Here is a 72,089-nt window from a genome sequence, read left to right on the forward strand (position 1 = left end):
CAGGTCATCTGCGCTTTCTGCTTTCAGATGCTGGTCACAGATCTGCGCCTGCACATTTTGTTTATCGTAGAGTAAAAATCTGCTCTGGAAAATTGCAGAAGTTTTTTATCATGTAGAATTTCAGAAATTACAGTAAGAATCTTTCTAACTCTCGTATCAATAGGAAATGCCTGAGACACAGCAGGTACATCAGCATCTAGCTAGCGTGTATTTGAGACCTTTTAAAGGAGAAGAACATTGCTCTTATCTCATAGTATTAACCAGTGTTCACTTACTTAAATGAAAACATTCCGGTTCCTGATTCATCTCCGAACGTAACTTGCATGTAGGTTGAACGTGAGTGTTGTTCTGACCGTATTCAAATTCAAGCTCATCTCAAGATACGTTTCCATTTGAAACTGGGCGTAAGAACGTTCTCCCTAAACGGTATTTGCCGCACGTAGATACAGAGAACAGGCTGCAGGATACACACATGCGTATCTACAAGAAAAGTTCACATCCGATCACAAAAAATTTATTTGATCATAAAATAAAACAACAACTGTTAACAGTATAATTATTTAGCCTACAGAAATATTATTTTGCAAATATAAATTTTAAAACATATTTTTTTTACATTATTTACATAAAGATTTAAATCGTCCTGTACATACAATGCATTTTTATAGTCTGTCTTACTTACACACACACGTTCTGTGCGAGCTAGTGGCAGCATTTGTGTAGTTTTCGAAACCAAGACGATGCCGTGCCAGTCATCACTATCAGTCGGCACTTACACCTGACCTGTAGCTGGTGCAGATGATACGCCTGAAGCAAACTTAAGAGAAACCCAGGACTTGAATCGACCGTATCTGCAGCAGAACACCCTTAGTGTACCTACGTCCTCCGCCCCGTCTCTCCCCTGTTCAGCCCTGGCTGTCGTAAGTGTCATTTGCGTTCAGACGTGAATTGCATGCAGTTGCGTTTCAGTGGCATAAGGTCGTACGATCAGATCTATTTCACACAGGATGTGGCACGCAGACGTCTTGATTCATGTTCGAATGCGGCCCATGGATTTTAAAGTGGAGGCAGCCATTTTTATTATTATTAAAACTTGTGATGTCATATATCAGTTTGTGTAACTAGCGCCTAGTAAATTGATAGGCTGCATTGTCCTGAAGTTGCGGTCAACCCACAAACTGGCCGCTTCCAGAGACCACTTTACTGAAGCCTTCGATATAATATCAGATCTATTAAATATTTAAAGAAATAAATAGGGAACCTCAACACTCTCGTCTGAGTTTTGTAATCCAGCCTGATGGCCATGTTCAGCCAAGTTCTATGATTGAGGCCAAGGTAACCCCACAACCTTCACCTGACGGTGCACAGACCTCCCTAACTTGTCTGTGGTTCACAGTCTCTGCTAGCAGCCTAAAAGCCTTCACTAGTTGACCTGATCCAACATACGGGACCTTCTCTGGAGAAACTGTGCCGACTGAATGGGAGGTAGGTATCCTCAGGGCTCAATAAAACCGAGGCGCCTGGTCTCCATGATGTATTACTCCTGCAGATCCGCGCAGTGTGTGTATAAGGACCTTTGTCCATCTCCTGCTGCTATGTCACGTGCTTAGAGGACAAGGTTTGATGTATGCGGCAGGATTGGGGTTAATTATGACTGAAGATGGGGGATTAATATGATAGAAGACTAATTATTATGATCGCATTGGTGAGGTGCATGGGATAGTTATGATGGTGGATCATGGGGGAGCTTAGGGAAGGATAATGATGCTGGAGGGGAGGGGGGTGGATAGAGTTGTGAGAATTGATAGGGGTGCAATATGTGTATAGAGGGTGGGGGCCATGTGTAAGGTCTACTATGTATTGGCATATGCCATATAAAAATGTTTTTAAAACAAAAATGTTCCTCCTGATCTGATTGGGCAGATGAGTTACTCTGTCTATGCTGCCCTCAAACTGGGGTTTGTTCCCTGATTCCTTGATCAGTTGCCCACCCTCCTACTGATAGACGTTATGAGAACTCGTCATGAATCTTCACCTGCGTTTTCTGAGCTTGTCCGGAATTCCCAGTGTTCCACACGAGTCTTCCGTATGGCAGGCTGGAGAGAGCTGTGTCCTGGGGGGCTTATAATGGAAGCAACAGGACGCAGTGCAGGAAATGTGGTGTGATTATGTACTGGCTGTTTTAGTCCCATCCTGTTTCTAACAAGTTATATACAGGAATATTATGCACACACCTCTATATGCTGAGAGATCTGGACAGGTGAGCACTTGCAGAATGCCACGCGGTCCAATGGCTGGAGTCCTGTGAAAAGTGCAGTTCAACAGTGAGGGGACACATCGGACATTAAGAGAACACAATAGGCTCTGCCAGTCCAGTGTGCCAAAAAGCAATACCCGATTGTTACATGCCTCAATTTTACATGACTGGATACACAACCGTCATTAGAGACGGTTCCCACCGTTATATCAAATAAATAGATTTATACAGTTGAATCAGCGCTTCCCTATTTTTTCCACCTTTATATCAGGCAGCTATGTAGCAACAGGGTTAATGTGCAAAATATGTTTATAATGAAGGTCCTGGTAGATTTATTCTGCATGGGATGCTATACTTTTATTACTTCCTGTTTCATTCTCAATAGCTCAATAACAAGTTATATCTGAATAAATGTATAGTTAAGACCACAAACCCACTGGCATAAACTTACTAAGCAGACAGTGACTGACAGACATGCAGACTTGCTTTGCAGAAATTCATTGTGTCATGGTGGCTTCATACGCAGAGACAGGGCCAGTGATGTCACAGGAACTCAACTGACTAGTCTCAGCTTTTTGACCTGTTTCAGAACTCCTTGGGACTCTGACCTAAAGTTGTGGGAGGAGTTCCAGCTGACTGTCAGGGACAAGAGGAAGTAATGCTTTACTTTATAAGCACTGCCGTGAAGGGGCTAGGTAACACTTGAGTTTCATCTTCACGGTTCAATTCTGGGTATCAAAGGTATGTGTCTGTGCAGCCAGGTAATGTCAGGACCACACTGGGTTTGTTTGGTGTGGTCTATCAGGCTAATAGACCTCATCTGCCAATCACAGTTCCAAGGCATAACCATATCTAAGGCAATACTCCATTGAACATATCTAACGCATTCCCTGAAAATGATGCAATCAATTGATTGGATTATTGTCTGTTCCAACGCTGAAAAGAATGTAGTTTATCTGCTGTGACAGGATGGTCCTCCTATGCCACCCTGTCTATGTGTTGGTGGGCTTGCCTTGCCACCGTCCCCTTTCTTTATCCTAAATTGCACCCCTCTAACTGCAGTAGGAGGGGCCTGCATCCACCAATAGGCTCCTTTGCGAGCACCTAGAACCAGTTCCTTCTGGGTAACTCTCACTGCTAGTGTACTCCCTCACTGGGCACCTGGACTGGTACCATGACCTCCTTTAGATCATGGTTGCTGTGGATGGTTCCCCCTGGCCTGTCACACTGGCCAGAGCTGCTGGTAGCGGGTAAAGCATTGGTACTGGATCCTGGGTCCTAAACTCAGAACAGCCGGATAACATTAGATTGGTGTAATCTGTATGTCACAGGAATTGCTGCAGGTAAGTAGGCGTCAAAGCGGGGGATCTTGAAGCAGTGATGTTTTATCCACTAGTTTCTGGTACTAGTGATCTTCAAAAGTTACAGATGGTATAATAATACATTACATGGTCAAACAGTCTTCCTTTTATACAGATTTATCTAGATACCTTGGCAGGAGGTAATCCTGCCCCTCTAACCAATCCAGGTGCTTCATGCAGCCAGCACATAATTCAGCCTGGAGGGGTTTAACACCTCTTTACATTGCTGCTAGCGGCCTACAGTGTCTGAGGTTTTACATTGAATGTTTACCATCGGGATATAACATTTTCTGTAATCTTGCTTTTAACGCAATTTAGCTTACAAAATTCCATTAATAACTTTGTTCCCGAGTCTTACACACATAGGAAATCTGCCAGCCAGTCTAATTACCCCTCCTGTGCTTTGCTTTCAGGCTCAGCAGATGTGTTGGTCACTCAGCGATGAAAAGGTCCAATTAATATGAGATTACCTATCTCCAGACAGTTGCAAAAACACATCCTCTCCACAGATATGTTTATTTGGGATTTCCTATTGAAAAATGACAAAACCCAAACATACTGTCTCAGAAATCAGTACATTTCTTTCTTCCTATCTGGGGGGCACTGGTACCATGGGCTGCATGAGGGGAGCGTGGAGTGGACACTTAGCTAGTTAACTCGTTTATTGTATCATGCTGACAGACCCCTTCCCTCTGCAACCCCCTGTAGCTCCTCAATTTAGCTTAAGTGCACAAGGGAGTTGAGCATACGGTTTTTGTTAGTATAGATTTCTTCTTTTTTTAAAACAGGTTTTTTTCCATAAACGTCTTTGGAAATTACAGGTAGTGTTCGCTAGAAGAGAGAGCACACTCCTGTTAATAGAGCCGCACTACAGCTGTGTTAGAGTGAAACACGGAGGGCTCTCGCTGACAGCACCTGCGGTATTTCAGTGCTGCCAGGCGTCTTAATGAAGCTGCAGTCACACTTACTGGCGCTGTCGTCAGAGGCAGAGAGGGCACCTCCTTCAGACCGATGTTTTCATCGGCATGGGTTGCTAAAGCCATGTAAGCATGGGCTGACCAGTTGGCGGCAGGACTCAGACTTGCTCCCCCTTGCCCGTCACCTCAAGGAGGCATCCGGATACTTATACAAGGCTGCCCAAAATGCAGCCTCCACTTCATCCTCTATATCTGTGTCGGCTGTAGCAGATGAAAGAACCCCATGGCTGAGGTCCTGGAACAGATAGAGAATCAAAGAAATCACTAGAAACTCTGCCTTACTCAGGCACAGTTTTATTTGTTGGAGTGGGTGGTAGGGACCCTTTTGGGAGGGCTTACCTGGGACGTCTGCGCTTTGTTTTGTTTTAGTGAGGGTTGGTGCTGCCTTGACGGATGTTCCGGATGTTCCAGTTCCGGTTCTTGTTGGTTGTTTCTCTGTTTTTTCCGTGGCGCGACCTGTGGGGAGATAAGGTAGGGAGGTAGAGATGGGGGGGGGGGGGGGAGGGAGAGAGGCGAGACAGTATACACGATATCGGCCGTATTGTGGCTCTTTAAGAGTGGGAGATGTTTATAGCTCCTGTTGCGGTTTGTTTATAGCTCTTTTGTCGTGTATACTGGGGCGACTATATGGGTAAGTAGAGTATAATACTCTCGGGGGGGGGGGGGGGGGGGGGCGGGCAGTGGATTTACGATGCCCGGTTTATCGGGCATCGTAAACCCACTGCCCGCCCCCCCCGAGAGTATTATACTCTACTTACCCATATAGTCGCCCCAGTATACACGACAAAAGAGCTATAAACAAACCGCAACAGGAGCTATAAACATCTCCCACTCTTAAAGAGCCACAATACGGCCGATATCGTGTATACTGTCTCGCCTCTCTCCCTTTCCCCCCCCCCCCCCATCTCTCCCTCCCTACCTTATCTCCCCACAGGTCGCGCCACGGAAAAAACAGAGAAACAGTTTTATTTGTTACTGAATGGGACAATATTATTTGCTAGGCCACTGGCGGCAAAAGTACTTTCCTTCCAGTAAATGTGCCAAAGCCAAGAACACCAAGATTTGGTTCATTTCAACAGCCCTTTCGGGTGGTGGGCCCTCCGCTAGATGCCAGGCCACCAGGGCCAGACCGTTTGGGAACACGGGACACTATCACAGTAGTAGGCCTTCCTACTCCACGTCCTTCGCCCGGAAAAGCCAACAGCCTAACTGTCATCCACCCCTTCTCATGGCTGCGGGGGTGGGAGGACCCCTGAATATGTTAAAAGTCCAGTGGTCGGTGTTCTCCAAAGATTGTTGGGTTTGCGGGATCACCTCCGCTCAGCTGCTACACAAGCACCTGGCACTTACTATCGGGGTCCTGGCGCGTCTTGAATGGATAATCAATCAGCACAAGTCCCAGTTGGTTCCCTGCCAGAGGATTACCTTCCTTGGGCTCATCATGGATACCAGTGTCCAGAAAGTATTCCTCCCAGAGGACAAGGCCCAATAAGTACAGGACACAACATCACAAGTTCTGGCCTGCAGCAGACAGTCATACACCTTTTCATGCACCTTCTAGGCAAAATGGAGTTGACCTTCAAAATACTTCCCTACGGTCGGTTCCATTCCCGGTGCTTCCAGTGGGACCTCTTAAAAAGTCTTCAAGGTCCCATCTGCGCTTGGAACACCAACTGATAAGGTTGTCTCTTGCTGCACGAGTGTCCCTCCACTGGGGGATGGTCCAGGACCATTTGGTGACCTTGAATCATAGTGACCACAGACACTAGTTTGGGTGGGTGGTGGGCTGTGGTCCTCTATCTCCGACTTCAGGGTCTTTGGTCTTATCAGGAGACCTCCCTCGCAATCAACATTCTAGAATTGAAGGCCATGCTGATGGCCCTACAAGGGGATTAGACCATCCTTCAGAGATCCCCAGTCCATCTGCAACCCAACAGTGCCATGGCAGTGGCTTATGTCGTCAGGGCAGGACCAGAAGTTTTGCAGCAATGAGGGTGGCATCTCTGATTTTTGCCTGGGCAGAGCTCCAGGTCCCTTCAATCTCTTCCATATTCATAACAGACATCGTAAAACTAGGAGACAGACTATCTAAGCCGCTACATGTTAATGCCTGGGGAGTGGGCACTTCCAGCTGCTGGTCCTAAGGTGGGGTCTCCTGGACCTCATGCGTTGATGCACAAACTGCAGGTGCCCAGATTATTCTTAAGGGCCAGGGACCCGCTGGGGGTCGCTGTGGATGTCATGACAATGCCTTGGGATACCTGATCTCCCCCCCCCCTCCCCATTACGATGCTTCCCTGCATCATCAGACTGGTCAAGCAGGGAGGGCTTCCAGTAATCCTGGTGGCTCCTACCTGGCAGCGCCGGGTCTGGTATTCAGACATACTCTTAATGGCGGTGGGTCAAGGACTTTGTCTGCCTCCAAGGACCATTCCACTATCAGGACCTGCCTCTGCTGTCTTTTTAACGGCATGGCTGTGGAAGTCAGCCTTTGGAGGTCAAGAGGGTTCTCTCCCAGGGTGGTAAACACACCGCTGTGGGTTTGAAAACCTGCATCTGGTGCACCTACATTTAGGTAGTGCGAAAGTCAACCCTGTTACACGGCCTCCTTTCATCTTCCACGCATCCTTGCCTTCCTCCAGGACGGCTTGGATTCAGGCCTTCATCTGAATCTTTAAAAGTGCAGGTCTCGGCTCTCTGTGTTTTTCCATCTTCGACTGGCGGATATACAGACTTTTTTGCAGGGATTCCTGCATATACAGCCACTGTATGTTTGCACCCTCTGCACCTTCGGATCTCAATTTGGTGCTCAATATGCTGCAATGGCCACCATTTTTAACCATTACTATCTGCAGATTTTCGTTTTCTAACATGGAAGATAGTGTTCCCGCTTGCAATTGCATCGGCTTGCAGAGTGTCGGAGTTAGGGGCTCTTTCATGTAGAGAACCATACCTTGTATTTCAAGATGATCGGGCGGTACTCCATACGGTCCCTTCTTTTCAATCAAAGGTAGTTTCTGGTTTTCATATAAACCAGGAAATTATAGTTCCAGTATTCTAAGAAGTGGTGTCGTCTTCAGCACTTAATCCTATGGAGTTCCTGGATGTGGTGAGGGCTCTCCGTATTTATGTCCGATGGATGACCCATATTCGATGCACGGATTCATTATTCATCTTGTTTGATTCCCATAAATGGGGATGGCCAGCTTGCAAACAAACTATTGCCAGATGGCTTACCTCAGCCATTAGGCAGGCCTATGCCAATGCAAATCAACCTGTGCTAGACAGAATTGCTGCCCACTCCACCTGCTTGGTGGATGCTTCTTGGACTGTGGCGGAATGGGGCCTAGGCGGACCAGCTCTGCAGACCAGCCACCTGGTCCTCGGTCCATACATTCACCAAATTTTATCAATTCAATGTCTTTGCGTCATCGGATGCCAGTTTTGGCCGTAGTGCTCTATGGGGCGGGCTGTCGGAGCTGTCCCTCTCTTAGAACGTCCCCATGGTAGCAGTGTCCCCCAGATAGGATGAAAGAAAAGAGTATTTTTTATAATTATGATAAATCCGTTTCTCCCATCTAGGGTAAACTGAGTTCCCTTCCTTCTGCTCCTCTGCTGTGTGGTCTGTGACTGTTTGACTCCCCTTCTTTGGTGCTTTATAATTAAACTGAGGAGCTACAGGGGGTTGCGGAGGGGAGGGGGTCTGTCGGCATGATACATTTAACTAGTTAAGTGCCAACTCCACGATTCCCTCATACAACTCATGGTAAGTGTCCACCAGATGGAATCGGAGAAACTTGATGTATTCTAAGTATGAAAAAATCCTCTCTTCTAATACACAGTATCAAAAATCAGTAAATGTTTAACGGTATAAATTGGCACACTGCGCTAATATTTTAAATATATTTATACAATAAGCTATTTATAAGTGATCCAGCCACACCTGCCTTATAGGTTTATTGGCCCATTGTACCACTGTGAATCGTGTCTCAATTTATGTTTTATTCTGCTTTTATGTATGATAGTGGAGGCGGGTCTCTAATGTGAAGATTATAAAACCTAGGAATCAAACCTTTTGCAAAGTGTTTGCCATTGTCAGGATTCGCCATACATGCGTTAGCGGACGTGTGTGCGTGTTTGTCTGTCTGTGGTGGTATTTTTATATAGCTCCTATAATTTTACGCGGCATTGTACATGGACTTCTCAGGCGCAGCTGCTGCCAAATGAAGCTCACAATCTATTTTTGGCACCCGAGATACAAGAGACTCTTCCAAGGTTACGGGAGGGAATTGAACCATGGAGGCTCTGTCATTGTTGATGCATTTAACCAATGATGGCTATATCTCTCCCTCTTCTACATCTTTTGTGGATCTCCTAGTTAATGTTCGTTGAGGTTTTCAGTTTGTTCGGAGTCCGTATTATCCATCAGATGATGGATTATAAGAGCGTGTACACAGGAGTGTTCGCACACATTCTGAATACCTTCCGTCTAAAGCTAACTGATCCCAAAACTAAAAAAAATACTTTTAGGTAGTGGATAAAGATATAGCCTGTTCATGCGGGTAGTATGGTTTAAAATAGGGATCAATGGTCGCTGTTTCATCCGTATGGGGAACGGAACTGGTCTCCGATGCAACATCTGCCCTCAGGCCCTCGGCGTATTATAGAGGCTGGCCAATGTTACCATGTGATTTATCAGATCTAGTCAGAGACTGAGAATAGGGCAGGATCTAGTAACCATTCTCTCTAGTTGAAACTACAAATCCCAGAATGCTTTGCCAGCATCTGTGTTGGCGTACACGCTCCTGCCAATACCAGATGGCATACAGCCCAGTAATCATTACTCAGGACTAGCACAAGGGTATAATATAGCTGCAGCTTTCAGTAAAAATCTGAGAATCTGGCTGGAAACCCAGAATGCAGCATCCACCAAATCACCTACTTGGGTTTCTTAATACCTTTTTTATTTTACTTATTTAATTTTAAGTTCGAACAAACACATCTTGTTGTATATCCCAGCTGTTACCATTTATAAGCCTTGGACATCGTAGTTTTTGGAAGGCAATCTAGATAGCTTTGTATAACCTCCTGTCAGGGTGACTTCTGCTACTATTAAATAATTGATATTTTTGTTGTACACAATATTCCTGTATATTTCCTCTCTAATAATTATATCTCTTTTCTTTCTTTTTTTGCATGTCTTTTCCTTTACATTACAACAGAGAAGAAGACAATGAGGTAAGTTTACTGTTCCCCATCTTTTAATCTATGTAAATTTAGAGTAGAACATATTTATTTTACTCTACAATGTATTAGAATGAGTAGCTGTAAACGTGACCATAAAAGGGGTTGACCATTTAGGGCACCTTGCCTTACGGCCTCCCCCCCCCGCTCTCCCCCGCCCTTCCCCCCCCCCCTACCTGGAGTTATTGACGTGATCTCACTATGCTGCAGGACAATCTTTCTATATCCTGTGTAGAACAGGAAATAACTGTAGTACTGGTAGAGCTGATGAATTGCTGGAGCAAATATTCGTCAGGATCCGACTTCAATTAAGGTTCGGTGGGGGCAGGTTGTAATAATTGGGTGGGGTTCAGCTTGATGACCCCCTTTTAGTATTGCATAACAAGTTGAAAGCAGCTGTAAATTGTGAATATGTTGGAAGCTGTGCTGTAATAACTTGGTACTGCAACCTGTTTCACAGACAATTCATTTTAATTTTAGCATTTTTAGCCTCCTATCCTTACTTACATTGTTTTGCATTATTTTTTATTTATTTGTTGTACTATTTGAAGAACAGACTTGGCTGTTAGCTTCCACTCACCCCCAATCCACCCACTCTCAACCCCAACTCATCAGCCACAGACTGTTGGCCACGTAATGTTCTGGATCATTCACCACTGTGGGCCCCTACAACATTGCCAGACCCCCCCTCATGGGCAGAATTGAACGGCGGTCGCACTCTTCCTCTAGTACCCGACAATCGAGTGGCCTCTTAAACAACTGTACTCACCAGGTGGGGAGGTTTTCATTAATGGAAAGCTGTGTAGGGCTTTCCTAATCGGGTGCAAAATAAAAGCTGTGCAAGTTGTAGGCCACCAAGGACTGTAGCCACTGTGAAGGAGGAATCTCTAGAGGTGCAAGTGATCCAGGAAGGCGTGTTCTGAAGGCGCCATCTTGGAGTGTGCAGCGCATATGACACAGACTGGCAAAAAACAAGGGTGCTGGGATAGCGGTCTCCGTGTGGACAACATGTCTCCAGACTTTTGGATCCCTTTGCCACAGACTGCCTCCATGGGCTAGTTTTTCCATAGTCTTCAGATTTCCCTCAGCCTGCCATAGTAGCCTGTACAGGAACCAACTATCTGTCCAGTTGTCTTAAGAGGCACAGTGTTGTTGGCTGGCAAGGACTCCTGATCTCCTAGGATTTCTGGTTCAGAGAAGTGTTTTTTCTTTTGTACTTAGGCAAGTGGGGCACTTTCAGTTTTTATTGGCTCACTCTCCTATAGAGGGCAGCAAGGTAGTACAGCTTCAGCTATTCTCCTCTTGGGGGCAGCCATGTCCAATTTTTTTAAATCCATGTCAAAGACCAGGGGCACTAGGCCCCCAATCTTAGTGGGCCACAGTTGCATCTGTGCCAGATGCCAAACTAAATCCCATGTGGGATAATCTAACCCCCTTTGCTCTACTCCCCAGTCCTAGAGAGCAGCCCTAGGAGACCCTCAAGGTAATGCCCGAGTTACTGAGTCTTGTCCCCAGATATCTCCCGTCTACCTGTTCTGAGATGTCACAGGACACGATGTGCTGCTCACTCCCTGCAGCTACAACATCCTCCTTTCCCACTGATTAGGCTCTTGGGGAATGTTATTGATGAGTCTGTGATGGTGCCGTCAAGACCGTTTGGTAGTGTCCTCTCTCTACCTGATTCTGCTATATCATCAGGACATAACTTTTTTAATATTCAGGAATGACCACCCCAAGGTCAACTCCCGCGCACTCCTTTTAGGAAAGTGATCCAGTTGGCCAGTTAATTATCCAGCTCTTTAATGAGTTGTTGTCTGGAAAATGGGCAGATCCAGGCAAACTCTGGCAGCCATCACAGCATTTTGGAAAGCTACCTTCAGCCCCCCAACCCCCCCCCCCCCTCCCTCCCCCTCCCTCCTTACATGAAGATTTGGAATTGTGAGGATCCTCTCCAGCTGTGGAGGAATTCTAATGGGCGGAGCATCTAAAAAGCCGCTTCCATCTCTTGTTTAGTGCTTGGGCTGACTTTGCAGCCGCTTGGGTGGTGAAGGCGAAGCTAATGCTACTTTTTCTCTGCATGCATTCAACAACCACAGGATCAATCTCCAGGGGCCCTACTCTGTCTTTTCAGGGGCAGTGCAGTCCAAAGCAGCCCTATACCTTCTGATATGCTCTGTGCTGCTGGGAACCCTGCTCCTTCCATATATAACTCTCAGTCTGTGGCTTCCTGCTGCCACCACTCCCCTCCTCACATCGTGTCACTGCCCCTGTCACATGCAGCCCTGTCCTCACTAACACATCACTCATCTCCTGATATACTCTGTGCTGCTGGGGACCCTGCTCCTTCCATATATAACTCTCAGTCTGTGGCTTCCTGCTGCCGCCACTCCCCTCCTCACATCGTGTCACTGCCCCTGTCAAACCACTTACGCAGTCACACGAGTGGATAGGTCACTGCCTTTCACTCATCTCCTGATATATTCTGTGCTGCTCTTGACATTCTGATTTGACTACAAATGTAATGGAGTGAAATGTTTTTCTTGTGCATATTTATAACATATGTTTCCTTGCAGGCCAAGAATGAAAATTCATTGAAATTTGGATTCAGCAAGTCATCCACATTCAAGGGTGTTTCTTCAAGCCGATTTCTACCAAAGGGAACCAAATCAAAGGTCAATTTGGAAGAGCAGGGACGGCAAAAGGTCTCGTTTAGCTTCAGTTTTACAAAGAAAACCTTACAGAACAGATTGCTGACATCATCTTTAGACAAGCAGAATGATTCACAGACTACTCCACCCGCGCTCAGTTCAGCGGAGCAAATCTCAAAGCTTAAGTTGGACTTTGCGGAATCCACAGGGGCCGCCATTGAAGTTTCTCCACCAAAACACAAAGTTGAACTGGGAAAAATTCATTTCAAAAAGCATCTTCTTAGTGTTACAAACAAACCAACAGCACCACAGCCACCCCTACCTCCTCCTCCTCCACCCCCACCACCCCCTACAATTCCATTAGAAGTGCCCACTTCCCCTTTGCCCGCCACACAAGGGTTGCCATTGGAAAGCTTAAAGTCTTCTCTGGAGCCAGAAGTAGCACCACTGGTCACCAACTTGGCCGTGTTAACGCCAACTGAGAAGTCGCCTATGTGTGTTACATTCTCAAAGGAACTGTCATTATCACCTTCTGACACACAAAAAACTGGCACAAAGGACATTAAGGAGTGCTCCATAATTTCTGTTGTAGAAAGTCCAAGCACTCAGACGGTTGCCGACAAGGCAGAGACATCTCCGTCAAAAGAATATTCCCATATTGGGAGAGAAGGTAAACATTCAGCCAGTTTACAAAGCATTAAATCAAATCCCAGCCCTGAAAAACCCAGTTCTAAAGCAAAGCTGTCCCACTCGGATACACAAATCGCCGGCTCAGAGTCTGATGAAGATTCGGTTCAGACCTCTTCAAGCCACCGATCGCATGAGGTAAAAACTGCTACAAGTAGAGAAAGAGACTCTAAAAAAAGCTCAATGTGTTTGAGAAGTGATGACGGTGGCAAATATTCGTCGTCGTCGAGATCAAAGTCTGGAAAGGATCAGAAATATTCTAGTTATTCCAAGACGGACAGAGATTCAAAATACTCTTACTCGCATACTAGGTCCGATCGTGACAGGAGAAGAAGTCGATCCCGTTCCAGGTCACGATCGAGGTCCAAGTCTGACAGAGGTCCAAAAAGTAGCTCATCGTATTCCAGATCTGAACGTTCACATTATTACGAGTCTGAAAGGAGGTACCACAGAAGTTCGCCTTACAGAACAAGATATTCTCGCTCGTATGCAGACAGCAGAGCGAGAGACAGTTCTGATTCAGAAGATGATCATAGAAGAACTCATTCCAGATCAAGTGATTCCCGACGTCCATCATCTTGCTCTCATTCCTCATCACACAGAGAAACAAGAACTTCTTCACATTCGAAATATGACAAAGATACCAAATTAGAGTCGTCTTATGAATCTGATCGAAGGGGAAGGACTTCAAGCAGAGCTGAAAAAGAGTTCAAGTCCTCTGAAAGAGAATGTGCAAAAAAAAGTTCTCCTCAAAAAGAAACTGACGCTAAACAAGGCTCTTCACACTCGAGGGTGGACAGTGGTGTAAGTTCCAATTTCAAAGCAAATTCCACCAAAATAGTGGATACCAAGCCCGATCACTTCAAAACAAAAATTTCTAAATGGGACTTGGAGAAGAAGCCGGTAAACACAGATGAGCACAAAATGGTCAGAAGAGATGAGGCTGTATCTGTAGATGTACCTGTCCACGTGCGCAGTGGTTTGGCTGATCTGCAGAATTCTTCTCATATTTGCTTTAAACAAGCAGATAATTCCCCTATTACAGAAAATGAATCAACCAGTAGTCGGGATTCTATGAGAAAAAGTTCTACTAGAGCAACAACTGATGACAACCAAAGTAAAAGTCCTCAGATAAATTATGATCTCTCCCCTGGGCAAACATGGGATTTCGTGACCCTCAGTTCCACAGAAGATGCACCAGCAGATGAGCAAACTGAAATACCATTCTCTGAAGACTATAATCTAGACATGTCAACTGCTGAAGAGCCAGATAACCCACATCTCACCGCTCACAATGTGATTAAAGTGTCGGATAACGTGGAGGTTGCGGAAGATGATCGTTCAACACATCAACTTAATGGCTTAGGTGTCTACGATCAGTACAATGAGAGTGTCTCTCGCAGTTCAGAAGACGAGCGTTCAGCTTGTGTTACAGAGAAAGAAGTACCAATGTCTGTGACAGAGTCAAAAGACCAGCAAATCCTAGAGAACAGCACCAACGAGTCAAGTCCTTCCCATGATTCAAACAAAATGGACTCTTACGATGACCATATGGAAACTCCTGCAGTTGAATTGCATAGTCCTGAGCCAGTTCAAATGGATGACAATCATACTTCATTTATGGATGTTGAAGACAAGCCCCAGATTACAATTTTAATTCCAGAAAAATTAAATATGGCAGAGACTATATCTATGGACATAGAAGTAACCCATGAAACCGTACGCGAGTCCACTGATCTTGGCACAAGTTCAAATTGGGATGTGCAAAGCTTGGTTTGTGTTTCACCAGTGAAAGAGCCATGTGCTTTAGAATCGGCTGAGAATGATGATCCTCTTATTGGAGAAGAGCCCTATCTTGCCAATGAAATCATTATAGGTTGTGTAGACCATACAGAAGATGAAACCCCACCTTTATCTCCGTACTTGGATGAAGCAAATTCTTTCCAAATTGAAGATTCGCCAAAGCTAATTTCAGAGAGAGATGCATTTCAAGAAGGATCTGTCCTTCAGTTTGAATCTTCAACTGAACAAACGGAAGTCCAAAAGGCCAACGATGAATCTTCTCAGGAGGCGCCGTTTAATAGACTGGAGGTCCAAATAGCTGGCACTGCTGAAGACATACAAGAAGATGTGCCGCAACTAACCTCTGACATCATTAAACCTACCGTAAATTTTATTAGTGCTGTCAGGGCTTATTATTCAGACTCTGAAGAAAGCGAAAGTGAAGAAAGTGAGTCGGATGACACAGATTCTGATGACAGTGGCCTCCCCAGGAACCGTTTGCAGTCGGTTGTGGTAGTCCCCAAAACCTCTACATTAACCATGGAAGAAGCTAATGCATCGCTATCCCCAAGTCAACAAGACAATTTTGAGGCCTTTGATAACAAAGAAGCAGATTTGCCTGAAGACAACGCATTGGAAGATGGCAATGATAAAGTCCCTGAACAAATTGAAAGCAATACTATGTCTAGTATACCATTAGAAGAAGATGACTATGTCACTACTCCAGAACCAAGTCCTATTTCAGTTCATACTCCAGACCCAGAGATTCAGGATCCTCCTTGTGATGCTGATGTCAGCACCAGCCAAGCGGTGACCTTTGAACATACACATGATGGTAATGACTCTACTGAAAATAACATGCAAGAGACTGTCGTACGAAGCCCACTCAAACCAATTACTGCTCTACCAGAAGAACCAGCAGTGCCAGATCCTCCTCCTCCTCCCAAGCCTATCATATCTGACCAGCAACCAAGTCAAAATCCAGTCGAAAGACCAGACAGTAGACATCATGGGCCGTTATACAGTCATGTAACAGGGATAGGAGACTATTCCAAAGTTGATGGATTCCAAGCAACAGAAGACTTGTCTGATTTGGGCTGGGACTTTGAAAAGCCAAGTAGCACTTACCAGCCCCCTGATAGTAGTTACATGTACTTTAGTTATGAACAGCAACATCGCAGTGTTGTCTGCGACCCATCACAGAATTTCAGAGGAGACAATGGTTATTGGGATTCCAGATTCCACAACAAAGCCCCCGTGTTTTCCTATGGTAAAACCTCTAGTCAAGTTCCTGACTCGCTTACAAACAGTTATAATAATGAGGATGATGATGACTATGATGATTTTGGCTCGGAAAATAAAGTTTCCGACTTTTCACGCCACCCCAATAAGTCCTACTATGATAAATCTAGGGAAGTTGGCTCAGTGCAAGCTCATGAGATTAGCAGCAATTCTGTAAAGGAGAATGTACCCCGGATTGAGAAGAGAGAGCACATGGTAAGGGATAGAGCAGACCTAAAAGAGCGAGGACCTCCCAAAAAAAGGAGGCAAGAACTGGAGAGCGATTCTGAAAATGATGCAGATGCTATAGAGAAGAGGAAACTGAGGGCTGAGGCGAGTTTTATGGACTCTCCAGCTTCAAAACAAGCGATGGAGGGCACCCTTTGCCCCATGGAAGAGTTTAGGGACCCGCAGCACTGGAAGGAATTTTCTAAGCATGGAAAGATGCCGCCCTACTTTGATCTCATCGAAGAGAATCTTTACTTAACGGAAAGGTATTGTTCCTTGTTCTTTGTAATGTAGAACGGCAATCTCTTGTTGTTAGTCTGCTTTGATTTTATTTTTATTTAAATGTTTATTACAACATGGCCTATTGTACACATTGAATCCTCGTTATACACTTATCACTAGCAATACGAGCTACATTCAAGCAAATTAAACCCCATCTCTAAATGCCCTTTTTTTTTAGATATTTACTTTATTTTATGGCACAGTAATGCATGTAACACACACATTGGGCCTGGTTCATGTTGAGACACAAGCTGCATTTAAAAAAAAAAATAAAAGAGCGCGGACCTCGAGCATAGTACTGACCGTGTTCAAATCCAAGTGGATCTCGGGATGCGTTTCCGGCTGCATATGGGTGTAAGTGCGCTCTGCCTAAAGCTCACTTGCTGTATTTAGACAGACCAAACAGATTACAGTATACACATAAGTGTCTGTTCAACGAAAGGTCATATCTGAACATATAAAAAAATGTATATATAACAGTATAATCATTATTATTTTTATTTTTTTATTTTTTTTGTTTTATTTTTACATTAATTATATAAATGAAGATGCCTTTATTGCATACTGTGCATACACATGTTCTGTGATAGTCAGTGGCACCTGTCAGTCATCCCTGTCAGTCAGCACTTACAAATGCCCTGTAGCAGGTTCAAGTGATATGGCTGAAGCGTACTTACGAGAAACCCAGGACTGAAAACGTCTCCATCAAAACACCATTACTGTACACTGCCTGTTAGTATGCCACTTCTTTCCCCAATTCCTTCTCTCAAGCCGTAAGTGTTATTTGCGTTTTATATAATGTCCAGTTTGGATCCTGCACCGAGCCCCCTCACCCAGGTGGCTGATTGTATAACCAGACAGTATTGTACAATGTCTTTCATATGGTCAGTGCCAGCTTGCTGTTATCTTATGGAAACTTAGTGTTGACCTGTGATCCTGTACTATCTATAACATCATATATATATGTTGTCTCCTTATTTGTTTTTTTATAAAAATGATTATCATATTCGCAATTTAACAGATTAACCTCTCTCTGATCTGCAGAACATTGTTCTGTTCCATCTACCCCCTGACAGATACATAGTGATATATCCTGCAGATTATTACATTACTGACCTCTCTAGAGATCTGCAGAACATTGCTCTGTCCCATCTACCCCCTGACATACATAGTGCTATATCCTGCAGATTATTACATTACTGACCTCTCTAGAGATCTGCAGAACATTGCTCTGTCCCATCTACCCCCTGACAAATACATAGTGATATATTCTGCAGATTATTACATTACTGACCTCTCTAGAGATCTGCAGAACATTGCTCTGTCCCATCTACCCCCTGACAAATACATAGTGATATATTCTGCAGATTATTACATTACTGACCTCTCTAGAGATCTGCAGAACATTGCTCTGTCCCATCTACCCCCTGACATACATAGTGCTATATCCTGCAGATTATTACATTACTGACCTCTCTAGAGATCTGCAGAACATTGCTCTGTCCCATCTACCCCCTGACAAATACATAGTGATATATTCTGCAGATTATTACATTACTGACCTCTCTAGAGATCTGCAGAACATTGCTCTGTCCCATCTACCCCCTGACAAATACATAGTGATATATTCTGCAGATTATTACATTACTGACCTCTCTAGAGATCTGCAGAACATTGTTCTGTTCCATCTACCCCCTGACATACATAGTGCTATATCCTGCAGATTATTACATTACTGACCTCTCTAGAGATCTGCAGAACATTGCTCTGTCCCATCTACCCCCTGACAAATACATAGTGATATATTCTGCAGATTATTACATTACTGACCTCTCTAGAGATCTGCAGAACATTGTTCTGTTCCATCTACCCCCTGACATACATAGTGCTATATCCTGCAGATTATTACATTACTGACCTCTCTAGAGATCTGCAGAACATTGTTCTGTTCCATCTACCCCCTGACATACATAGTGCTATATCCTGCAGATTATTACATTACTGACCTCTCTGCATTGCTGATGATTTTCGTCCTGTAGGAAGAAGAATAAGAGTCACCGGGACATAAAGCGGATGCAGTGCGAGTGTCCGCTGCTCTCCAAAGAGGAGAGACATCAGGGAGAGGTGGCCTGCGGAGAGGACTGCCTGAATCGCCTTCTCATGATCGAGTGGTAAATGCTCCTGTCCTAAAACGAATAAATCTTATAACATGATCTGTTACAACATTTTTAGCTCCCTCCACCCCACCCATTCTGGCTGATATTTCAGGGGTGCCAGCATTAACTATGGCCGTATCGCCCCCTGGCTAGCTCCGCTACTCACGGTGACGTGTGCTATGTCATGTGACCATAATGTGTGCTGGACCTGCACGGACACAGTGTCACATGTGCGATCTGTAACATGTAATTGTGTGCATCAAACACGTCAACGTTCCCAACATAATCACCCTTAACCACACCAAATGCCCACTCGCTTTATTATAATTAATTTTTGGATAAGTTACCCCTCTCTCTTTTACCATGTGTCTCTCTGTCCCATTTCTCCAGCTCTTCACGGTGCCCAAATGGAGATTACTGCTCCAACCGGCGTTTCCAGAGGAAGCAGCACGCCGATGTTGAAGTCATCTTGACGGAGAAGAAGGGTTGGGGACTTCGAGCCGGCAAAGATCTAAAGCCGTAAGTTTATTCTACGTTCCGTGTCCTTATAAAGGTTCTGGTTTTAGTTGTCAGTGGTGTAAATGTCCTGTTTCTGGAAGGTTTATGTTCTAATGGCAGACAGTGCTTGTCTTTACCTAAAGCACCGAGTCGTAACACAGGTCCCTATCACAGCACCGACTCGGGATCCCGTTTAAACTGCTTTAAATCTCCCAATGTTCTGGAGTGTGGGCTGATTTCTGTGATGGATAAAGTCTCGTGTTTCAGTCATTGTAGTTTGTTATTTTACTTCTGGCTTAAGTCGTCATTTGATAATAATGGTAATATTATAAAGGTCTTGATTAGTAACAGAAGCTATAGAACATTTTAACAGTCAACTGCAATAGAAACTGCAACATAATGTTACTAAAATGTTTTTGTTTAGCTTTTATAGACTGCAAATTTAAGTCAGTGGTTCATTATTATTTTTTTTCTGCTTTTTTTTTTAAAAAAAAAAATAACCCTGGCCCGTATGCTGCCCCTCCCCCTTCTCTCTCCCACAGGAATGCGTTTGTACTGGAGTATTGCGGAGAGGTTCTAGACCATAAGGAGTTTAAGTCCCGCGTCAAGGAGTACGCTCGCAACAAGAACATTCATTACTATTTCATGGCTCTGAAGAATGATGAGGTGAGATGGGGCACCAGCAGGGGGCAGCGCTGAGCATCTCTGCTACAGACGGCCATGAAATAGTGAATAAAGCAGTCTAAGTAATTCTAGAATTCTTGCTGTGTTTTAGCACAGAGCAAAATACCTTTTATTAGTACCAATGGCTCATTTCATAAATGAGCATTGACTGTATACTTCTATATTTATATCCAATCAGTGGTTTATTGTCCTTGTGATGTACCGTCTGATTCGTGATCTAGGTCTACCATACTATACTAAAACAGGGATCATTTATTTACGTGTAAATCACTTTCAGCCAATGCACCCGATATCGTGGATTTGTGCACCAAGTTGGCAGTGTCTGCAGCATCCTGCAGGAAGCGTTGGGCAGATTGGAGGTGGGTTAGGTGCATTAATGCACCTACTCTTACACCAAAATGAAACTTCTGTTAGATGTGGGTAAAGGTATTTGGGGGCGCATGTAAGGGGGATTTTTGCGGCCCCGCCCCAGTTCTAAGGACAGAGAAGTGGTCATTCTCCTTGGCAGGCATTCAAGTATGTGAGATGATCCTGATTTTTAAATTGGCTCCTCCTGAGTTTACCATTCCACAACCACATGGCGTGGTTACATACCCATCAATCCAATAGAAACCAGGGCTATTACAAGGCACTTTATGATCAATATTCAGAAGACGCCACTTCCTCAGCGAACCGATCCGATGCCTTCTTGTGATTCTGGTCTCTGCCACCATTGTACAAAGGTCATGCGTACCCTCTTATTCAGGAACGGTACCCTCTGCTCCCAGAGATGTGAAATCCACCCTTCGATGTTTTCCTTTTGCAGATTATTGATGCCACACAGAAAGGCAACTGCTCCCGCTTTATGAACCACAGCTGTGACCCCAACTGTGAGACCCAGAAGGTGAGGGGGTTGGGGGTTTTCATTGTCCTAAACTCTGTTTTACATAAAAAAAAAATTACAGCTGTGTAAGTATCAATGTTTTGAATATTCAAATTTATACTCAACGCATTTCGGTGATTGTAATGTTCGATCTTCATCTTGAACTTCAGTCACCTCCTGAGTAGTAATGATGGTGTAGTTACTAGTCAGATGTATTGTCTTAATACTTGTGTTGTTGTGTCTCCTTCAGTGGACCGTGAATGGCCAGGTGAGGGTGGGCTTTTTCACCACCCGGTCGGTTCCTGCTGGTACAGAGCTGACCTTTGATTACCAGTTCCAGAGATACGGGTAAGAGATTGACCCCGTACCTTCTATAGTCTGCCTAAGAAGGAACGCGTGTTAGAAAAAGAAACCTCTATTACGTAGGACAGTTGATGGTGGATTTGATGGTCTATCCCTCTCCTCCAGCTTTACCGTTTTATTTGATTACCTTGCCCTATCAGTGTTCCTGCTGGCCGTAATTTTTCCTTCTGGAATAATGGGAATTTGGAAAGTAAAACCCATTGACACTTGATTTGGTTACTTCTTAGGTTCTGGTTATTTAATGTGTCACATAAATTGTTGAATCACTAAGGTTTGTTTATTTTATTTACTGGAGGATTCTCTAACAAATGCAGATTATCCCTACAGGAAAGCTTTGGTTTTATTGTATCTTTTCTAAATCACAGCAAAGAAGCTCAGAAATGCTTCTGTGGATCTGCCAATTGCCGGGGATACCTTGGTGGGGAGAACCGCGTCAGCGTTCGAGCAGCCGGGGGGAAGATGAAAAAGGAAAGATCCCGCAAGAAGGATTCTGTGAGTCTCATGGTTACTGGGCTATTTCTAATAAACCTGTCCACCAAATTACTATAAGTGGGGTGCATTGTATGGCCTTATGTCTAGGAGCTCAGAGAGAGACTCTCGGGCTGACGCATTTCACCACAGATCTCTATAATACAGCCTGAAGTAACTGTTGATTGCTTGTCTTGTTCATGCAATGGTTTAGGTGGATGGAGAGCTGGAAGCTCTGCTGGAGAACGGGGAAGGTCTGTCCGATAAGAACCAGGTGCTCAGCTTGTCCCGGCTCATGGTCCGAATCGAGACATTGGAACAGAAGCTCACCTGTCTGAAGCTAATTAGGGTAAGAACATCAGATAGAAGACGATGTCACCACGTTCTCTCGGCCGCTTTACGTTGAAGTCTGGATCACATTCGGGACCTTTATGGTTTTTAATATTCTATAAAAATCGCTTCATAGAGTTTATTAAACAATCGGTGTCCTCTACACATCTGTAAGTTCAGGTTCTAAGTCTTTTTTTTTTTTTTCTTTTTTTTTGACCTAGAGTTTTAACAGAAAATTGCATTTCCAAAATTGTATTTATTAATCTTATTTCATATAATTTATTTGGCGCCAACATATTACCCAGCATTCCCCAGAGGATGTTTACTCCTCCTTAATCCCTGATCCACCGAGCTTACAGTCTAAATTCCCCACACCAACACGGAGAGAGAATACAAACTGCACATTTAAATAAATAAAAAAAAGTGCAGCTGAAATGTAGAGCAGCTTATAGAAGTTACAGCAGCCTTTATACAGTATGCAGCCTTTCAGGACCTTTATAGAATTTATGCTCTTCACCTAGGAGTTAGAGGACACCCCAATGCCCTTATTTGAAGGTGATATATCGTTTTTGGAACATAGTGATGTGATTGATCTTTTCAGTCTGGTGTTTATAACTATGTTATAATTATGTGCTGAAGTTTATATTCTGAACGTTATGAACACTCTTGATTGACCGTCACCTTCCGGTTAATCATTTTACATTAATACTCGCCATATTCTGCTCTGGCTTAGTACATAGATAACACGGATCTTCACCTCCGTAAAATGCCGTGTAACAGGCTACGTGTGTCTTCTGTCCGTAGAACACGCAGTCGCAGTCCTGTCTGAAGTCTTTCCTGGAATGTCACGGACTCTCTCTCCTGTGGATCTGGATGGCCGAACTTGGCGACAACCGGGGAAACACCAGTAATAGCCTCAAATTGCAGCTAGAGGTCAGTAAAGTGTCTCCTCTGTTAATCACCGACCTTCTGTGATTGACGCTTAGTGTAATCTCACATCATGTGACCTTAGGAAGCCGTCTTACTGTATGAGGTCTATTAATCGAACATAAAGTATCGCCGATGGATCCTCCAAATGTTACATTGCGTATTGACGACTGTTGGTCTCTTGCACATTTTCACATCTTATTTAAAGGGGAGATTATACCCCTATTTTATTTCAAGAATCGTTTTATCGGCATTGTTTAAAAACACTGATAATGTTTTAGTAGAGCGTCTCGTGGAGGTCATCCTTCTCCGTTTTTATGGAGTATATTTACTTTGTGCTAAATTACTGTTACAAGCTTCAGAATAAAATGTAAAATTGGTCATATGTCCACAGAGGCAAAGCTGTACAAATGACTCCGATTAGATAGATTTTAATTTAAATGTTGCATTAGTTGTCCATCAATCAACCGCAAGGTTTTAAAAGCTCTATTTGGAAAGGGCTGGATGTAGTATATGTAGTTACCTATTCTTTGTGTTGACACTATCCGCTATGTATACGACACTTATCTTCCCTTCTGCCTTTTGAATAGATCGTAAAAACATTGGAACTGCTCCCCATCCCCAATAAAAACATGCTGGAAGAGAGCAAGATCCTCCCCATCATTCAGCGATGGGCCCAGACAAAGACAGCAATTCCACAGCTAAGTGAGGGCGATGGGTACTCGAGTGAGAACACTTCTAGGGCACACACCCCACTCAACACCCCTCTTAGCACCCCTGATCCAGCTGCCAAGTTAAATGTTGAGATGGAAGGTGAAACGCCCAAGAAGCTGGTGCTTCGGAGGCTGAGGATCATTAACGAGAACAGCATGGACAGCGCGGTGTCTGATGTGGCCAGCGAGGTGGAGATGAAGGAACCGGCGGTAAAGCCAGAGACTCAGGCCTCGGACGAGCAGCGAGACGACCAACAGCCAAAGGAGGAGATAAAAGTCGAGGACGTCCCGCAGCCTCCACCAGCCGGAGAGGAGCAACCACTTCTGACCCCCAAAACTGAGGACGATCCAACACTTGAGGGGAGCAAAGAACCAGCAGTGGAAACAGAGGCCAAGGAGGCCAACGGTCTGAAAGCGGAAGAGACCTCTGCGGTGGAGACTCCCTCTCAGGATGAGGAAGAAGGTGTCTCGGATGTGGAGAGTGAGAGAAGTCAGGAGCAGACGGACAAGATGCTGGATATGAGTGAGCTGGCCAACAGACTTCTGGATGGATGGAAAGATCTAAAGGTAAGAGAGAAGTCTGTCTGTGAAATGCGTTGTGTTCTCTGCTGCAATTTAATAAGTGTTGTAAAACTATTCAGTGATAGGATTACAAATGATCTCTCCTATCACATTGTTGTATGCTCTCTTCCCGCCTGTCGCGTGCTCTCTTCCCGCCTGTCGCGTGCTCTCTTCCCGCCTGTCGCGTGCTCTCTTCCCGCCTGTCGCGTGCTCTCTTCCCGCCTGTCGCGTGCTCTCTTCCCGCCTGTCGCGTGCTCTCTTCCCGCCTGTCGCGTGCTCTCTTCCCGCCTGTCGCGTGCTCTCTTCCCGCCTGTCGCGTGCTCTCTTCCCGCCTGTCGCGTGCTCTCTTCCCGCCTGTCGCGTGCTCTCTTCCCGCCTGTCGCGTGCTCTCTTCCCGCCTGTCATATAACACATTTCTATTTTATGCTAACAAATATCATGCTATACAATTGCTTTCTATAAAACATAGAATATTTCAAATCCTCTTGTTACATTAAGCCTTATGTATCTGTAAATCTTCCCATATCTGGAGTTAATGTCTGTATCTGAGGCCGTATTACCTACCTCTGTGATCAGCCATGTTGATGTGACATGACTGATTGTAACAGGAATTCTGGCTGAGGCCTCTGGGAATACAGTGATTTTCCTACTATCCTACCTAAAATATCTTTCCTTCTTTTAATCTTCTGAATCTTTTACATATGTATTTTTGATTGTGATTTGTATATAGTAACTTGCGTCTTAAGATTTTGTTATGGTTGTGATCTGGCGTCAAGACAACATGAACCGTTGCATAACTATTTATTAACGTGCAGAACGTTTACTGAGTTCAGTACACTGCAGGAACCTGTCATGTGCAGCTGCCACTTGAGCAAAGTCAGTTAATATTCTTTATTTCTGAAATGTAAAATTTGCAAGGTTATCGGATGTAGAGAAACGTAACACATAATGGTGGGTGGGGATGTGCATTACTAGGCGCCGATACAGTGCCGCTCATTGGCCAGTGCAGGATCTCCTCCTCTGGGGGCCCCCAGGCTCCTGCATACATTAGACCACTGATCATCTATGTGTGTGTTGTACCAATATACCAGCTCGGATGTTCTTAATGTCACGGAGAGCAGCCACTGACTAGAGTTGGTCCCTCTTTTCGGCCCATCTGTGATGTTGTAAATGATGCCAATGGCTGAAACATTAGACACAGAGGTGTAATCTGTGTAATCGACTTGTGATTGTTTTGCATGTTGTACTCTATAATCGGGCTGCGTACCTCTATTGATCCTTTATTATAAGAGTGTTCATTGGGTTCTGTGTGGTTTAATATGCCGAGTTCACTGGCTGCCCAGTGGTTGAGCAATCGTTAATCTATTAGTAGTAGTTTATTAGGCACCACAGTACTCCACATCGCCGGACAGGCAGGGAAAACCTAAAACCAAATGCAATGGGCATACAAGATGGACGAGTAGGAGGAGATTATAAACCATTGTTACAATCCACTAGGGGAAGGCGCAGTGGGAAGTTCCATAGGTTGGGAGAGGTTAGGGGTGAGAGGAGGTGTGAGGCACAGGAGGCAGTTATTAGCGGTCTAGAGGAACAGTATTTGGAGATGACGTCAGATGTAAGAGGGGGAGGTGTAGTGAGGGCTTTGGAGATGACTGTGAGGAGTTTGAAGTGGGTTCTGGGGGGTATGGAGAGCCAGGGCAAGGCGTGATGGAGTGGTAAGAGGGAATAGCACCATACACAGACAGCTGTAGCGGTATACGATGACTCTTAGTCCCTAGATCTTTATGCTCTTAATGAAAAGCGTCGTTCCGTCACAGCACCAGTGTAACACACATGGCGATCTCCTATGGCATCTGGTGTTGATTTGAAGTCTTTAGCAAGTGCACCATCTGCAGATATCCTCAGTCTCCTCCGGCACACCCGCCTACCCTCTGATCGAACGGTCATGTGTCTTAATAATTATCTCAAGTACGTACAAACCCCAAGAGGTTTATCAAAACTGTTCTGCAGGTAGAAAAGGGGGTGTTTCCTTCATCAGCCAATCAGATTCAGTCATTTGTCTTTATAAAGTAAATATAATCATCTTATTAGTGGTTATAGACAACACCACCTCTTGTCACTGTTACCCAATGAGCAGGTTTCATAAATGTCCCCAAACTAAAAACCAAAGCAAATGTGACTTGGCCACGAGAGCTAACAATCTAATTTTTACTCAGACATTGGGCAGGTTACTGCTAGGCACCCCTTCATCGTCCCCACCATTTATTTCTATAGCACCACCAATAATGCAGCATTGTACAGAAAATACCCAAACCTCCCAATATGTATGCCGCTTTATTCCCAATTCTTAGAGGCTTCACTGAGCGCTCAGCTGATGTAGAATTTCGATGAAGCAGCGTTTACGCTCCGGTACATATTAATCAATATAATATAATTCTCTGCAGATGTTTCTTTATTACTGAAATATAATATACTGTAAAATCTTAAATTGTATTAATAATATTAAATATGACTTAGAATAAGGCATCTTCTCCCTTTCAATGACCCATTGAACCTAAACTCTGCTCGATGGGTAAGTATACTGTGAAATCTTTAGGACACATTTGGTAACATTGTGTTTGTCATGTGGTTTAATAAATCATGATTACAATATTTAGCGTAATTACCGGTCTTATTCTCTGTATGTGGCTTCTGGGCTTTTTGTGGTCATATTGTACAGTAGAATTCATTCAAATATGTCACCCTTATGTCTGGGAAGAGACTTTACTCGTTTACAGTCGTGGCGCCATCATGTGGATGGAAGCAGTACTACAATACACTAGGATCATGGGACATTGTTTATGAAAACGGATGGACGAGAGGGAACTTTGTATTTTGCGCCACTTAGTCCTTTCATGCGAGAACAGTTATTTACATTATAAATGGTCATGTTGTCATGGTTAGGAGGTGCTGTGTAGGGGGGATCTCCAGGACTGTGGGTATATAGGTGGGGGATCTCCTGCATGCTGCAGGGATGTAGGTGCAGTGTCCAGAGTCTGTAGCTCCTGGGTCTCTGTGTATATATATATTCTGGGAGCGTATCCCCCCCCAGTTAAGCTGTGGTCATGTGATATTGAGCCTTGTAACTTCTGAATCCCTTTCCATCTGGCTTCTCAGGACAGCAAGGAACTTGTTAATACCACCAGCTGACCATGTGCCCCCCATTGTTTTCTCAACACCACACTCACCAGTCCTGGAGAAGGGCAAGGAACTTGCCAGTGACTTCTGCCGAGAAGCCGGAAGACTGATTGGGAAGCCGCGATGGCGAATGAGAATGTAATAGGTGAATAGCGGATTTAGGTGGCTAAGTCATCTGCTTTTTATACACCTTTCCACATCACACACATCTTACAGATACTCGTCAGTCTCTCTCCACCGCTAAGGATTGTGGGTGGCATCTCACCACAGGACTTGGCTAACAAGAGAGCTCTGTTCTTTGTGAAATGCTGCTTCATCTCAGACATGTTCATTGATATCATCCAGTGGGTTACATTTTCGGCAAAATCGGTTTGAAGAGTTGCTTCATAATGTGCCGAAAACGTAACCCCATCTGCACACACCCAGCACCCTTCCAGGATTATCCTGTCATGACGAGAAGCATCGGTGACGAGGAGCAAGAGGCGACATCTTCTGACCGATGGCACTTTTGTGTCTGGATTGGTCTCACTCAGTTAGACATTTACACTCTGCTAAAAGATTGGTAAATATAGGGGGTGATATGTCCTATCTGTGGCCCCCGTGTTTCTTGTCCTAGGACTCTCCATTACAAATGAGCTCACCTTGCTGTTAAACCTTTTTCTGTAGCAGCCATTGGGGGGGTCATATGATGGAGTAAGACCCCCCCTCCTGTGTTATGCTGACTTTTCCTCCATAGTTCATCTCTCCCATTGGCAAGAACTTTTCAAGTGTCTGGTTAAAAATGACCTTCTGTGACCCTGCCAGCGTTAGCCAGGAAATCGCTATAATCTGCTGCTGTAAGATCTATGCTCCCGTGTAGTATAACTCTGTTCAATCACTGCTGAAATAAACGGATTCCACAGCTAAAAGACGAGGAAAGGGACCGCAAATCGGATGCTGGAAATTACAACTACCGAACTAGATATTGGTAGAGATAGGTCTGTGGACAAGTAATTACTCTCTTTGTCCATTTGTCCACAGGTAGAATTCAGGAACGATGGTTACTTGTGGGTCTCTTTCTGGTGTAGATCTGGGCTGGGGGCAGTATCACACTGGATACACACAGCTATACGTTCTACACAGCGATATACTCTAAGGGGGGAATTCAGTTACTAGTAATGTCCCTGGGGGGATATTAGGGTTTCATAATGGGGGATGTTAGGACACCAACGTGCTGGAAGTGCGCGCAGACGTACATTGCGTGGGGCTCCGACGGTTGTTCACATTGCTTTGAATTTTCACCTATTTCTAAAGATACCGTTGGTGTAAGGTGTGAGTGTGCAGCAGTGTGGTTATAATGATCCCATCATCATCATCATCAACATTTATTTATATAGCGCCAGCAAATTCTGTAGCGCTTTACAATTGGGAACAAACATTAATAAGACAATACTGGGTAATACATACAGACAGAGAGGTAAGAGAACCCTGCTCGAAAGCCTACAATCTATAGGACAATGGGAGTTAGAAACACAAGGGCATGTGCTACATCATATTGCACAATGGACCAGCCAGACTGCAAAGGTAAAAGTACTGAGTGGGCTGAGTGTGTTGCAATGTTGGTCAGAAGGTTGTTGTCTTGCGTTAGCTGTGTAGAGGATGGTAATAGGGTAATCTAGGGAAATTAAGATGATGGTTGAGGAATATCATAACCTTGTCTGAAGAGGTGGGTTTTCAGTGAACGCTTGAAGGTTTGAAGACTGGAGGAAAGTCTTACTGTGCGAGGGAGAGAATTCCACAAAGTAGGTGCAGCCCGGAAAAAATCCTGTAACCAAGAATGGGAGGATGTGATGAGAGTGGAGGAGAGACGTAGATCTTGTGCAGAACGGAGGTGTCGAGTAGGGAGATATTTCGAGACAAGTGAGGAAATGTATGTCGGTGCAATTTTGTTGATGGCCTTGTATGTTAGGAGAAGAATTTTATATTGGATTCGTTGAAATACAGGCAGCCAATGTAGAGACTGACAAAGTGGCTCAGCAGAGGAAAAAACGGTTAGTAAGGAAAATCAGTCTAGCCGCTGTGTGCAAAATAGATTGTAGGGGTTCAAGTCTGACTTTGGGAAGACCAGTAAGGAGGGAATTGCAATAGTCGATGCGGGAGATGATGAGTGCATGAATTAATGTTTTTGCGGTGTCTTGTGTCAGATATGTGCATATTCTGGAAATGTTCTTTAGGTGTATGTAACATGATTTAGATATAGAGTTGATGTGGGGAATAAACGACAGTTGTGAATCAAGGATTACACCTAGGCAACGGGCTTGCGGGGTGGGATTTATGGTCATGTTATCGACAGAAATAGAAATGTCAGGCAGGAAGCTTCTGTTCTTGGGTGGGAATATTATTAATTCAGTTTCCCAAGTGTGTTGGATAGTTGGCACCTACGAGTGTGTAATCTGCATTATTGCCGCAATCAAGCAATGCACTAATTCCAGCAGTGTTATCAGTGTGTCACTGCTCATGTCACACAATGAGGAACAACGTGTAGTACAGTGTAACTAACCTCCAGTGTTTCCATAATAAGACCTTCTGTATCCAGGCACAGCTCCCACACATGTATCCGCATCAAAGTTACCTTGTTCTGTGTTATGGAGTGGTGGGGTATTCTGAGACTATTAGTTCCCCAACAGATGAAGCGTTAGGTCATTATTAATCTCCTCATCCTATAAACTGTAACGGAGGTTTGTTTCACATGGGTCCCCCCGGACCTGTCACTTCGTTATAACACCGCTATTTGGCCTCTAACGTTTGCACTGATAATTAGCCTGTAACGGTCATTACTGTTCTGTAAATGTGGAGTAGAGGATATTGAGGCATTTTATACATTGAATCTTATTCCTCGGCAGTAATAGTAGAACAATGTCTCTAGCATATAGATTACTTACAGTCCTTTTCCTCTGTATATATCTGTACAGTACTATTAGTAAGATCTCTCAGTAAAGGGAAACTCTGGGCACACGGTAACTGTGTTCAGGAGGTTCCTGTAGTTGTCGGCTGTGTGGATCTGCCCGTCAGACCCTGATGTATTAGTGTCTGCAGATAAGCAGCCCCTACACTCTGCTATCACAGGCTCAGGAGACTGTATATAGTGAGAGATGGACGGGAAATTCAATATATGAAATAAATTAGCCTTTAAATGACTACAGCACAGCTATGTACTATTGACCACGGAGCTGTCCAGACTGAGGACAATCTAGAGACACCAATGAATTCTTTGTGTTTATTGGTATTAGAGGTAACGGGGACAGTGTAACCTTTGTTATATATATAAATCTATAATGCAGTGTTGTCCCCAGAACCCATTTCCTTGGTGCTCCACCCGGCTCTTGTAGCCCACCAGAGTCCTATTATAATAGAATAAACCACTGCTATAACAGGCACTGTGTGAGCACTACAGCCAGCAGTGTGTGTTACACCACTGACCACCAGTATGACCAGTCCTGGCAGGTGTGGGCAATAGTATTACAACTGCTAGCACCTGGCTACATCTTACCACCACCCGGCTGGCAACATTTTCTGGGAAGACCACAAATGTATATATGGTAAATCCAAAACATTTATCTGAAATGTGAGAGAGGGAATGTCCCATTCTGGACCCTTAATCTAAAGTGCATCAAGTTATAAAGTGTCGTAATAGCCCCTCGGAGATCATTCCCGTGTAGTCTGCCTTCCTACTCTTACATTATATTTTATACTATTAATCCCGTGGAAATGTCAGAGTATCTTTGTGGATGTAGTTTTCTGATTTGCTTGTTTCCCGTATATTTGTGTAACGTTCTCTATCCAATCATTTTCCCTGTCTGACAGCGGGTGGATCTGTCGTTACTAGGAAGTCTGATTATTTCGGTGATAGATGATATTTTGTATCCAGAAATCTGTTGTTAAGCTGTGTACACAGAATATTACCGAGCAGGAATCGTTAGTCGCAGATCCTCCTGTTTGGTGAGGGAGGTGTTTGAATAGAAGAAGTGGGATCTGCTCATTTAGAGTCACTGGCATCATTTTGGGGGAAATTTGTATCTCTTCTAAATAACTGTACAGTGATTGGCAGCTGCTACACGTTCATGTGTCTGTATTGGGGTACAGCAGCACGGACATACCCCGGTACCCCAATTGTATGACAATCCCCATCCTGCAGAGTTGTATATGAGTATATAATATAATGTGTCTGAATATTACCCAGCAGACTGTGGGAGACAGAGTCGCAGTTACCACAATGACATAAGTTTCCCGGCTGATTCTGACATTAGCCAGCGCCTTGTGTATGTCACCGCTTGGGGTTTCTGCCTTATATGAATCATTAAGGTGGTGCAGGGAAAATGCCCAGAACTGTTATACCCCTCAGCCCATGTTGCTTCCTGTACAATGCAGGGACTCCTTCCTGCACCTGGTACCTCTGGCTCTGTTCATCTAAATGAATAACCTGCTAATGCCTTATGTAAATATAATGTATCATTGCTGCAAAGGGGGTCTGGAGACAGCTTTCATGTTGTAACAGTTTGTGCAGCTTTATATTGTAATACTTTGTGTATTAAGCCGTGTACGCTGTATTGTGATACTCTGTATAGTAAGCTGTGTACTCTGTATAGTAAGCCGTGTACTCTGTATAGTAAGCTGTGTACGCTGTATAGTAAGCCGTGTACTCTGTATAGTAAGCCGTGTACTCTGTATAGTAAGCCGTGTACTCTGTATAGTAAGCTGTGTACGCTGTATAGTAAGCTGTGTACGCTGTATTGTGATACTCTGTATAGTAAGCCGTGTACTCTGTATAGTAAGCTGTGTACGCTGTATTGTGATACTCTGTATAGTAAGCCATGTACTCTGTATAGTAAGCCGTGTACGCTTTGTGTACTTTGTATAGTAAGCCATGTACTCTGTATTGTGACCTGGACATGTAAGGTCACTTTCATAGGATCCTTTATACAGGGATATTATGGCTCTGGGGGGTGTTCAAACTCCCCTGTAATTCGGCTGCTGGGTTCTTATACATAAGCTGAGTTTTATGTTTGATTCCTAGATGATTATCCTCAGACAGGACTGTGTAGAATTGTTCGTTACCGTCTCTGGTGCGTTTCCTCCTGTACAGATTTGTATAATGTGCTGTGATTGTGACCTGGACCCTCTGCTCTCTCCCCAGGAGGTGTATCGGATCCCAAAGAAGACCCCGGTGGAGAAGGAGAACTGTACGTATTCCATGTAGCACAGATACTGACCTGGTACCAGCCCCTGCAGCAGACACACTTACAGGGTGTCACAGCATCCTAGGTCTCATGTGCCTGTCCTACCACTAGGGGGCAGCAGCAGCTTATACAGATTTCATATAGTCATCATCATTTATTTATATAGCGCCAGCAAATTCCGTAGCGCTGTACAATTGGGAACAAACAGTAATAAAACAATACTGGGTGATAGATACAGACAGAGAGTAAGAGGGCCCTGCTCGCAGCTTACAATCTAAGGGATATATTTTCCTCCAATCTTGGTTACTTAATGCTTCCTGTAGGTAGCGTATCACATTACTCACGTGGTAGAAAAACGTTTCCAGCATAGCGCCCCCTACAGGTCCTCCTGTAGGTCCTCTCTGACTGCAAGTTATCCTGAAACGGTTTCTGGTGGTTACATAGACGGTTCCTCACTGACATGTTATGAAAGTACAACTGGACTTAGCTGAGAGCTACTTTTAGTGGTCCCTAAATAGATCTGAAAGGACTGTAACTGACTACGACCCCTGTAATAGGTGGTGTCACATACATCCTTCACCCATAGGCCATGTCCGCAGGCTGTAGCGTTGTCAGAGGAATATGTCGCCACAGTATGAGTTACAAGGGCGCTCTGGGAGGAGGTAAAAAGGGTTATGGAGAAGAGGTCAAACAATGGAACTGTACTAAATGGTGAGCGCTAGCACTTAGTAGCATCACCGTAGAAACTAGATAAAAAAAGAATATTTTATACAATCATCCCTGAATAGTTATTAGACAAATACAAAAGGAAAATAAATCAACATTAAGTGGAGTCATCATCATCATCATCATTTATTTCCCTTTTAAGTGGGATTTATTCTTGTTAATGGTTTAGTTATATAATTGGCCTTTAGTGAGTTAAAAAAAATCATCATGTTCACACCGCTATGAATACCGTCCTTCAAGGGATAACACATGGAGGACTTTAGATCCAGAGAGTGACACCCAGAAATCTGCAAAATGATTGTTCTGTGGTTGTTCAGCTGCAAGGCATGCTGGGATTGGAGGGTCCACCTGTTGCCTCATTCTCCATCACCGCTATCACAAAATATTACTACAAGCAATATCTGTATCCAACCCTGAATGGATAAAGTACAATCCATTCAGAATAATGTAAACCTTCAGCTAGTTAGTCAGTACACGGCCAGCAGAGGGCAGTCTTGTAGCTCTGACTCTTCCAGTTACTGGCTGTAAGCTCTGTCCTTGGACATAGATGTGTGGATCCACTAATGCTCAGTTACTAAAGACTCGCACAGATGTTTCTGCGGACGTAGGTACATATTTACATTCTGCCTTTGGAAGCGCCCTCATAAAATCGATTTGCGCAACTTTTTGCTCAGCCAGTTGCTAATGCACGTTGTGAAAAATATGAAGATGTCACTGAATAGTCCGGCTCACTACAGCTGTAGGACAACCACCGTATACCTGACATCTTTTACTTTCTTTATGTAACACTGTTTGTTTTACCCTCACGTATGTCTTACATAAGCATGAGAGTGGTAACCTCAAAAGTTTCCCAGTGACGGTATAGGCCCAATCTCAGCCACCTCAAAACACATCTGATCTAAACCACAGTTGCCTCCTCACACTCACCCCAAAATGAACCCCCCCCCCCCCCTTCCAGCTGGTTCAAACATCTCATTTTTGCTTTAGAGTCCAATATCCTGCATTCAGTAACAAACCCCCGAGTTGACATGATAACCACACACTTTGTATATTAATGGACAGCTGCAGAGACGCATGATGCAGCTTCATAAATGGCGCTTCCAGTCTTTATATAAACTGCTTATAAGGTTTCACAGCGGACAATTCCTCATTATCACACTTATCCCTGCACCTGTAATATTAGTTCCTCCGCTAGTCCCCATGTCACCTATGGAAACACTGTGGCCTAGTTCTACTACTCCATGAAGGTCACAGATGTCCTATCTCCTGTCCTGCAGATGACCGCTGGAGGGAGTCCTCTGGTGGGAGCTACATGACCCCAAACAGCAAGAATCAGTGCCGGGAGCGAGACTCTGAGCGGCAGAGCCAGCGGAAGCGCAAGCAGTCTCCATCTCCACCCTCCTTCTACGAACGCAGCTCAAAGAGAGGAGAAGACAGGTAAGGAGACCACCTCTGGTCCTGTCCCCATATAATTCGGTAATACACATCTCAAGGATCCTGGTCCTGTCATGTGGACACTAATCCCCTATTTCTTATCATTTTTCTGTGTCTTTGCCGGTATCTCAGCAGGTATGACACACCGGCCTCCTCCAAAAAGAAGGGGCGTCAACAGGACCGGAACAAGCTCTCGACGGAGGAACGCAGGAAGCTGTTTGAGCAGGAAATGGCTCAGAGAGAGGCCCAGAAGCAGCAGCAGCAGATGCAGAGTATTGGCATCTCTTCTCCCATTCCCTATGACTCCATTCCCTATGGCGCTCAGCTCCCCCCACCCTTTATGACCTACCCTCAAGGATACCCCATCCAGTCTTACGTGGACCCAACCAACCCGAATGTTGGAAAAGTTCTGTTGCCTACTCCGCCACTGGACACGGTCAACTCCCCGAACAGCTATGACCCCACCCAGATGGTGGTGAATCCGGCCATGCTGACCCCCCAGCCCGTCCCCGTGGTGCAACATGTAGCAGCCCCCATGGATGTCCCCACACAGCATTATGTAGCTCAGCCTGAACAGTTGGTCCCCCAGGATCCCAATGTGACTGTGATGCCAGTACCAGCCCCCAGCTCTGTGCCCCCTCAACCCTATGGTGTCTGGGACCCCAACCAGCAAGCGGTGGCCGTTCAGCAGCATCAGGCTCCACCTCAGTATCCACCGGCCCCTGCCCAGCCTGCTCTCTACTACCCAGGCCAGCCCTGCCCGGCGGTGTACGGCGTTCCGGCTGCCTACACTCAGACGGCACAAACCATGGTGCAGGTCAGTCTCCCGGTACCTGCTGGTAATTAATCAAATACATGATGTTGGTCTGAAACATTACATGATGGCTCCATTCAAAAATGATGTTGCCTAATAAAAAATCACTATGTTGTGTACTACAATTTGGTGGAATGATGATTGAATAGAGCTATTGCCCAAATAGACTATTGAAAACTCCAAAACAGACTTTTGTTGCACATTTGAATCCCTGATATTCCTAAGCAACTTTTGTTACCATTGCAAGAAACTCTGTAATGTGCTGATTGTTTCCATGGTTACAAGAGATATCCAGCATATCTGTCAATTGCAGCAGCAGGGTGTCTTGGTGATCAGCCGGTGATACGAGTATAATCATCATCCGCTATTTATATAGCGCCAGTAATTCCGCAGCGCTGTACAGAGAACTCACATCAGTCCCTGCCCATTGGAGCTTACAGTCTAAATTACCAAACGCACACATCATGAAATGTGTATGATCTGTACCGGGAGATTTTATATGTTGTACTCAGCGTAACAAATTTAATTAGACAACATCATGTTTAGTGGAATTACTCTTCAATAACACGTACATGTAATAATAAGAACACTGAGATCTTCTTAGGACTATTGTAGTTTTCGGTTGCTATGATTACATTATCTGCACTACGTTTTAATGTTATTAAATATGGATAACTACCTTCTTTTTCAGGAACACCCACATTTTGTATCTCCCCGTCCCTGAGATATTGTTTCATTAAACCACTATCTCTCCTTGCAGCTACAATCTATCCGTCTTCCTGTACTGTACACACTTCACATTTAGTACTCAGGAGTGGGGGGGGGGGGGGTTCATATATTTTAAGAGATTCTGTTCTGGATTTTGCAGTAATTTAATAATTTCTGTGCCAGATGTGACGGATGAGTTGTAGAATATTGAAGACACTTGTGGATCTTCCAGCCTCCAAGTCCATGTTAATAACCATTACTGTACTCTGCATGTATGTGTGTGTAAGGGGGGGGGGTTCACATGGGGTTTTCAGTAACGCTACGCTATAATTCCACATTTATGTTCTCTGCGCAGAGCTACACGCAGCCCGGCTTGCCCTACATGCCCGGTCAGCAGATATACGCTCAGCACCCGCCCGGAGTCGTACTACAGGGTCCGCCTGTGGCTACGATTGTTCCCCCTGGACAGCCGCCGCCGCTGCAGCAGGTAGGCAGCCGTTGGCAACAAACGTGCCGGTACCTCTGTGCCGACCGCCATGTTAACTCATCATGTGTCTTCTTGCAGCCGGAGATGGGACTGGCCCCCAACAACATCCTGGACCAACTTCCTCCACCCTCTCCTCCCAAACCGAAAACCATTGTCCTTCCACCTAGCTGGAAGACGGCCCGGGACCCAGAGGGTAAAATCTACTATTACCATGTAATAACAAGGTGAGTGAGGGCATTGCATGAAACCAGGCACAATCCTACAGAACATTCATAGCAAGAGACCTGCTGAACGGATGCTAATCGCCCCAGGGAAACTTCCCCGTGAGCTGCGCCGGAAATCTGTCTCGTTAGTGAGCCCCTGCAGTGATGTCAGGAATAGGGCACCTCCTACAAGCGTACGCTGTCTGCGCAGTGTGTGGCTTCAACTTAATCTGTGTCTGTATAATATAAGTGTTATTAGTTTGAAAATTATTGCAAATACCTGGGTTTTGCAGCCAATCAGGATAAAGTTTAAGATGGGAAAGTTACATTGTATATCATGCACCACAGTCGGCCAATGCGGCGCCAGAGTAGAACTAAATGAATTCTGCTTATAAAGAGGTTTCTGCTTTCACCAGATATTACCGGTCCTGTCACAAATATCATAAATGGCTTTATATATCCGTTCTCCCATCACACCTATCTTTATATACACTCAACATCGTCATCACCAGTATGAGACAGAGAAAATGCAATATGTGATCTGTGTTTTGTTCCTAACCTTCCTCATCACTTCTGCAGACAGACACAGTGGGACCCTCCTTCCTGGGACAGTCCTGGTGACGAGGGGGACAGCCTGGACCACGAGGCTGAAATGGACCTGGGAACGCCGACCTATGACGAGAACCCGATGAAGGTGAGCTGCCTGCAAGAGCCTGGGAACGGGAATGTTTCTGTCTTGGAAGACTCTTTTTATACAATAGGTTTAATAACTGTGTTCGATATATTGATAGTTTATTTAAATAAATTATATTTAATTGTTTCCGTGGGAGTCGGAGAAGTTCTCATCTCAGCAGTTATTATAGTTCTGTGAATATCTAAGAGAAGGATGGGGGATGAGAGCGCTTTTATCCCCAGTTTGAATTCATCTTTCCTACATTTCTAACAAGTGGATGAAACCGGCGTGGGGTTAATTAACTGTATTAGTGAATCCAGCTGTTGGTTGCAAACAGGGAAATACCATTATGTGCTGCAGGGGGAGAAATGTAATATACACACCTTGATTTACAGTTCTGAGGGGGGGCGCAGCCGAACAAACTATACAATACAGTGCAAATATGGATCTGGTCAGTATAGGCAGTATGCAAGAGCATTGGACCGGCATTTAAATAAATGGTTTAAATAAATGGTTTGTATTTGCACCCCATGCAGAACAACATGAGGTGTTCTTGCTGCAACCTCTGCACCCAGGAAAAATTTGCACCTAAGTAAGGAGAATTTGACGACAACTCCTGCTGTCCAAAACATTGGCCACGATATCTGGCCAGTTAGACCTAGCAGAAGGCAGCAACAACAACTATATAGGCATCAAGGCAATCACAGAAACACTGGTCCTTTCCCACCTGTTTTACCTTGGTCAATGAGCCATATTGTGGCTGAGATGGTTCTAGCACCACATCCAAGGAGGGTGATAGAGAGGAGCAGGTGAGTATGGACTAGGTACCTTACAAGCTTGGATAATGTCCTATCGGAGGTAATGGCAACATCTAGAGGGATGTCGCAGATGGGTATGAAGAGGGAGTTATTCTGCTATATTTCCAGGATCCCAGTTCTGTTCCTATATCGCTAAGGAAGAGCCACGTGGCCAGGCCTCGAGGAAACATGCAAACATGAGAGAGGGAACCAGAAGATGCTGGATAAGGATCACAAGTTCGGAGACATTAACTTTAAAGGAGCGACGAGTCGGACCCGGATCAGTGTCTCTGCTCAATGGTCCCTGACGCAGGAAAAGTGCATCACAATGAAGAGTGGTAGAGTCAAAATAAATTAAAATCACAGATAAAACAGGCCAAGGGTACAACTAGGCCTTGGGCCACCTCCTAAGGACACTGTTAGACAGGGCGGCTAGTGTCATGCCTGCAGGAGGTGAAATCAACCTTCCCTTACTTTCCCTTTGCAAAAGGCAGGGCCTATACCTACCATGACACCCCTCCCCCTGAAAATCTAAAATGAGAAGAATCTGCTTGGACAGACGGCTGCTATAGGAGGTGGAATCGTGATCTGTAGAGTATCAGATCTCTATATCTCTGTAGGTAAAGAGAAGGATCAATAACCTTGATCTACAGGACCCCAATACATCTTTTAGCTGAGTCTTGCCCTATACAGGACCTGATCCCATGTCCTAAACTCCTTGAACCTCTGCACAAGCAGCTGAACTCCAAGTGAGATTTACTTCTTAAAACACTTAAGTGGTTTTGTGTAAAGCGAAAACAGATTGTTCCCTTTACAAGAGGAAATTATCCGTATTCTCTCCTCCCCGGCTGCTTTTCCTTTTGGTTTTCCTTCTGTTGACTTAAGGCCTGAAATGTTCTGGGTTTGATTACTTGCCAACGTGAAGCAGCCAGTTCCCCCAGAAGTTCTCCAGGTGACGTTAGCGGCCGTTCAGATAACCTGGAACACGCGGACGCTGTCAGCAGGGAACTCTCACCGCTCAGAGAACCCCCGGGTACACGATTGGTTAATGTTCTTGGGTCTAGAGAGCTGGACAACGGTTCCTTTTTTGTAAGAAGTTCATTTAGGGACAGCTGCAAATCCTAAAACATTAACTAGGTCACCTTAATTTTTGGAAAGACTTATGCAAATTTCCATGTTGCATCTCTTGTCCTTCATTCTCGTCGTTCACCAGAATTGTTTTACATAGGAGACAATTACAGTCATTGACACCTCGTCTCTGCTCCACTTGGACCCAAAGTGGCTCTGATACTGTGGAAGGGTTGGCAAGCTGCAACTTGTCAGCTGTTGTGGAACTACAAGTCTCAGCATGCTATAGAGACACAGGTTGCAAGTCTGGGTTAAACATTCTCTTAGGGAAAAAAAAATGACACAGCTACTGGTTTTTTTGTTATTTCTGTGCAGCAGGAGGATGCCAAGAGACGTCCAGCTCTGCACCTCATATATCAGGAGACTTGTGCGCAGGCCACAGACACAACCTATAATCACAGGAGGTGATAGAATGTCTGTCTCTGTCTGCTGCCGGCCAGCGGGCACTGAGGTCTAAGACCTGGATCCGGCTGACGTCTGCTCCTATCATGTGTCCAACACGCTGGTTTCCTGCGGCTTCCCTGGAACAACCAGAGTTTAATCTCCTCTTCCTGACTATTCAACGTTATTAAATCTGTTGAAGGTTTTTATGATTAATATTTAGCAATTACAATGTACAGGTTAATGGGCATCTTGTTGGGTTTCATCATTGGTTAACAAATACCATTTACAATAAGAGAATTTGCGTTAATAATGTTCCCCTAACAGTCTGCCCCTATATCCATCCTGTATCAAAACTTGTAGTGCCGCTGTTGTCATCGATCTAAGCAGCCAGCGGTGCCAGTCTAACCAGTACTGTGCCGTGATACATATACAATGCATGGGTAAACATGCCCAAATAAATAGCAGCAGATAATATTTGGACAATACTTTCTTCTCTGTGCTGTTTTGGAGACACCGTTGCGGTGTTTGTAGCTCTTGTGCCTCTTTTCTAGAACCTTTTGCTTGGTAACCGAGCGTTCTTCAGGACACCGCTTTCTGGTTAGACTCCTAGCCGGCCCTATATCTCCAGCGTCGTGGCTGCTTTTCTTGTTCAATTTGGAATGCTTTAACGATCTCAGCTAATTATAAACACGTCTCTGGCATCTGGATTAGTCGTGGAACACACAGAAGAATCCAGACTGACGCTCACCAGCATTTTTTTTCTCTCCGTTAAACAAGTGTAGTAAAAAATAGTTACAGAATTTTTCCCCTGGAGCTGTCACCGCTCGTTTCCCCAATTAAAGCCTGTGCTGTAATTAAAACAATGAGCGCAGTAAGAGCCTCATTCATTCATTAGACGTGGAAAAGAATTCCGTTAATATTCATAAATGGCAGCTTTGAGAAGCCCGCGCCGGCCCAGGCTGAGAGTGGCGTATATATAATTTGGAGTTATGAGCGTGGGTATAATGTGGGAACGTTTTAGATTCTATGAATTTTTTATTATTGGGCTGTGCCGGAATTGGCCGTCTGCCACGTGCATATTAAATCTGTATTCTTATAATAAGGGGCAATATCCAACAACACATTATATCTGGGGAGAGCCCCCCCCCCCTCCCCCTATTAAATATGTCTTTATGCCCCAGGTGTCTGACTGAGCTGCCAGGCCCTTCATGCTGGGGATTCGTCTTTCTGGTGTATGGCGGACAACTATACATACTGATAATATACATGTTTATTTTGCTTCTTGTCGAATAAAACAGAGGAAAGATCATTTCTTCAAAAGATGAGAACTCTGCAGTGAGACCCTAGAATGTATCAGGTTTATCTGATTTACAGATCATTCCCCCATTGACATAGCTATTTATGATGTTATAGTGCCCTCAGTGTAAGTGATGAGATATTATATATCACCCAGGGTGAGTATGCATCAGCACATTGTGACATTATACTAATATTATTTACAGAAGAGTCCATGGAACAGTTTTTTTATGGGAATAATGATCCCCCCCCCCCCCCTTCCTTCTAAAGCTGGGTACACACTACAGAAATTTCAACCAACTTTTTATGCTGAGCGATTTTACATGCGATCGATGGTCCCATCGCTCAGTCCATGGACTGCATACACACAGCCTTGTTTAGGACGATAAAGGGAAGGGTGGTCGTCCCTTTAGCGACTTTTTACAGCCATGTTGTCGTGAGCAATGACTGTAATTTCGTACTCACTGTTGTGAATCGGTCGGAAGTTTATACACACTACACAGCGGAAACGAGATTGGAACGAAAATATTAAACGTTACGACCAACCAAATGGGGCGATAATCGTCCACTTGGGCAGACTTTCCACCATCGTGTCACTGCACACACTGACCCGACTTTTGAACGAGTGGTCGTATGTTGGCTGTTTGAGCCGATTATTGGACGAAAACAGTGTAGTGTGTACCTAGCTTAAGATGCCAGGCAAGATTCTATGTGTAAATGAAACCAGGAGGGTGATTTTTGGTGCTTCGGTTGATGTCTTGGTTTTATTTTTTAGAAGACACAATGAACGCGCGCTCTCGCTTCGCACGCTCCCACTCACATGCACGCTCTCGCTTCGCACACACGCTCTCGCTTTGCACGCTCCCACTCACACGCACGCTCTCACTTCGCACGCTCTCACTCACTCACACGCTCTCACGCGTGCACACAAAGCCGCTTTAATAAAAGCACATTTTTAAGGTATCCTGGATCTGGTTACTATGACTTAATGGTGATTTCATGTAGACTGGATACCCGGACTGGCTGCCATTTAGCTTGTGAGGGACAGGTTTAGTGATTTTGCATGTGGTATTTTGGGTGAGGGTCTTTCTGGACCCTATTTACTATTGTACAAGTTATGTGTGTGTTTCTGCCGATCTATACAGCCACGTGCGTCTCATTATGTGGTGTCCTGGCTGCAGGAGGGGAAGATGCAGATTGTGAAATGGATTTGACACCCTTGTGCAGCAGAGGGGCCAGCGGGGCCACTGATAATGTATTAATATAAGAAGCGGTTATATCTGCTGAGTGAGTGCAGCTGTTGGCTCAGATGTCCACAGTCCTCCTGCTCAGAGCGGGTCACCCACATGTCTCCATTTGTGTGAGGAAATCCAACACCTTCACCGGGGCAGATGAAAGCTCAGCAGGCCGAGTCCTGACAGAAGGATGCAGCTGGGCTGTGATTGTCGGGAGCGACCATACGTGTACCTCGTGCCTCACTGCAGGTCTGTGATCCAGTGTCCAGCATAGAGACAGTGCGGGCTGAATGTGTACCATACATGTACCTCGTGCCTCCCTGCAGGTCTGTGCTGCAGTGTCCAGCATGGACATGGGGTGGGCTGAATATGTACCGTACATGTACCTCATGCCTCACTGCAGTTCTGTGTCCGGCATAGAGATGGGGCGGGCTGAATGTGTGCCATACATGTACCTCGTGCCTCCCTGCAGGTCTGTGATCCAGTGTCTAGCATAGACATGGTGTGGGCTGAATGTACCGTACATGTACCTCGTGCCTCACTTCTGGTCTGTGATCCAGTGTCCAGCATAGACATGGGGCGGGCTGAATGTGTACCGTACATGTACCTCATGCCTCACTGCAGGTCTGTGTCTGGCATAGAGATGGGGCGGGCTGAATGTGTGCCATACATGTACCTCGTGCCTCACTGCAGGTCTGTAATCCAGTGTCCAGCATAGACATGGTGTGGGCTGAATGTACCGTACATGCACCTCGTGCCTCACTGCAGGTCTGTGATCCAGTGTCCAGCATAGACATGGGGCGGGCTGAATGTGTACCGTACATGTACCTCATGCCTCACTGCAGGTCTGTGCTGCAGTGTCCAGCATAGACATGGGGCGGGCTGAATGTGTACCGTACATGTACCTCATGCCTCACTGCAGGTCTGTGTCTGGCATAGAGATGGGGCGGGCTGAATGTACCGTACATGTACCTCGTGCCTCCCTGCAGGTCTGTGCTGCAGTGTCCAGCATAGAGACGTTGTTGTTGGAGCACAGAACGGCAGCTGGGACAAGGTTTCTCAGATCTGTGTTTAATGTTCTGTCTTTGTTTGTTTCCTGTAATTTTGTTTGCTGTAGAGTTGTGTTCAGGGGATTTATAATTCGGGTTCCTGGTATGTATGGGGCAGTTCCTCATCCAGAGAGGTCTGATAACCCAGTGTCGGCTGGAAACATGTCATCACCAGTCTGTCTGTCTGTTATTGATCTGCATGGACGCCCCGCACAGAACCGGTGTTGGTCGGACCTTTCAGAGTAATGAGGAGTCCTTATCGAGCAGAAATGTGCAGCCTGCAGACCTCTAGCTGAGCTTCGTCTCCCATGATGCTCAGTTATTACCAGTTCTGGTGATAGTGACACCTACAGGTTAAACAAGGATAACACACATCATAACGAAGAGAAGCTTATTATCAAACTGATAAAACTTAATAAAGATTTTAAAAAAATGTTCAAACCTATAAGAAGTGGGGGGTACAGAGGAAAGAAAGGGGAGGGGGAAATCTATAGAGAAGACGTAACATAGTTATGTATAGTACATTGTAGATGTTATAGGATTTATGTGAGCTGCGTCTCTGCTAACGGTGGCTCACGTAGTTGGGGCTGTGATGGTCAAGTGACGGGGTTGGGGGGGTTAATGGAAGGGTCCTCAAAATATTGGTTATTAATCTCTGTATGAGTTTACGGGGGTCTCTTTTTTTTAAACTATGAACCTCTTTACATAAAGGAGCTAGTTTGGGACCCCCACGGTTGGTAGCTTAGGACCCCCACACAAGGGTCAGAGATCCCTCATTCTCACCCCTTCTCCAGCAGCAAGGAGCCGTATTTGAGTATACAGAGTGTAATCTTTTTGGGACGAGGTTCCAGCAGTCGTATATTTTGTGGGCATTATCACCCCTCTTAAGTTTTTGAAAGGTTGACTCAGGTTTTCCCCAGTCCTCGGGGTCAAGAAATCTTCCCATGACCATCTCCCAGCTGAGCCCATATCAGTCTTCTAAGGGGCTGTTTATGTTCCATCATTAAGTGATATAAGAGGGGATCTGTGAGGGAGAAGGGTGTTATACATCGGGGTAAGATCACTGGACCTGGTATAAAAGTGATTTGAGCTGGAGGAAATGAGGAGCTGGGAGCATGGAATCTCGTTTATATGTCTGTAAATGAGGGCAAAAGACCCCCGACAGTTGGGAACTTATTCCACGATGGGGTCAGATGTCAGTCGTTAGATAAACTGTAGTTGATTGCATGGTTCCAAGTTGTTGCAGAGAATGTAGGAGGTAAATTGGGGCTATATTGATGTTTATACCATAAAAAAGGCTGTGTATAAATTGGTGGCTATTATATACACCCGTTCTCATACCAGGAGGCAATTGTAGGAAGACACATTGTGTTAGTGCGTTAGCAGAATGGGTTATGTAAAATGATCATGCGAGAGTCTGAAAAACATACAGGAGAAGTGCTAAAATTATTATTTTTAAGGATGTTATTCTACCAAGATATTAATCCGTTAACCCAATTATCTGATGTTCTGTTAGAGGTGGAAGTTTTCCGTATACAAAGCTTTATATGATCTAGTTAGGAGGATTCCGAGATACTTACGTTCCTCGGGGTGCGAGCGGATCAGGTTTCTGGCTGGTTGAGATTAGATTTACTCACATTAATCTTATAGTGGGTTAAACTCTTGATAAAAGTTCTCAATGATCTGATGATGATGATTAATGTCCATCAGAGGAACAGAAACTATATTACATGTAATATTACATGTTACACGGACAGCCTGGAGAGCGCATTAGATGACAGATGTATTTTATGTTGGTTACATTGTTAGACACGCTTGTCCTTGTTTTACACAGCCCCCCCTGCCTGTCTCATTAGCCTCTTCTCCCCCTGCTATTATGGTGGGACACTTGTGGCCCCCCGCATGGAGGGCACCATTTATAAGGGGCTGCGGGGGGTAGTTAAAGAGATCACAGCTGTCTGTTTGTAGACATGTTTTAACATGCAATGTGATCTCCCCCCAAATGTCAGACGTTCCTATGTTAGACTTCCACTTACCCAGAGTCCTCCACACTCCACTGAGTGCAGGGAAAGAAACAGCTGAGACCACGCTAGCACCCCTACTGAGTCCCCCAATAAATCTTCTCAGTAACACAGGACAGACACTGTGTCCGGCAGAGAATTTAGTTCTCTCCCTGTGTCCTGTGGATCAGGAATTTGGATGGAGGCAGCAACTGCAATTCTCTGTCCTCGTAACTGTCCAGTGATGTTAGTGTTAAAGGGACAGTATCTGTAGAATGTAAGCCGTTCATGGCGTTAATATTGCAGGGTAATGTGCTGTATGAGGATCGTGTTCATTACTCTGTTTCGCTGTAGTCCTTACATTCTGTATGGAAATAGATCTCTGTTTAGTCCTAACTATGTGCAAGTAGTGTTAGATCACTGGAGTTTGTTACACCTATATTACTGCCCCTATAAACCCCCTCGGAGTCCGGCTTCTGCCCAATATTGTGACAGAAGTGTATTTTGTAGCGTTCCTGGCGAGTCCTCGTACACCAAGGTCTTTATAGGTTACGTTTTGCTTCCACAGAGTATTGGAGAAGATTGAGGGCAAATTAACTTTAAACACTTTTTTTTGTTTTCTGTTTTTGAGCTGTTCACAGTCTCGTCCGTATGCGGTTATATTAATGCAGAGTTTAGTGTTGCTTAGAGCCACAAGATCTCTTTATAACTTCTAGGTATTTGCTGACAGAGCTTACAGTCTAGTCTCGGAGATTTATAAATATTTAATTATTTTGCAGTCTTCCAAAAAAGCTAAAACAGCCGAAGCTGATACATCGAGCGAATTGGCGAAGAGAAGCAAAGAAGTCTTTAGGAAAGAGGTGCGTACGTGGGATACTCTGCAAATTAAGAACAGTAATTACTATATATTCCCCAGACTTACCAGAGTACTTGTACGTGGTTGTTGTCAGTAGAGTCACCGATTCATTGTTGTTTCCTGGTATAATGATCTAATTCTAGGGCTTGTGTAGTGTCCTGTGGCTGGATGTGAGGATTAATGCAGCATATTGTCCTCATGTGACTCTGGGACATGTTTCCATTGTTATTATACGATTGTTCTTTAATAATCACCTTTTAAGATGATGGAATCCCTTGTGTGGCATCACTTAATTCCCAAAAATGACCATTTCATCCGCTAACGATTCTGAGATCTTACGCTGTTCCTTCTCTCCTCCATCCAGATGTCGCAGTTTATCGTACAATGCCTGAACCCTTACAGAAAGCCGGACTGTAAGATCGGCAGAATAAACAACACGGAGGACTTCAAGCATCTTGCACGCAAGGTACGGTATCCCCTCCATATTGGGACCTGTTATGATGTCCTCCCAGAGAAGTGACGGACAGGTTCACACCAGGCCTGGTCTACGTATCCATTACTATGTTTCATGTTTATCAGTCACCCACAATCATCCTGTCTGGTCCAACTTATTCATTGTAATTGTGTTTAATGTTTAAAAAAAAAAAAAACTTTTGCAATAATGCCTTACTAAGACGACTGGCGTTTTCCGTTAAATTTGTGCATATTTGTGAATTAAAGTGTAAATAAAAGGTTTAGTGTTCTGTACCACTGAGTGAGGAAGTCGCTTCATGTGATACCTCCAGATACTGTGGCTGATATGTTTTATCCTGATTGGGGTAATCAGACGAAAGTCAGGGCAAAATATATCCAAACTCTCCACAAATTGCTCTGGAAAGAGTGAACTTAATCTTTTTTTGGGGGAGTGGATCACAGCTAGGAAAAGAAAATCAATTATTGAAACAATGGCTGCTTGACGATTACTGCCGGAAATGATCCTGCAAGTTTCTCTAGTCCTGCAGACAGTATAATATAGCCGCCATTCATTCTTATTACTTTTTTTTCCAATTATTGGTTTAGAGTTTAAATTTTTTTATTTATTTTTTTAAAAGTTACTTTTATTTCAGGAAACCAATTTAAGGATTTCTGATCATTAATAGGCTTTTGCAAATTATCTACCTATACCCGAACATAGGTGGAGGCTCTTTAAATAGAATAGAAGCTGCTGCCCGTCCCAGATATTAGACTTTTGCGGCTCCATCTATTCAGCAACTACTCGTCCGGTTTTGTTTTCGCACAAACCGCCCCCGTCCCCTGGGTTTGCTCATCCCTGTGTTCTCTCCCCACAGCTGACACACGGCGTCATGAACAAGGAGCTGAAATACTGCAAGAATCCCGAGGACCTGGACTGCAACGAGAATGTGAAACATAAAACCAAGGAGTACATTAAGAAGTACATGCAGAAGTTTGGGTCCATCTACAAGCCCAAAGAGGATGTGGACTTCGAATAGCGCCCTCTACAGGCCAGCGCCTGCTCCCCTTTTCTTTCTTTTTTTCCTTTTTATTAGACTACATGTAAACCCCGCTAAGCCTAACTGGCCCATATCGGTTTGGTTGTACAGTATAAAATAAAGAACCCCATTCCATTAAATGGGACATTTCACATGTACTTTGACGGTGTATCCAGTCTTCGGAGGAGTGGTTTTGAGTGTAAGCTCTGTGGACATATTTTCTGAATTGTGCTTCCTCGCCCTCTCCTCTCGCCAACAAACCGCGTTTCCCAACTGTACAGCGCAATAAATTATGGGCATCCCGTTTTTTGTTTATCCCCCTTCTTTGGGCCTGTATTATATTTTAACATATATGTGAATATAATGTTATATATTTTTGTTTCATGTTCCCGCCCCACCTGTAATGAAGACTTTCCCCGACGAGTGCTATTAACCACGAGGTTTCATCTTGTAAATATTCTACTGCGTAACGTTAATTGTGTTTATCTAGAGTTTTCTTTTCTTTTAATAATTATTTTTGCCTTCATTCCCCGCTGTGTTTTTTAGGCAGATTTGTGCATTGTTGATTTTCTGTTTTTTCTGTTTTGTTTTACTGCCTATATCGTTTTACTTCAAATTTTTACAGAATTTTTTATGTATAAAAGCAAAAAAAGAGAATAAAATACATTTGCCTACGAGAACATGTGAGATCACTGCGGTAATTGTTGGTGCTTTGTTTTAGTTTTATATTTTTATGTCCTTGATGAAGACTTGTGTCTACAGGAAGTTTAATGTATATATAATACCTTTTGTTGTATGACCTAAAATAATGAATATATTTATGGAGTCTGCAGTGTATGGAGGCATTTTGTAATTCAGGGTAAAGTATTTGAATAGCAATAACAGCCACAGGCCTATGAAGATTAATTTTTGCTTCCAAAAAATAGAAGACTGTGTCGCTGTTTACAGGGCACCTACCTGCGGGGTCGCTGTTTACAGGGCACCTACCTGCGGGGCCGCTGTTTACAGGGCACCTACCTGCGGGTTCTCTGTTTACAGGGCACCTACTGCGGGGTCGCTGTTTACAGGGCACCTACCTGCGGGGCCGCTGTTTACAGGGCACCTACCTGCGGGGTCGCTGTTTACAGGGCACCTACCTGCGGGGTCGCTGTTTACAGGGCACCTACCTGCGGGGTCTCTGTTTACAGGGCACCTACCTGCGAGGCCGCTGTTTACAGGGCACCTACCTGCGGGGTCGCTGTTTACAGGGCACCTACCTGCGGGGTCGCTGTTTACAGGGCACCTACCTGCGGGGTCGCTGTTTACAGGGCACCTACCTGCGGGGTCTCTGTTTACGGGGCACCTACCTGCGGGGTCTCTGTTTACAGGGCACCTACCTGCGGGGTCGCTGTTTACAGGGCACCTACCTGCGGGGTCGCTGTTTACAGGGCACCTACCTGCGGGGTCTCTGTTTACGGGGCACCTACCTGCGGGGTCGCTGTTTACAGGGCACCTACCTGCGGGGCCGCTGTTTACAGGGCACCTACCTGCGGGGTCGCTGTTTACAGGGCACCTACCTGCGGGGTCGCTGTTTACAGGGCACCTACCTGCGGGGTCGCTGTTTACAGGGCACCTACCTGCGGGGTCGCTGTTTACAGGGCACCTACCTGCGGGGTCGCTGTTTACAGGGCACCTACCTGCGGGGTCGCTAGTTGTAGTACATTATCTGGAAGTGGATCTCTACTCCAAAAAGCGCTAACCCCACAGATGCTGGATTGAGATCTCCTAGCTCCTGAGGCCGCAGCCTTAAATCCATTGTTCCGAAATCGTTACAGGACTTTTTGAACCTTGTAGCATAATGCTGCCGAGATGGACCATTCATAGATGCGCACGCCGCCGAGATGGGCCATTCATAGATGCGCACGCCGCCGAGATGGGCCATTCATAGGTGCGCACGCCGCAGAAATGGACCATTCATAGGTGCGCACGCCGCCGAGATGGGCCATTCATAGATGCGCACGCCGCCGAGATGGGCCATTCATAGATGCGCACGCCGCCGAGATGGGCCATTCATAGATGCGCACGCCGCCGAGATGGGCCATTCATAGATGCGCACGCCGCCGAGATGGGCCATTCATAGATGCGCACGCCGCTGAGATGGGCCATTCATAGATGCGCATGTTGCTGACACAAAGAGAGGTGTCTAATGGGCTTTCAAACATTTTGTAACAAGCTCCCCAATGCCACATAAGCAGACCTGTTATATTACACACAGCCTGGGTGACTCCAATCTCAGTCGACTTTATCAGCTTGTCCTCCTGCAGAGCAACACCCCCAGCCCGAGTCAAGGTTTGTCCCATAGATGGTGAGCTTGTGAGCAGGGGGGGCCTCTTACCTCTGTCTATTACTGAGTATTGTTTTATATATATATATATATAATATGTTCCCAATTGGAAGCGCTACGGAATTTGCTGGCGCTATATAAATAAATGATGACGGTCGACCAGCTCCCAGGATGCAGCTTCAAAGGGAACCGCTATGGACAGCAAGTAAAACTTTTATGACACCCCCGTCACCCAAACATTATATTACAAAGTAACAAACTGATGATGCTCTTTATCATTTAATCATTATGCAAAATAATCTCCTATACAATGGTTGCAATAAACTGCTGTTACGTTACTTAGCTAAAAATCTGTTTACAGAGAATGCCCGCCTACTGCGATGCTGGCCCCGCCCATCCCTGAGCCACAAGCGCGCTCCGAGTCACTGGCCCCGCCCATCCCTGAGACACAAGCGCGCTCCGAGTCACTGGCCCCGCCCATCCCTGAGACACAAGCGCGCTCCGAGTCACTGGCCCCGCCCATCCCTGAGCCACAAGCGCGCTCCGAGTCACTGGCCCCGCCCATCCCTGAGCCACAAGCGCGCGCCGTGTCACTGGCCCCGCCCATCCCTGAGACACAAGCGCGCTCCGAGTCACTGGCCCCGCCCATCCCTGAGACACAAGCGCGCTCCGAATCACTGGCCCCGCCCATCCCTAAGACACAAGCGCGCTCCGAATCACTGGCCCCGCCCATCCCTAAGACACAAGCGCGCTCCGAGTCACTGGCCCCGCCCATCCCTGAGACACAAGCGCGCTCCGAGTCACTGGCCCCGCCCATCCCTGAGACACAAGCGCGCTCCGAGTCACTGGCCCCGCCCATCCCTGAGCCACAAGCGCGCTCCGAATCACTGGCCCCGCCCATCCCTAAGACACAAGCGCGCTCCGAATCACTGGCCCCGCCCATCCCTAAGACACAAGCGCGCTCCGAGTCACTGGCCCCGCCCATCCCTGAGACACAAGCGCGCTCCGAGTCACTGGCCCCGCCCATCCCTGAGACACAAGCGCGCTCCGAGTCACTGGCCCCGCCCATCCCTGAGACACAAGCGCGCTCCGAGTCACTGGCCCCGCCCATCCCTGAGCCACAAGCGCGCTCCGAGTCACTGGCCCCGCCCATCCCTGAGCCACAAGCGCGCTCCGAGTCACTGGCCCCGCCCATCCCTGAGACACAAGCGCGCTCCGAGTCACTGGCCCCGCCCATCCCTGAGACACAAGCGCGCTCCGAGTCACTGGCCCCGCCCATCCCTGAGACACAAGCGCGCTCCGAGTCACTGGCCCCACCCATCCCTGAGACAAGCGCGCTCCGAGTCACTGGCCCCGCCCATCCCTCAGACACAAGCGCGCTCCGAGTCACTGGCCCCGCCCATCCCTGAGACACAAGCGCGCTCCGAGTCACTGGCCCCGCCCATCCCTGAGACACAAGCGCGCTCCGAGTCACTGGCCCCGCCCATCCCTCAGACACAAGCGCGCTCCGAGTCACTGGCCCCGCCCATCCCTCAGACACAAGCGCGCTCCGAGTCACTGGCCCCGCCCATCCCTGAGACAAGCGCGCTCCGAGTCACTGGCCCCGCCCATCCCTCAGACACAAGCGCGCTCCGAGTCACTGGCCCCGCCCATCCCTGAGACACAAGCGCGCTCCGAGTCACTGGCCCCGCCCATCCCTGAGACAAGCGCGCTCCGAGTCACTGGCCCCGCCCATCCCTGAGACAAGCGCGCTCCGAGTCACTGGCCCCGCCCATCCCTGAGCCGCTATGAAACATTGTGTCCAGACTGACAGTAACACGGCCTAATGGTTTTATATTCTCTCTACTGCGCATCTCCTGATATAGACACATGAGAATGTCCTTTATTATAACACTCGTCACATCTCTATTCTGACTTCTCCCAATAATTGTTATTTTGTGGTGTCATTTACACATAGGGGAATTTTCCTTCTAATTTGTGTTCCAATTACAATTGTTTCATTTGAATCTCTGGCAGTAAATGGAATTTATATTTGTACTAACGAGGCCGTCTCTGTACTGCACAATGATGTCCTTGTCATAAAATGATGTAGTTTACCATGAAATTAAACCTGTTTGTGGACATTGACCTTGCAGATATCTCAGTTCTGCATCTATAGACTTATTTAGTAACTTGTACAGAATAGAGTAACAAGAAAATGGAAAAGGTTGTTTAGATGTGAAGTCTTCCCAATTCCTCGTTGCCCACTTTAACTTCTACTCTCCGACCAAACAGCTTTAATCATTCAGTCGGTCAAACAACCCCAAAACCTTTCATGAGAAGAAGGTTGGAAGTTTATTTGTGCAGTTATTACCCAGTAATTAGTGATGCTGAGTTTGTTCCAGTCTCACACTTGCGGCCCTCGTTTGGACACTGAACCATTACCCTCTGCTCTGGTTATTCCAGGGGCAGCAAGTGGCTGCTTCTACATGGCAATAAACACTGAGATTTAGAGACAGCGCTGCGCCGGCAGGCGGGAGCCTTCTTTACATCAAACCTTGGTGCTTCCATACGGCGTCCGGCACAGGGTGAAGAAGGGGATTCCGGCATCTGTCTGACATTTCCCAGCATCTTATTTTCCCGGTGCATCCTTTGTTGATTCCTAGGACCTGGCGGAGGATTTTCATGGGGTTGGGATTCCACTTTAACAATTTCAAAAATACTTACCCTGTATAGTCAGAGTAATACTAAAGTACAAACATGTAAAACCCAGTAACACACTGGAAAATGACACCTATGTTTACTCTCCCCAGGGCTCCCATCGTGGAGAAAGAAAAGCTGAGGGCCTGAAGTTAGGGGCAGCACAGTGGTCAGCATTGCTCTCCCAAAGCTGGGATCGTAGGACTGACTCCAGGGCCCTTTCTGTGTGTAGTTCTATATTCTTTACGTGTTTTGATGGGCTTCCCACAAGAGTCCTAGACTGCTGACAAAATTATCCAGTGTTAGGGAATATAGATTGTAATCTTTGCGGCATAGATGGATATGAATGATGAGATATTCTCTGAAAAGCTCTTTGTGATATCTGCCAAAGTTCCCATAAGCCTCTTGGTGGCCTTTCTAACAAATGCTCTTCTTGCGTGGATACCGTACTAGATAACTTGACCGTTGCCTTTCTGTTTCATGGACTTGACAGTGCGCCAGGGATATTTCTGTCTATGCCTGGGTTTCCCATACCCAGTCCTCAGGGCTCCCCAACAGTGCATGTTTTCCATATCTCCTTGCTGGAGCACAGGTGTATTCATTACTGAATGACACATTGTAACAGATCCAAAGGTGGTCCTAATTATGTCAGATGTGATCCAGAAAACCTGCACTGTTGGGGAGCCCTGAGGACTGGGTTTGGGAAACGCTGTTCTATGCAATATTGTTACACCCTAAAATTTTCTTTCCTTTCCTTTCCTTTGAATGTTCTTTGATCTTCATGATGAAGCTCGTGCTTTGGAGATGCACTAACCAACCGCTTGAACTAACAGATAACTGTATTCATTATAATATATATATTTCAATAGCTTTCCTTTGTCTGGTTGGGGAGTTTTATAAGCAGCTGTACATGTTTGACTAAATTAAATAACATTTTCTAATTTTGATATGACTTGTTCCGCCTTCGTGTGCGATGCTATTTATGTGTTGCTGTGGTACTATATATTGTGCATTAACACTGCTGTCTCACATCACATATGACTTTATTTTCCCAGAAAACGTTTCACTGGCATTAACAAGCCCCGCCCACTTCTGTCACATGACACTTTTTCAAAAAATATTGCAGAACAGTTGGTGAGGGTAAAACTAGAAGCGTCAGTCAGGACCTCGCCACAAGGGGGCGTTAGGAGTTTATATAGTGCTGTTATCACGGGAGCTGATTGTATGATGTTTAAGACTCCGTAATATATTCTCTGCATAGAAGAGCTGCAGTAATGATATGAACCTGCTTCTTCCAATCCTATTAATCCGAGAGCTCTGGGAATCTGCATCCTAGGAAAATAAATAAATATTCTGTGCTGGATACAGACAAATCATTGTAAATAAAAACTTTTATATACATAATATATAAGGTATAACATAATAGTTCATAGTTAATAAAGGTTATACAATTGTAAAGAGCCGGGGAGTATGCTGGTGCCATATAAATAAATATGTATATACACTATATAGACAAAAGTATTTGGCATCACCTGTTAATTATTGAATTGAGGTGTTTCATTCAGACCTGTTGTCAGAGGTGTATAACATCCAGCACCAGCCATGCAGTCTCCATGTACAAACATTTGTGATACAAAATGGGGCGTTCTGAAGAGCTCAGTGACACCAAGCGTGGTACTGTGATAGGATGTGTGGTACTGTGATAGGATGCGTGGTGCTGTGATAGGATGCGTGGTACTGTGATAGGATGTGTGATACTGTGATAGGATGTGTGGTACTGTGATAGGATGCGCGGTGCTGTGATAGGATGCACGGTGCTGTGATAGGATGTGTGGTACAGTGATAGGATGTGTGGTACAGTGATAGGATGCGTGGTACTGTGATAGGATGTGTGGTACAGTGATAGGATGTGTGGTGCTGTGATAGGATGTGTGGTGCTGTGATAGGATGCGCGGTGCTGTGATAGGATGCGCGGTGCTGTGATAGGATGCGCGGTACTGTGATAGGATGCGCGGTACAGTGATAGGATGCGCGGTACTGTGATAGGATGCGCGGTACTGTGATAGGATGCGCGGTACAGTGATAGGATGCGCGGTACTGTGATAGGATGCGCGGTACAGTGATAGGATGCGCGGTACTGTGATAGGATGCGCGGTACTGTGATAGGATGCGTGGTACTGTGATAGGATGCGCGGTACAGTGATAGGATGTGCGGTACTGTGATAGGATGTGTGATACTGTGATAGGATGTGCGGTACTGTGATAGGATGTGTGGTACAGTGATAGGATGTGTGGTGCTGTGATAGGATGCGCGGTGCTGTGATAGGATGCGCGGTGCTGTGATAGGATGCGCGGTACTGTGATAGGATGCGCGGTACTGTGATAGGATGCGCGGTACTGTGATAGGATGTGTGGTACTGTGATAGGATGTGTGGTACTGTGATAGGATGTGTGGTGCTGTGATAGGATGTGTGTTACTGTGATAGGATGTGTGGTACTGTTATAGATGCCACCTTTGCAATCAGACGTTTTGGGAAATTTCATCCCTGCTGGATATTCCACAGTTAACTGCAAGTGATATTATTAGAAGTGGAAGTGTTTAGGAACAACAGCTACAAAGTAGAAGACCATGTAATATCACAGAGCGGGGTCAACGACAGCTAAGGCGCATGGTGCGTAAAAGTCACCAATACTCTGCTGACTCCATAGCTGAAGAGTTCCGAACTTCCACTGACATTAATGTAAGCACAAAAACTGTGCGTCAGGAGCTTAATGGATGGGTTTCCATGGCCGAGCAGCTGCATGCAGCCTCACATCACCAAGACCAATGCCAAGCGATGGATGGAGTGGTGTAAAGCACACAGACACTGGACTGTGGAGCAGTGGAAACCTGTTCTGTGGAGTGATTCACGCTTCTCTGTATGGCAGTCAGATGGGAGAGTCTGGGTTTCACAGATGCCGGGAGAACGTTACCTGCTTGACTGCATTATGCCAACTGTGGTGGAGGAGGGATAATGATATGGGGCTGCTTTTCAGGGTTTGGGATAGGCCCCTTATCTCCAGTGAAGGGTAATCTTAATTCTTCAGCATACAAAGTCATTTTGGCCAATGCTATGCTTCCAACTTAGTGGCAACAGTTTGGGGGAAGGCCTTTTTCTATTCCAACATGACTGTGACTTAGTGCACAAAGCAAGGACTACAAAGACATGGTTTGCTGAGTTCGATGTAGAAGAACGTGACTGGCCCACACAGAGCCCTGACCTCAACCCCATCGAACACCTTTGGGATGAACTGGAACGCAGATTGCGAGCCAGGTCTTCTCGTCCAACATCAGTGTCTGACCTCATAAATCCTCTACAGAATGAATGGACACAAATCCCTATAGAAACACTCCAACATCTTGTGGAGCCTTCCAAGAAGAGTGGAAGCTGTTATGACTGCAAAAGGGGGACCAACTCCATATTACAGTATATGTATTAGAATACACTGTCATTATAGTCCCTGTTGGTGTAATGGTCAAGCGTCAGAATACTTTTGTCCATATAGTGTATGTTAATAATTATATTTACTTTCTTTGGACGAGAAAATAGTCCCATTCATTTTAAAATTATACATCCTACAACCTGCAAAAAAAAATGATTGCACCAGTAAATATTTTCTTTTCAGGTTCTCTGTCTGTTTCCGCCATCCTGAGAGAGCCACGGCATGAGAAGCCAGCGCCAGTGAAATCCGGTGAAAGTTACCGGTGGTGGGTTTGTCCCCACCAATAGTCGTGTTATCTCCTGCGTTATCCCTTTTGGCGTATAGGGCGATGAAACAATAGCGCTTTCCCACCTGTGATAAAACCGTCAGTGTTTATTCCTTCCCCGAAGATTATCTTCAATGTAGGACATTTAATATCTGAATAATTGTCAGTGACTGTTCCTGTTGTAATGTCTTTTCTCTGGAATTTAGTTCAGTTATTGACAATTACACTGAGCACCATCTAGACCAGTGACAACCCGATACACCATACCATATAACCTTCAAAGGGGCCACACGTCACCCTAAATCTCAGTGATACGTTAAAATAACACCCATTAGATTTCCCCTTGTGCCACTCAAACCCACTACTTACCCCAAAACATCCCTCAGACCCCACAGACCCTATCACAATGCTCTTTACCCCATTTGCCCCAAAACTCCTCTCATACCTCCCACTTGCCCTAAAAAACCCTTAGGGGCCAGGCGAGGGCTGGCCTGGGGGGCAGGGGATCATGTGTCCCCCGGGCCAGTCAGAAAAAGTGTGTTTCGGGCCGGCCCTCCTCCCGCTCAGTGATAGGCCAAGCATTCTGCCTATCACTGAGAATTCTTCTGTCACATGGGACGCGTGAATGTGGAGTGCAGAGCGCGCGGCACGGATGGAGAAAGGTAAGTGCGGTGTGGGGGTTATATTAATAGTGTGTGTGTGTGTGTGTGTGTGAGGGAGGGGCATATATACTGTCTGTGTGTGTGTGTGTGTGTGTATTGCTATTTTATTTGTGTTGAGGGTGGGGCAATTTAATTTAATAGTGGGGCCTATGAAGTTAAGATGGTGTGATTTATTTAATTTATTGCTGGTGTGGTTTGTGATCTATTAATTGAATGTAGCGCTGTTTGGGGAAAATGAAGTCTATTTATTTAAAGTGATTATGAATTATTTAATGCCTGGGATGGTTGTGGGAAATGGTTATATTTATTAAATGTAAATGCTATTTAATTTATTGCTGGGGCTGTTTGGAGGTTGGGAAATAGGTTTAGTTATTAAATGGGAATACTAATAAATTTACTGTCAGGGTTAGTTGGAGGGAAATAAGTCTATTTATCAAATGTAGATACTATTATTGGTTGAAGTGTTCTGAATTTCATGTACCCATTTTTTTCTCTAAATAGGGCCTCCAATATTCCAGGATCCAGACAAGCAGCAAATGAGCTAAAGAAAATTGCAGCCACAAGTGGTGACAGTGACAAGAACAGGTAGGAGAGAGCAGGACAGTCTGCCAACTGTCCTGCATCTGTTGGGACAGTCCTGAATTTGGGTGACTGTTTCGCTTAGGACAGTTGGGAGGTATGTCCCACTTCACCGTGTACTGCTCGTGAAGGCAGAACTGTATACACCTAACAGTAGTGCACACTGTATTACCTGTGTACTTGTCTAAAATGATAACCATGTTACATCATAGGGCATTACCCTGTCTAAAGGCCCAGGCCCCCCAGAGGCTTAATCCAGTTCTGGGCCTGGGCATAAAAACATATATATGGATTAAGCAACACTAAAATAGCCTCTTTTTATATACGGTAGATAAATATAAATTGTACCAAAAATCACCCTTTAAGGATGGGCCGCTACTTATGGGCCAGTGCGGTGTGCTTGCTCCCCGGGCCAAAGTCTGCCAGCCGTCCCCTGCTCGGGGCCCCCCTCTCATCTACTTAATAAGAGCTGGGGGCATGAAGCAGAGAGAGGGACCCAAGGATGGAGCTGGGGGCCACAGGTGAAGGGCCAGCGAGCTGCCTGTTGTCCATCATGATGTAGACAGTGAATGATTGCAGGAATCTGGCAGGAAATGAGGGATACAATGTATCTGATGTAAGACAGATTCGTTTATCCTGGAAGCCCCTGATCCAGATCATTGCTGATGGTGATTGTATTATAGACAGTAAATAACCCCAATAAGTGACATCTGATGCCGGTTACTTGCAGTAATAACAACAATTGTTCACATCTGTCCGTCACAACATCTAACAGAACATAACGGAATGATCTGTATCCTGTTCTGGTTCCTGGTCTGTATTATATGTGCTTTACACCCACACGGGCACCAGCGTCCGGTCCCTGGGGGTCAGTCACTCTCCCAGGAGTGTTGTATAGATGGGAGTATAAGGCCCTGCGCTGTATGACAAGGTAACCACCTAATATAAATATATCTAATAGTGATAGTAGTATTATTACTACTACTGCATAGTATGGCCAATGATACATTTAGCGTCATTCATATTGACGTCACTTTCAATCGCGACTGTTTCATTTATGCTATTAAGGGGGCAATGCGAGGAGCTGGCGGGTTTTTATTGTCCAGGGCTTAGAAAAACATATTACACCCCCGCCAATCCTCGCATTGCCCCCTTAATAGCATAAATTAAACAGTTGCGATTGAAAGTGACGTCAATATGAGTGACGCTAACTTGCCAGAAATCTTCAGAGTCACTTTTTCAGCAAGTCACGTGACTGCACGTCGAAGTTACAGCATTCGGATTTGTAGTTGCAGTAACTGAAGTCGGGATTATCGTGGTCACAATAAGGACTACAACCGATTATGAATTCTAATAAAATTGTGATTCCTTTATCAGTGCAAATAAAATGCACCCAACCATCAATGTTCAGTCAGACTATTTTTATATTTATAGATGAAGGGGACGGTGGAGTATTTGCTGGGGAGCCCCCTCCTCACCGCCCGAATGTCTGCACTTAAATGTTGTATGTCCACATATGTTGTCCGTGTGTGCAAAATAGATTCAATATTACTTCAAAGTGATGTAGATCTCAGACTGCAGAGTCCACGCTTTGAACCTCGCATTGTGCTGATATAATGAACTCCATACAACACACACGTACACACACATGTATACACACGTACACACACATGTATATATAAATTTTTAAAAAACTGCGTGCGATAAATTCATACATTAAAACCGTGAGACTCATCCAGTTGTATAAGACACCGTCTGTACCCTATCGTTCATGTCACTCTATGGTTTTATATTTGCATCTGATCCCTCAGTGTACTGCACTATGTAATATGTTGGCACTTTACTATGGATGATAATATATTAATAATAATAATGTGCAGCAATAATTGTGGTGCCATTCTATAAAAAGATCAGGCCACATAATACTGCCGCAGAGCCAACCAAACCTCGCCCCGGCCATCCAGATCACACCCATTTATTGCGCAGCCACGCCCTCTGTAAAGTAGACTATGTCAAAGTGCCCCAAACCACACCCTTATTCAGGCAGACCAGTCCCATTTCTTGAAAGGCCACACCCATTCTCATGTAGGCCACACCTCTTTTGATGGAAATTATCACTATTGAGAGATATGGATTTACAGCAAAGAACATTTCCAGAATTCGCACATATCTCACGCAAGACACTGCTAAAACCTTAATTCATGCACTTATCTCCCGCATTGACTATTGCAATTCCCTCCTTACTGGCCTTCCCAAAAACAGACTCAAACCCCTACAATCTATTTTGCATGCTGCGGAAAGATTGATTTTCCTTTCAAATCGTTCTTCCTCTGTTGAATCACTCTGTCTCACTCTCTACACGGGTTGTCTGTTTTCTACCAAATCCAATATAAAATACTCTTACTAACCTACAAGGCCATCAACAAAGCTGCACCAACATACATCTCCTCTCTTGTCTCAAAATATCTCCCAACTCGGCAACTCTGTTCTGCACAAGATCTGTGTCTCTCATCCACCCTCATTACATCCTCCCATTCCCGGTTACAGGACTTTTTTTGGGCTGCACCCACTCTATGGAATTCTCTCCCTCTCACAATAAGACTCTCCTCTGGTCTACAAACTTTCAAGCGTTCTCTGAAAACCTACCTATTCAGACAAGCTTATAATATTCCTCAGTCACCCTCTTAACCTCACTACATTACCCTATTACCTTCAGTTACACAATTTCACATAAGACAACTACCCCCTGACCAACATTGTTGTGTGACAGGATCATTTAGCTTATGAGTCACTTTTACCTTTGCAGTCTGGCTGGGCCGAAATGCAAAATGTAGACTTAGCCTCATGTGTCAATCTCCCATTGTCCCATAGATTGTAAGCTTGCGAGCAGCCTTCTCACCTCTTTGTCTGTTTTACCCAGTTTGTTTATTAGTTTACTGTGTTTGTCCCCAAGTGTAAAGCGCTATGGAATATGTTGGCGCTATATAAATAAATGATGATGATGATGAAGCAGTAAAATGATTTTATTAGTCGTTTTCCACTTTTCCTCGAATCCAGGAATTGTGAAAATCTGAATTCTGTATTAATTATAGTTTTAAGCTGTTACTAGTTCTGGGTAAATGGAGAAATATTGGAAGAACTATAAATGTGAAGCTTTAGCTCTCATCACACAGGACATTTATAATTGTCGTCCCAATAATTGCTCCATCAAGAAACACATCAACAGCCTGATACAGAGGACTTACTGTGATGTAACATTAATGACGGCTGTGTCGTCTCTTACACACAAACCCTGAACAGACCCGGAGATGTCACAGTTATGACCTAACCCCACAGACTGATCATAGATCCCACAGACTGGTCGTAGACCCCACAGACTGGTCGTAGACTCCACAGACTGGTCCTAAACCCCACAGACTGGTCGTAGATCCCACAGACTGGTCCTAAACCCCACAGACTGGTCGTAGATCCCACAGACTGGTCGTAGACCCCACAGACTGGTCGTAGACCCCACAGACTGGTCGTAGACCCCACAGACTGGTCGTAGATCCTACAGACTGGTCGTAGATCCCACAGACTGGTCGTAGACCCCACAGACTGGTCGTAGATCCTACAGACTGGTCGTAGATCCCACAGACTGGTCGTAGACCCCACAGACTGGTCGTAGATCCTACAGACTGGTCGTAGACCCCACAGACTGGTCGTAGATCCCACAGACTGGTCTTAGACCCCACAGACTGGTCGTAGACCCCACAGACTGGTCGTAGACCCCACAGACTGGTCGTAGATCCCACAGACTGGTCGTAGACCCCACAGACTGGTCGTAGATCCCACAGACTGGTCGTAGACCCCACAGACTGGTCGTTGATCCCACAGACTGGTTGTAGACCCCACAGACTGGTCGTAAACCCCACAGACTGGTCGTAGACCCCACAGACTGGTCGTAGACCCCACAGACTGGTCGTAGATCCCACAGACTGGTCGTAGACCCTACAGACTGGTCGTAGACCCCACAGACTGGTCGTAGATCCCACAGACTGGTCACCGCTCTACACTAATACATCTCCCAAAGGCCTCTGAGTCACTGTAATAAAACTTTTTTGCCTGACATTTAACCTTCCTCTGAGATTTGTGGCTCCAACCTCAGACATTAGCAGCAGAATGATTTATGGACAATACTTATAGATAGGAGAACACTTACTGGGGTATCAGGTATTTCTAGCAGGATCTCAGGATAGTTTAGTGTGTGAGATGGATGGTGTTAGAGCTCGTACTAATGGTTGGACTGTGGTCAGGTTTAGGATTCTAGTTAACGCCTCGGCTAGGTAGCATTATATAGAAATCCTTACACCCAGCAGGTGCAGTGAACCAGGGTGCATGGAGGTAGTGGGGCCCGCTGCACGGGGAACTAGTGAGTTGTGGGGCCCGGTTATCTCCTCCCCACTTCCCTGCACTGGGGCCCACAACTCGCTAGTTCCGCCTCTGCTTACACCTCTAGAGCGAGTCCTTCTCACAGAGGACGAGATGTATAGATGGAGAGTGGAGGCTGCTCTATAGCCTGTAGTTATGCGCTGTGCATACGTTTATCTGTAGAGTTTCATAGCTATGTCTGATTATGGTCTTTGTTAGTGTTTGGTAACATTTTGCAGAACTGGTAAGTAAGGTCTCAGCTTATGGCGGCAAAAGTGTGGAAATCTCACGGGAGACACAAAAGACGCAGGAGACTCAGAAGACACAGGAGATTCTGGACTCTGGGGAGACTCAAGGAGACTCAGGACACTCAGAGGCTTCTCAGGCAGTGAAGTTTATTGGTCAAGGGGTCTTTACAAGGACCGTTACACACTAGTGATCATCCAGAAGTACAGATGGTATAATACATTACATAGTCAAAAAGAACTCTTTATATACTGTTTCTGACACACATGTTGTTAGGGGGTTACCCAGCACCCCAATCCTAGCTGGCACCACAAAGTCTGAGATATTATATCAGATGTTTAGCATTAGGATGTAATAAATTCTCTAAACTTGGTTTTAAAGCAATTTAAATTTAGCAAAATTTACATCACTCCGTGATTTCCAAATTACTTGCTGGTACATTATTCAAATAATCCCTTATCCTTTAAACAGGACATAATACACAGGATTGAAAGATAACGACCCCTACTGTATATTCAGGCTAAAAAGATGAGTTGAAAATACTTAATTAGCATGGGATTTACTGTCTTCCTTTCTTCCAAAAACAAGCTTCCTCCAACATAGTGTATTACCTCATAAATCAATACATGAACAATATAAAATATATATATTCACACTCCCGGCGCTGGGACTTAACCCGGCAGTGCCCATATGTTAAATACACTCATTCATTACATTTAAAAATACATTCTTCACTGTGCGCTGATTGTTAACCCACTGAATGCTGTGGAGACGGTATTACTCTTCCGACGCTGCGGCGCACATTTAAAATACATTTATTTTAATTATATATCTTTTCAATAACTATTTTATATATTAACCCTCCCAGCGCGGGAGCACATTTAAAGATGACCCCTGCAAACGTGTGGTGGACAGAACACTGGACCGGCCCAGTAAGGATTGTTTGATCATGTTAAAAGAATTCTGTAATCAATGTTTTCCATTGTCTGGGAAACTAAACACCACATCTACTATGAGAGAGATATTCCCCTTCACTCGCATCGGTATACCTGGCTCAACATGTACATTGTTCTGCACAGGGTACATAGAAATGTGAACATTAAAAATACCATTTAAATTAAATCAAAAATACAAACTTCACAGTGCTGAAATGTTCACTGAGACCAATAACTGTTTGTTTGGCACAAATGGGTTGATCCCCACAGGAAACCTTGAGAGACCCCACCGCACCCAGCACAAACCCACTATAAACTGGATTATTGTACTGTAGTGTAGAGAGCGTCCACTGACAACACGTTGGCCTGGACCTGGGGATTAATGTCCTCCATTATTGGGGTAACAGGTCTGTCTCTGCAGGAGAATAGAAATTTAATGGTGGTGGGATGGTGCTCACCACTGAGAGCCGGGATCTGGTGCAGGACAGAATATAAAACTACAACAAGTTACATGGGCAGCACATTAATTACCACACTCCTAATCACAAATCTACACCCCTAATATACACATGCCATGCTGGCTCCTATCCCCATGTATATATTGCTTGTGTCTAGTGAAGAAATCATCTACTACCTTCTTTAAAGCTACTAAGGAGACCTAAAAGCACTGCAGCATCATCGGAGAGTCTTCTTCTTCTTCTTCTCCTTCCTCCTTCCTCCTCCCTCCTCCTTCCTTCTCCTTCCTCCTTCCTTCTTCTCCTTCCTCCTAATCTTTCTTCTTCTTCTTCTCCTCCTCCTCTTTCCTCCTCCTTCTTTCTTCTCCTCTTTCTTCCTTCTCCTTCTCCTTCTCCTTCTCCTCCTCCTTCTCCTCCTCCTTCCTCCTTCTTCTTGTTTTTCCTTCTTCATCCTCTTTGTGAAGATACTGGGTTTATCTTCGTGGCTGGCCATCCACTGGTGCCTTACTATGCCAGGGAAGGCTACCAAGTACCTTCTAGGGTTCTAGGAATCTCAGTCATTCAGGCAAATACAGTTAGATAGTAAAGCAATACATTTATTGTAATTAAAACAATCACTAGATTATTATCAGTAAATAAATGCCAGACAGGTTTACCACATTATCTGTCCCTTACCCCACTAGTTTAAGGAGTTACAGTCACCTGGCTGTCCAGACTTGACGACCCATGTATCTCTCTCAGTTGCATATATAGACTCTAGTAGAGAACGACAACTCAAAACCAGATCTTGTACCTTCCATGAATTAAAACCCAGAATAAACACCCATCCGCCCTGGAATGGCTCCTTATATCTACGGTCTAATTTCCACAGAGCTTTCCCCTCTCTGGCCAAACCCCTGGGTCTATTCTTGTTAACCATTGGTCAGTGCTGGACTAGGGGGGGTTGGAGAGGGCAGTGAAGATGAGCTGTCCTTCCACAGAACCTCCCCTGCTAGATGGCCTGTCTGGAATAGTCTTCTGAGAACATTGGACACTAATTAGTTTTCCCCCCTCCAGTATCTTGCAACCTGATTCCTACCCATAATCCTCTGGCTTCACTTTAAGGACAATGAATAACAACCTCACTGCCACATGAACAGTATACAATAAACAATATACATATTTACAATGAGCTACAATGTCCCTTTATCCACATGTATCACTGCAGTGATATTCTATTGAGCTGGGGAACAAAAGAGCAAGGGCTATAAAAAGCACATGCTATAATCCACATTATGTGAGAAACGAGGGGCAGGCAGTTTAGGGTTATATTAATACCTCGTTTCACCACACTCTTCTTCTTCCTTCTTCTCATAGTACAAAACATGGAAGAGGAGGAATAATAAGGACACACAATTGGATGAAATGGGAGCAGACAGGGAGACAGTAGTGAAGACCATGCTGGTGACATCTCACAATCTAATGGGTAGACTGGAGTCATTCTGGTATAACCTTGTGGGCTCAGCGTGGGGTACGTGAGTGGAATTAGGTGGGAGATTTAGAAGCTTTCACGAGGAGCTGATTCTCCAACTAATATCCCTGACTCTGGGAGCTGTGCACTAGTAACATTTGTTATGAAGAAAGAGGTCTATCCAACCACCAGCAACTCCCTCCTAACGAAAACTATTTTCCTCAATAAAATTATGTAGATATTTGTGGATTACGTACATACGGTATAGCTTTAAAATTAGGGTTGTCACCAAACCAGTAGAAGTGCTGAAACTCGGTGCCAAATACTCTTAATGGGACAAAACCATAACTGGTAAAAAAAATACAGAATAGATGATAATCCTCTTTACAATAGAGGATGAATGATGTAATAATACCTGTGTGCCCATGAAACGTGGTTCTTTTCACTACATTATCTTAATCTAATGATTATCGAACTTTAGATCTATTCAATAAGGGAAAGTTTTCGCAATGTCCTCAGGTTGCGGATATCGACCCAATCAGCCCAACTGGGTGATTGGGCGATATCACAGTCATTACTGGGCGGTTGGGTCGATATCACAGTCATTACTGGGCGTTAGGACGATATCACAGTCATTACTGGGCGGTTGGGTCGATATCACAGTCATTACTGGGCGTTAGGACGATATCACAGTCATTACTGGGCGTTAGGACGATATCACAGTCATTACTGGGCGGTTGGGTCGATATCACAGTTATTACTGGGCGTTAGGACGATATCACAGTCATTACTGGGTGGTTGGGTCGATATCACAGTTGGGCCGATATCACAGTCATTACTGGACTGTTAGGCCGATATCACATTAGGGCCGATATCACAGTCATTACTGGGCGCTAGGACGATATCAAAGTTATTACTGGGTGTTGGGCTGATATCACAGTCATTACTGGGCGTTAGGCCGATATCACAGTCATTACTGGGCGTTAGGCCGATATCACAGTCATTACTGGGCGGTTGGGTCGATATCACAGTCATTACTGGGTGTTGGGCCGATATCATAGTCATTACTGAGCGTTAGGCCGATATTACAGTCATTACTGGGCGGTTGGGTCGATATCATAGTCATTACTGAGCATTAGGCCGATATCACAGTCATTACTGGGCGGTTGGGTCGATATCACAGTCATTACTGGGCTGTTGGGCCGATATCACAGTCATTACTGGGTGGTTGGGCCGATATCACAGTCATTACTGGGCGGTTGGGCCGATATCACAGTGCATTACTGGGCGGTTGGGTCGATATCACAGTCATTACTGGGCGGTTGGGTCGATATCACAGTCATTACTGGGCGTTAGGACGATATCACAGTCATTACTGGGCGGTTGGGTCGATATCACAGTTGGGCCGATATCACAGTCATTACTGGACTGTTGGGCCGATATCACATTAGGGCCGATATCACAGTCATTACTGGGCAGTTGGGTCGATATCACAGTCATTACTGGGTAGTTGGGTCGATATCACAGTCATTACTGGGTGTTGGGCCGATATCATAGTCATTACTGAGCGTTAGGCTGATATTACAGTCATTACTGGGCGGTTGGATCGATATCACAGTCATTACTGGGCGGTTGGGCCGATATCACAGTCATTACTGGGCAGTTGGGTCGATATCACAGTCATTACTGGGCAGTTGGGTCGATATCACAGTCATTACTGGGTGGTTGGGTCGATATCACAGTCATTACTGGAAGTTGGGCCGATATCACAGTCATTACTGAGCGTTAGGCCGATATCACAGTCATTACTGGGCGGTTGGGTCGATATCACAGTCATTACTGGGTGGTTGGGTCGATATCACAGTCATTACTGGGTGTTGGGCCGATATCACAGTCATTACTGGGCGTTAGGCCGATATCACAGTCATTACTGGGCGGTTGAGCCAATATCACAGTCATTACTGGGTGGTTGGGTCGATATCACAGTCATTACTGGGCGGTTGGGCCGATATCATAGTCATTACTGGGTGGTTAGGCCGATATCACAGTCATTACTGGGTGGTTGGGTCGATATCACAGTCATTACTGGGCGTTGGGCCGATATCATAGTCATTACTGAGCGTTAGGCCGATATCACAGTCATTACTGGCAGTTGGGTCTATATCACAGTCATTATTGGCAGTTGGGTCGATATCACAGTCATTACTGGGCATTGGGCCGATATTACAGTTATTACTGGGTGGTTGGGCCAATATCTAAGTCATTACTGAGCAGTTGGGCCGATATCACAGTCAATGCTGGGCCGTTGGGCTGATATCACAGTCATTACTGGGCAGTTGGGCCGATATCACAGTCATTACTGGGCGGTTGGGCTGATATCACAGTCATTACTGGGCGGTTAGGTCGATATCACAGTCATTACTAGGTGGCTGGGTCGATATCACAGTCATTACTGGGCAGTTGGACCGATATCACAGTCATTACTGGGCGGTTGGGCCTATATCACAGTCATTACTGGGCAGTTGGGCCGATATCACAGTCATTACTGGGCAGTAAGGCCATTATCACAGTCATTACTGGGCAGTTAGGCCGATATCACAGTCATTACTGGGCAGTTAGGCCATTATCACAGTCATTACTGGGCAGTTGGGCCGATATCACAGTCATTACTGGGCAGTTGGGCCGATATCACAGTCATTACTGGGCAGTTAGGCCATTATCACAGTCATTACTGGGTGGTTGGGCTGATATCACAGTCATTACTGGGCAGTTCGACCGATATCACAGTCATTACTGGGCAGTTGGGCTGGATATCACAGTCATTACTGGACAGTTAGGCCATTATCACAGTCATTACTGGGCAGTTAGGCCCATATCAAAGTCATTACTGGGCGGTTGGGTCGATATCACAGTCATTACTGGGCGATTGGGTCGATATCACAGTCATTACTGGGCGTTGGGCCAATATCACAGTCATTACTCTGTGGTTGTGCTGATATCACAGTCATTACTCTGTGGTTGGGTCGATATCACAGTCATTACTGGGCGGTTGGGTCGATATCACAGTCATTACTGGGCGTTGGGCCGATATCACAGTCATTACTGGGCAGTTGGGTCGATATCACAGTCATTACTGGGTGGTTGGGCTTATATCACAGTCATTACTGGGCAGTTCGACCGATATCACAGTCATTGCTGGGCAGTTGGGCCGATATCACAGTCATTACTGGGCAGTTAGGCCATTATCACAGTCATTACTGGGCAGTTAGGCCCATATCAAAGTCATTACTCTGTGGTTGGGCTGATATCACAGTCATTACTGGGCAGTTAGGCCGATATCACAGTCATTACTGGGTGTTGGGCCCATATCAAAGTCATTACTGGGCAGTTGGACCGATATCACAGTCATTACTGGGCAGTTGGACCGATATCACAGTCATTACTGGGCAGTTGGACCGATATCACAGTCATTACTGGGCAGTTAGGCCCATATCAAAGTCATTACTGGGCGGTTGGACCGATATCACAGTCATTACTGGGCGGTTGGGTCGATATCACAGTCATTACTGGGCGGTTGGGTCGATATCACAGTCATTACTGGGCGTTGGGCCAATATCACAGTCATTACTCTGTGGTTGGGCTGATATCACAGTCATTACTCTGTGGTTGGGCTGATATCATAGTCATTACTGGGCAGTTGGGCCGATATCACAGTCATTACTGGGCAGTTAGGCCAATATCACAGTCATTACTGGGCAGTTAGGCCCATATCAAAGTCATTACTTTGTGGTTGGGCTAATATCACAGTCATTACTGGGCAGTTAGGCCGATATCACAGTCATTACTGGGTGTTGGGCCCATATCAAAGTCATTACTGGGCAGTTGGACCGATATCACAGTCATTACTGGGCAGTTAGGCCCATATCAAAGTCATTACTGGGCGGTTGGACCGATATCACAGTCATTACTGGGCGGTTGGGTCGATATCACAGTCATTACTGGGCGCTGGGCCGATATCACAGTCATTACTGGGCAGTTGGACCGATATCACAGTCATTACTGGGCAGTTAGGCCCATATCAAAGTCATTACTGGGCGGTTGGACCGATATCACAGTCATTACTGGGGAGTTGGACCGATATCACAGTCATTACTGGGCGGTTAGGCCCATATCAAAGTCATTACTGGGCAGTTGGACCGATATCACAGTCATTACTGGGCGGTTAGGCCCATATCAAAGTCATTACTGGGCAGTTGGACCGATATCACAGTCATTACTGGGCGGTTAGGCCCATATCACAGTCATTACTGGGCGGTTGGACCGATATCACAGTCATTACTGGGCGGTTAGGCCCATATCAAAGACATTACTGGGCAGTTGGACCGATATCACAGTCATTACTGGGCGGTTAGGCCCATATCACAGTCATTACTGGGCGGTTGGACCGATATCACAGTCATTACTGGGCGGTTAGGCCCATATCAAAGTCATTACTGGGCAGTTGGACCGATATCACAGTCATTACTGGGCGGTTAGGCCCATATCACAGTCATTACTGGGCGGTTGGACCGATATCACAGTCATTACTGGGCGGTTAGGCCCATATCACAGTCATTACTGGGCAGTTAGGCCATTATCACAGTCATTACTGGGCGGTTAGGCCCATATCACAGTCATTACTGGGCAGTTAGGCCATTATCACAGTCATTACTGGGCAGTTAGGCCTATATCACAGTCATTACTGGGCAGTTAGGCCATTATGACAGTCATTACTGGGCAGTTGGGCCGATATCACAGTCATTACTGGGCAGTTGGGCCGATATCACAGTCATTACTGGGCAGTTAGGCCATTATCACAGTCATTACTGGGTGGTTGGGCTGATATCACAGTCATTACTGGGCAGTTCGACCGATATCACAGTCATTACTGGGCAGTTGGGCTGGATATCACAGTCATTACTGGGCAGTTAGGCCATTATCACAGTCATTACTGGGCAGTTAGGCCCATATCAAAGTCATTACTGGGCGGTTGGGTCGATATCACAGTCATTACTGGGCGTTGGGCCAATATCACAGTCATTACTCTGTGGTTGGGCTGATATCACAGTCATTACTCTGTGGTTGGGCTGATATCATAGTCATTACTGGGCAGTTGGGCCGATATCACAGTCATTACTGGGCAGTTAGGCCAATATCACAGTCATTACTGGGCAGTTAGGCCCATATCAAAGTCATTACTTTGTGGTTGGGCTGATATCACAGTCATTACTGGGCAGTTGGGCCCATATCAAAGTCATTACTGGGCAGTTGGACCGATATCACAGTCATTACTGGGCAGTTGGACCGATATCACAGTCATTACTGGGCGTTAGGCCGATATCACAGTCATTACTGGGCGGTTGAGCCAATATCACAGTCATTACTGGGTGGTTGGGTCGATATCACAGTCATTACTGGGCGGTTGGGCCGATATCATAGTCATTACTGGGTGGTTAGGCCGATATCACAGTCATTACTGGGTGGTTGGGTCGATATCACAGTCATTACTGGGCGTTGGGCCGATATCATAGTCATTACTGAGCGTTAGGCCGATATCACAGTCATTACTGGCAGTTGGGTCTATATCACAGTCATTATTGGCAGTTGGGTCGATATCACAGTCATTACTGGGCATTGGGCCGATATTACAGTTATTACTGGGTGGTTGGGCCAATATCTAAGTCATTACTGAGCAGTTGGGCCGATATCACAGTCAATGCTGGGCCGTTGGGCTGATATCACAGTCATTACTGGGCAGTTGGGCCGATATCACAGTCATTACTGGGCGGTTGGGCTGATATCACAGTCATTACTGGGCGGTTAGGTCGATATCACAGTCATTACTAGGTGGCTGGGTCGATATCACAGTCATTACTGGGCAGTTGGACCGATATCACAGTCATTACTGGGCGGTTGGGCCTATATCACAGTCATTACTGGGCAGTTGGGCCGATATCACAGTCATTACTGGGCAGTTAGGCCATTATCACAGTCATTACTGGGCAGTTAGGCCGATATCACAGTCATTACTGGGCAGTTAGGCCATTATCACAGTCATTACTGGGCAGTTGGGCCGATATCACAGTCATTACTGGGCAGTTGGGCCGATATCACAGTCATTACTGGGCAGTTAGGCCATTATCACAGTCATTACTGGGTGGTTGGGCTGATATCACAGTCATTACTGGGCAGTTCGACCGATATCACAGTCATTACTGGGCAGTTGGGCTGGATATCACAGTCATTACTGGACAGTTAGGCCATTATCACAGTCATTACTGGGCAGTTAGGCCCATATCAAAGTCATTACTGGGCGGTTGGGTCGATATCACAGTCATTACTGGGCGATTGGGTCGATATCACAGTCATTACTGGGCGTTGGGCCAATATCACAGTCATTACTCTGTGGTTGTGCTGATATCACAGTCATTACTCTGTGGTTGGGTCGATATCACAGTCATTACTGGGCGGTTGGGTCGATATCACAGTCATTACTGGGCGTTGGGCCGATATCACAGTCATTACTGGGCAGTTGGGTCGATATCACAGTCATTACTGGGTGGTTGGGCTTATATCACAGT

At 45.3% G+C, this 72,089-nt stretch overlaps 1 protein-coding gene across 1 annotated transcript; it reads left to right on the top strand.

The window, feature by feature from the left end:
* Positions 1 to 9,791: 9,791 nt before the first annotated feature.
* Positions 9,792 to 48,662, top strand: SETD2 (SET domain containing 2, histone lysine methyltransferase). The gene is made up of 20 exons (XM_075214436.1): positions 9,792 to 9,833; positions 12,413 to 16,731; positions 18,787 to 18,918; positions 19,294 to 19,422; positions 19,944 to 20,067; positions 20,891 to 20,968; positions 21,198 to 21,295; positions 21,676 to 21,802; positions 21,993 to 22,127; positions 22,913 to 23,041; positions 23,626 to 24,315; positions 32,660 to 32,705; positions 34,706 to 34,865; positions 34,995 to 35,679; positions 36,740 to 36,871; positions 36,950 to 37,095; positions 37,654 to 37,768; positions 46,416 to 46,496; positions 46,857 to 46,958; positions 47,821 to 48,662. The coding sequence occupies exons 1-20, from the start codon at positions 9,792 to 9,794 to the stop codon at positions 47,980 to 47,982; spliced, it is 7,632 nt and encodes a 2,543-aa protein (XP_075070537.1). The 3' UTR covers positions 47,983 to 48,662.
* The last annotated feature ends 23,427 nt before the right edge of the window (positions 48,663 to 72,089 follow it).

The sequence above is a fragment of the Mixophyes fleayi genome, chromosome 5, assembly GCF_038048845.1.
Source record: "Mixophyes fleayi isolate aMixFle1 chromosome 5, aMixFle1.hap1, whole genome shotgun sequence".
In the NCBI taxonomy this organism is placed as follows: domain Eukaryota; kingdom Metazoa; phylum Chordata; class Amphibia; order Anura; family Limnodynastidae; genus Mixophyes; species Mixophyes fleayi.

What these genes read in the sequence shown, in the direction of transcription:
- SETD2 (XM_075214436.1), top strand. Translation starts at nt 9,792, where the DNA reads ATGTCTTTTCCTTTACATTACAACAGAGAAGAAGACAATGAG. An exon ending in CCTGTCTGAAGCTAATTAGG is followed by an intron (nt 22,128 to 22,912) that starts GTAAGAACATCA and finishes TTCTGTCCGTAG; the next exon opens with AACACGCAGTCGCAGTCCTG. An exon ending in AGCCGCCGCCGCTGCAGCAG is followed by an intron (nt 36,872 to 36,949) that starts GTAGGCAGCCGT and finishes GTCTTCTTGCAG; the next exon opens with CCGGAGATGGGACTGGCCCC.